The sequence below is a fragment of the Thermobia domestica genome, chromosome 6 (genome assembly GCF_964235325.1).
Source record: "Thermobia domestica chromosome 6, izTheDome1.hap1.1, whole genome shotgun sequence".
Lineage (NCBI taxonomy): Eukaryota > Metazoa > Arthropoda > Insecta > Zygentoma > Lepismatidae > Thermobia > Thermobia domestica.
In genome coordinates, this window is record NC_137459.1 from 191,297,077 (window position 1) to 191,369,165 (window position 72,089).

A 72,089-nucleotide genomic window follows, 5' to 3' on the forward strand; every position below is an offset into this window, starting at 1 on the left:
ACACTCGCTCGTCAATATTATGTGAATTAAATATTATACTTTGGTACAAAAAGGAACCAACCTACCTACTACCTTATATACAATATATGGGTGAAGAGGCAAGTTGTTAAAACCGGAACCAAGAGATCAAATCGCTAAATCGAAGTATAAAAAAAATGAAATGGCCATAGTAAAGACTTACCAGGAGTAATTTGTGAAATCTTTGATAAATGTGGAGAAAGGAATTTTTGATCTGTATTTCACTTTTCGGTACCTGTCAAAAATACACAATGTATGGTAATTGGTATATTACAGTCTCTCTCAAGTGCAAGGAAATATGGTATCCTTGAAAGGAATTCGTTTAGAATCAAAACTATAAAATTAGGCTTATGTGTCTATGAATTAACATTTGCGGCTGCGGCTGTAGCTGTAGCTATAGAGAAATGAATAATCTATGTATACTATGCTAGAACTTAATATATTCATACACCATTAAAATTTGTCATTTACGTACAAATAGCCGCATTACCGATAGTGCAACTATTTCAATTAAGCTACATAAACCATGTAATATTTAAGCACAAATGTCTTTATAGCATTATTAAAGAAACTATTTGTTTGTTTTCCCTATACTATTTTAAATTCTATTGCATACTCAAAGAACATAACGTAAATACATTTGTTATTTGCGTAATATTTTTATATTCGACTTGTAAAATCACTAACTTGTATGTTTATCAAGTAAATTACTATAAAATCAGTCCACAAATATATTTACTTAAACAAAAATATTAAGAATATGCCTATTAAAATTTTATTAGGTCATTCTACGAGAAATCGCCATATTAAGCACACAAGTATACTAACGTAGTGTACATTCTCGCACACTACGCACTATGCACTCGCACACTTGTGAACTTGGACCTTTTGACGCACACTAGGTGACGTCACTTCCGGAAATAAGCGTACTTCAAATGTGCACTTGTATCTTTTGGACACGGCCTTAATTTCATGGTTCTTCCATTTTCACTTTCAAATGATCGGCGATAGTTGGCATCTAAAAAATACAATTCTTTATCCCTAACTACGTAAATAATTAACTGTTCGCATATGTATGAAAGATTCATCTTATTTTTTATTCATCAGTTACGTCATTTCTTTCTTCTACATTCATCTCCCAAATTTAATGCATTTGTTGCTTCTTTTTTCTAAGCGATTGTGTACTAGGACAGAGTGGAGCAGAAAGCGCGCGAAACCGTTGCATGTTACTGCGCATGAGCAAATGCAAAGAGCTGACTGTCATTCATGCGTCGCTGCAGATATCAATTATGTCAAAAGTATCTGAAAAAGTATGCACCTAAAGTAAGTATCTCGAAAAAGAAAGATATATGTCCCAAGTGACGTTATAAATACGAATAATTATCACAGTGTTAAACTGAGTCAGGTATATAAATGCTACATTTGTGGTACATAGTTGCAAATATCAATTAGGTGTAACAAGCACCTAAAACTTTAGTTAGCTGAAGTACATACTTAAAACATGAATACCATATGTACCAAGTGTCGGGTACCTAAAAAGTAGCTGAGACACCTAAATGGCACATGCCTAGCACATCTTGTGCTGTTATGGAAGATATTTGAAAGTATCCATTTTACTGAAAGAATTCTTTGAATTTTGACATTTCCATAACCCGACCCCGGAAACTAAATTAAGCTTAGTAAACCGGAACTGGTTAACAGGAAGTAGTTAAAATTGGTAGTGATCGATTTGTTTGGACAAGCTGAATCGATCTATATAGATTGTATATGTTTTGTTGCTAATTATTCCCTACCTCCAGAAAATAAATTAGGCTCAGTAAACCGGAAGTAGTTAAAATTGGTATCGATCGATTTCTTTTGTCAAGCTAAATCGATTGATGTATGGATTGTATATGTTTCGTTGCTTATTATACCCTACCCCCGGAAACAAATTAGGTTCAGTTAGCCGGAAGGAGTTAAAATTGGTGACGATCGATTTGTTATGTGAAGCTGAATCGATTGCTATATAGATTGTATACGTTTTGTTGCTGATTATACCCCACCCCCGAAAACCAAAATTAGGCTTAGTAAACCGGAAGTAGTTAAAATTTGTATCGATCGATTTGTTTTGTCAAGCTGAATCGATTGAGATTTAGAATGTAGATGTTTCGTTGCTGATTATACCCCACCCCCGGAAACTAAATTAGGTTCAGTAAACCGGAAGTAGTTAAAATTGGTATCGATCGATTGGTTTTGTCAAGCTGAATCGATTGACGTATAGATTGTACATGTTTCGTTGTTGATTATACGCCACACCCGGAAGCTAAATTAGGCTCAGCATACAGGAAGTGGTTAGCCGGAAGTAGTTAAAATTGGTTTCGATCGATTTGTTTTGTTCAGCTGAACCGATTGTTATATACTTTGTATATGTTTCGTTGCTGATTATACTCGACCCCTGGAAATTAAATTAGGCTCAGTAAACCGGAAGTGGTTAACCGAAAGTAGTTAAAATTGATATCGATCGATTTACTTTGTCAAAGTAAATCGATTGATATATAGGTTGTATATGTTTCATTGCTGATTATACCCCACCCCCGGAAACTAAATTATTGCCCTTGTTTTGTATTTTCCTGCATTCAACTCGAGCGCTGATTGGCTATTGAATGCTCTTCAATTTGATTGTTTAGAACAGGACCGAAACAAAATTTCTTGAACGAAATTATTGGATTTAAGACAAAAATGACGTCAGTGCTTACGTCTTTTTCATCAAATAGTCTTGAATGGTTTTGAACAAGAGTCTTGTTCAAGCTTTCTTGGATCGTCTACAAGCAGTATTAGAAAGAAAGTCAGTCAGTTTCTCTTTGCTTGTACACCGGCCATCTTATATTTGGTTGATTTTTGATGTAGGAGAGTGTCCAAGTTTCCACCAGGTACAACGGAAAGTAGCATTGCAAATTTTGCAGTCAACTTCATAGTTCAACTTCGTTGCTCTCAAAAAGTGTACTTCTCCTTCAAATTGGAAGAAAATGTGCACTTCAGATTAGACATTCTTCTTGCTAAAAAGTTGGAACACTTCAATTGTAATGTATTATCAACGACAGTTCAGCTCGTACACTTTATCCCTGTGACTGTTAACGGACAGCTGCAACTCTGCGGCGCGAGTCTATTAGCTTGCTCGCTTTCAAATCGGAGAAGGTGTGATAACTTGCTCGAAGCTGTTACATGTTACAGTTTATTGTTCATTCACTAATTACAGTATTCACAGCCAGTGTCTGAATTTTTGATCTTTAATTTTTGAATAAGCTGATATTGATAGTAGAAATGGGACAGAACATAAGCGCGCCCACCAAAAATTTTTGGGGGGACAGTACCCTTCACTCAACATTGTGTGCTAAATTTAAAGAAAGGTTGATGTCATTGTCCCCCCTTAATTTTCAAAATGTCACATAACTTGAAGTAAAGTGCCACAATTTAGGATAACAGGTTCTATTCCAGCGACACAGAAAAATCCTATTATGGCACTGTTAACCATATTTATTATAATCAATAGGATTTACAGGGCGATGATATTGATTTGTAGGTTCCATGACAGTACAATGAAATTATGATCGATCAGTGACTAAGCATATTATTCAAGTTCCCGTTTTCATTTATGATTTGCATTGTTTCCCATTTTGACACTGAAATTGGGTCTTTAAGTGTCCTGTTAAAAAGCTCCAACCTCTGATAATATCTCTAGCCATATGAGCCCAAGAAACGTAGATCCTTCAAAAATCCACAGAAGCCCAGCTGCTGATCCTGAAGTTGTGTTGACAATTCCGTAAGTCTTTATCTTTTCCAACGTAGAGAGAATTTCTTCATAATCCACTCCCGTTATTAGACTAAGTCTACAAATTCACCTAGTGCGACACAAGGATTTAATGTTTACAATGTTTAAGACGAGACCACAAGCATTAGCCTCGATTAAAGCAGAAAATCGTGATCTCACTGAAAATGACTGCGAAAACAGAACTCATAGTTCGTGCACCCACTGCAAAGAGTTTCTCACTACTTCTGACGCACTACAAGCACCCTTAATCACAAGATTAGTACTGTGAGCTCCACGATATACATACAAGACAAGAAGTTGCTGTTTACATATAATAGATGGAACATTAATTCCAGAGCCATCACTCGCATTTCCAGAGCCATTATAAACTTGTCCACTGAGTTGAGCAATGGAAAGCTGGACTCTCACCAACTCATCCAAAATAACTGAAGCTATAATCTCATCAGTAGTTTTTTGATATACTGTATAACACAAGAAAACTTTCTTGAGAACAGAGATCTTCATCAACTCACCTGGCACAAATACTTAATTGTTCTTCGCCATTCACATCACGGGAACCATCAGACACGATAGAGAACAGAGGAGGGTTTTGAGATTTGATTTTGATACATATATCAAAAGCAATTTCGTGGCCCATGGTTTCGAGACTTCGTTCTGGATTTTAACATCCATGAAATTACATCTCTTCATGTATCCCTTTATCCGGCTCTTCAATTGTGGAAAATCTTCAGAGCAAGGGCTTATCAACTGAAATAAATTCCTGAATCGGGAGTCATGTCCTCTAAATGCGAGTCCTTGTCTTGCAACATAACGTATACCTGAGACCACATTTTTTCCAGGAATTTCCTGACTTTCAGTTGTTCATCTAAAAATTTGTCTGTTTAGTTGGTTTTCTATTGGATTTTTTCACTGGGTGTAGCGCAGTACATCCAGTTTATGGCATTCTGAAGTTTCGTGTATACTTAATTTCTCTTTAGCCTTCTTCCAGTTGCAAAATCCTACAGTAGAGAAAGTTTTAGTAAGAAAGTTTTAGTAAATCCATGGTTTTAGTAAGAACTTTTTTTTTTAAAAAAAAAAGATGTTTTTCAAGATGTCCATACAGTATAAACAGAAAATGACGTTAATTTTGTTTGGATCGGCGTGCAGCCAAGGAAGGAACCAAGTTGGCACAAATTTCAATGCTCGAACTTTCAGACTGTTGTGGAAAATTTGTAGGTAACACTAAAGTCTAATTGGACTTTAAAAGGTTCGAAGGGTGGGGAAAATCTGAACCACTTGCTAGACGTGGAGATTGAGAGGTTTCTTCTATAGACACTGATGGTGATGGTGACCGATACAAGATTTGAAATTCCATTGTCAGTTTCAGGTTGTAATCCATCAGCTGAACTATCATTTGAATTAATTTTTCTCTTCTTTTCTTCAATAATGACATTGCTTTGGCCCATGTGTTGTCTTCTTTTCTTTTTCTTATGACAAATTGATCCATTTCAAACAATAAAATAATACTAAACAGAAACAAGAGATGAAAAACTTCATATCAACGTTACATACACAGTAACACACATAAACACAGCTGTCTAAACAACGTTACTTTTGGAGAAAACACACTGCGGATTTTCAAAACAGATTCACGAGTTTGACCTGGTCGCGTTCGGTACCTGTCCTCGTCTAATCTTCGAATTCTCCTATCACACCGACTTTCCGTCTGTTACTTGTGCTGTGATTAGTGTTTGTGTTATTTTCATTGTGTGTCGTGTTTAGTGCTTCTATATTTGCCTCCTTGGGGGCAATTCTTCAAAATGGCCTCCCAATCGGGTGGAAAGCCATTGATTTCACCATCTGGCTCTCACCCTGGCCCATTGATACCGGATTTACCTATGTTAGAATTGCAGCAGCCTCCAAGTCCGGCTGTGGAAGTCACCATTACCACTGATCCATCCTCTTCTCCTGTGGCTGCTCAGCCTTCCGTTACATACAAATCTCATCATCTGGCTCCTTATGTAGTGCACATCACTGCGAAAGATCATTCCAAGCCTGTGGGGAAAACTCATCCTATGGCTTTAGGACGTGCTCTCTTTAAATCCAAAGTGACAGAAATCACCAGTCTTGACATCATCGGGCGCAATTTAATAAATTCAACCTGTGACAGTGCTACCCACGCTAATGCTCTGCTTAACAATGATATTCTCAAACAACAAGGTTGGACAGCGTATATACCTAACTATGCAGTTACTACCATGGGTGTTATTAAAGGAGTGCCTGTCGACGTTTCGATGGAAGATCTACTCGCTGATATACAGTCTGCTGGAACTCCTGTGGTACATGCACGGTGAATAGAACGTATGGTCCGCAATCCGATCACTACAGTAGTGCAAGGGTCAGATGCTCCTAACATACTTACTGATCCGCCGGTACAGCCGACTCGTCTTCCAACCTCTACAGTCGTCCTAACTTTTGACAGCCAATTACTTCCTATCGAGTGTAAGTTATATTTTTGCCGTTTCAAAGTTGTACCTTATGTACCGTTAGCGAAAATACGCCGCAAATGCTACCGATACGGGCACATCGCCAAAACTTGCAAATCGGCCGCTAGATGTCGTCAGTGTGGTCAGGACCATACCTCTGATCAATGCAATAACCCTACGATCTGCCTTCATTGTGGTGCTTCCCATGTGGCTGACGATCCGGCTTGTCCAGAACGCCAACATCAACAAAAACTACAAGAAATTATGGTTAAATCGAAGTAATCTTACAATGAAGCACGAAAGTCACATCCAAGGCAAGCCACCTACGCTCAAACGGTACAGGCTTCACCTTGTTCCGATAGCACATTTAGTTTAGCTACTCGTTCTACTGGGACAATTCCAAGTGCACAGCGCCCACCAGCTACATCGCCGAGACGCCATGCTCGATCCATGACTACTTCCAGTATACCAGCAGATCGTGACGCACAGCTTGGTCCGTTGCAAGAATCTTCTTCCTCCAAGAGGCGCAAAGGTCTATTCTCTTCGGGGACTTCTCCCTTATCTGCCTCTTCAACTACCTCACCAGCTTCTACTCATGCTCGCAGTGAACCGTTACGAGATGTAGTGCGCCAACTTCATTCTGAACCTAAAATACCAGATTGTGCACTTAAGGACACTTCTACTACTGTTCTCAAAAATCAATACAAAGCCATTCGAACTGTGTTGTTTCAACAACTAGTGAGTACCAATCTTCTTAACGATAGTGACCTAGAACCTGCGCTTACCACAATCTCAAATATCTTAGGATGGCAGGAACAAGTGTAATTACCATGTTACAGTGGAACATTCATCAAGCACAGGGCAAGCAAATGGCTTTACAACGACTGTGTGCTATTTTTCAACCAACCGTATTCCTACTCCAAGAGATCTGGTCGTTTCATCATTTTCGACTACGCATCCCAGGTTATCGCCTACTACAGGAAGACCGACTGGACCAATACGGCGGTATCGCTCTGGGGATTCGACGTAGATTTCCCTATACTCTCCTCACTGGGATACCACCTCCACCGTCTCCCCATACGCAACTACAAGGTATACTTTAGGAGATACAAATTTCATCAATGTTAATTCATCCCGGAATACCCTATTCCTACCGTTTACTGGAATCGTTTGTTTCACCAATTCCAACTCTCCACTGTCATCGGAGGAGATCCTAATATGAAGAGCCCTCTGTGGGACAATGCAGTTCCCAACACGGCTGGTATGGACCTGCTTAAGGCTCCCCGCCACTGTACTTATCTCTTAGCAAATGACGGTACTCCTACAAGGATGCCTTCTCTTCAGGCCAGACCCAGTGCTCCTGACATCACCATTCTTAGTCCAGAGTTGTATCCAGCATACCTGGCGAGATCATGGCTATGCTTATGGAAGTGACCATTTTCCCATTCTTTTGACCCTTCACTCATCACGGGTCGCCCGTCCCACACAGGACTCAGAACGGATGCTCCCTCATTCTATTCCTAAAGTCCCTTTCCCATCCCAGCCTAGTATCTTTCATCAGCATTTCCAGGATATCTTCTGTGAGTGTACTACAGTAGACGAACGTTCAGTGAATCATCTTCAGGACACCATTGTACTCGCTGCCCACAAAGCTGTCACATCTACAAAGCAGCCTACTTCTACAGCTCGCACTAGTCGCTCACCTCTCAGCAATCCACCATGGTGGGACATAGAATATCAGCGCTGTTGTAACTATCGCAGGAGTTGTCAACTGGAGTACCTACGAAGTCGATCCCGAGAAACTTATCTTCGATATCAGGAAGCCCATGACAAATTTCGACGAACACAAGCTTCCAAGAAAAAGGCTCACTGGATACAGTTTTGCCGTACTCTAACTCTCTCCACCACACCTCGACGTTTATGGAACTATATCCGATCCAGAATGCAAGGGTACATTCAGAGGCCCCCACCAATGGTACTTAATGAAGACTAGCTTACTTCGTTTCATGCGATGGTCACTCCGGCCACTCCATTACCGGCTCGGCAAAACCTGCAGCACTGCTTGGTCCCTTCTGAAAAGGATCCTCCTTTACTTCCAATTACAACCACAGAGCTTCAACGAGTGCTTCCGAGTTCAGAGTTCTCCTTCTACATCACCTGGTGTTGATGGTATCAAGTTTCGCCACCTTCAACTGCTTCCTGCCCGCGGTTTCAACTGTGCAACTGTACAACTGTATTTTCAAGAGTTATTTTTCAAGAGTTTACAAGAGTTATTTTCATTTAAATTCCAGCTGGATACCTCTACTTCATCCAAAATTGGCTCATACACCGCCAAGTATCAGTGCGTGTTGGTCACCGCTATACAGACCCCAGGATAGTATCTCAAGGATTGCCACAGGGTTCTCCACTTTGCTCGCTTCTTTTTAATCTATTCACCATCTCGCTTCATAGGCAGCTTCGAACGTTGGTCAGAGTAAATCAGTTCGCCGATGATTTCTTGTTATATGTTCGCACGTCCACAGTGATCCATGGTGCCAACCAACTTCGTCACGCAATAGACAGCCTACAACACTGGTGCAGAGATCATGGCCTTAGTGTAAACTGGCGTAAGAGTCAGTACATCATTTTAACCCGGAAAAGGCGCACAATCGCTCCGCCACTAATACTTCAAGATGCCCAACTCTCGCCTGTTTCTCATCGCCATTACCTCGGAATGACATTGGATTCTCGACTCCTTTGGACAGTACATCTCGATACACTTAACACCAAAGTGCAACACGTTCTTAACCTAATCAGCGGACTCAGTACTGAGAGATGGGGATTGGATATCAGATCACAGTTATGTACACTGAATGAGCAAAACTCATGGGATAGCAGGGCTCTGATTTGTGGATGGACAGCACGTGTGCCCAACGCCACCTGGTAGCCTCAGAGACGGTCTCAGTTGTGTGATAGACAGTGCTGGAAGTCGCTGTGTGAGTGCGCTAGTAAAATGCAAGGTCGTCGCGAGTTGACGGCATTCGAACGGGGCATGGTTGTGGGTGTCCGACGCATGGGGCATTCCATTTCGGAAGTGGTTCAAGAATTCGGCTTCCCAAGGTCAACAGTGTCGAGAGTTTACCGACAATGGGTGAATGAGGGTGTCACAGTCCACAACAGACACCATACCGGGCGTCCACAGGCCCTAAATGACCGAGACAGGCGAAACCTGAGACGAGTGGTAATTCGAGATAGGGGAGCAAATGTGCAACGAATCACGGCTGAATTCAACACTGACCGAGATAGAGACGTTTCCCAGTGGACAATCCGTCGGAACATGCGTGTTCTCGGGTATGGGAGCCGTCGCCCCACACGTGTGCCACTGCTAACCCGGCGTCATCGGACAATTCGGCGTGCATTTGCCAACAATCACCACGGATGGACACTGCATCAGTGGCGTAACGTGATCTGGTCTGACGAATGACGTTTTCAACTGTTCCATGCAGATGGGAGGCACCGTGTGTGGCGCACACCGCACGAAGCGATTGATCCAGCGTGCCAAGTGGGCACAGTCCAGGCCGGTGGCCTATCTGTCATGGTGTGGGGTGCATTTTCGTGGCATGGAATGGGCCCCCTGGTCGTTGTGGATGCCACATTGACTGGTCAGCGGTATCGTCAGCTGCTTGGAGACCATCTCCACCCTTTTGTCATGTTTCAACACCCTGACGACATTGCTGTGTATCAAGATGACAACGCAGCCCCACATCGCGCCAATATCGTCCGTGCCTGGTTCGACGAGCATGCAGGTGAGATCCAACGACTGAATTGTCCACCTCGCAGTCCGGATATGAACTCCATTGAACATATCTGGGATGCCCACGAGGTCAGGCTCAGGGCATTGAATCCTCAACCCACGAACAGGACCCAATTGGCTGCCGCTCTGCAGAATGTGTGGTGCCAACTGCCTCCGGAAGTGTTCCAGGGCCTTGCTGACTCACTGCCACGCCGTATTGCTGCACTCCGCAGGGCCAGAGGGGGCCCGACCAGATATTAGGTGGGTATCCCATGAGTTTTGCTCATTCAGTGTATATTTCGTCAGTGCTTCGAATCAAGGCTTCTATATGGCTGCCCAGCTCTTTCTCCACTACCTCGGCGTCTCAGTGAAGTGTGATTTCGATTACAAGTACAAGGACTTCGTTCAATACTTCGACAACCTCGAAACTCACCAAACAGGGCACTCCTGGAAGAAGCAGGTATCATTCCCTACAATATCCAAGCTTTTCATGTAGCTAAACTTGAACCGTATGGCAATTACAACATCATCCATCATCCCCAAAACACAACTCTTATATGCTACTAACCGAAGGAAAACCCTATCCTATCATCGCCAGCTGCCTTGGACCTATTTTGCGTATGTTCGTGTAAAACAATGGCTGAATTTTATCTACCGCACGCCTAAACTACCACCCTACCAATCCTCATACACCACGCACATCACTCCTACGCAAGTGGAATTTCCAACTCTCTCGCCCCACTGGCTCAATAACGCTCTCTAACATCGCATTTATGGGAAGACTATATCAACCAACACCATGCAGACGCTTTACTAATTTACACGGATGCTTCTAAACAGGTAAAGGCTGGACAATCGAAGGTGGGCATTGGCGTCTTTATACCGCATTACAATTTGCGCTTTCATCAGGCATTGCCTGGCCACACATCAATCAACATGGCAGAAGCGTTTGCTATTCGAGCCGCATTGCAACGTGTGTTATGTCTCCAACCACCTGTTAGCTGTATTTGTAGTGACAGTCAGAGTGTTCTTCGTCGTCTTCTTCCCACAGCCCAACCAGCTCACTCCAACTGGATTCTGGTCAATATTCTACAACAGGTATGTCAAATACAAAGCAAAGGACTACAGGTAACTTTCATCCATGTACACGCTCATAAAATGATACCAGGTAATGAAGAGGCTGACCAATTATCTAAACAAGGAGCGTTATTAGCGCCTGTACCGGTGAAGTTACCGGCTATATCATTTATCCCAACTCTTGGAGAACAACAGAGCGAATGGCGGAACTATCAACATCAGGCTCGAGGTGGACCAGGTAAATATTACTGGTGAATAGAACCTAATCCTACCACGCGTTCCTTTATCTATCACCCTAAATGGACTCATGCTCATCATGTGTTGTTCACCCGACTTCGACTCAACACCGCACAGATTCCAGTGCAAAAATATCGTCAGGGCCTACGGGATAATCCACTTTGCTACTGCCAGGAAGATCTAGGTATCTTGAATCATCTAATCTATGCCTGTACATACACCCAGCACTACCGACCAGTGTTTCTTTCTTCCTTGCACTCTTTGCTTGGTTATGGTCCCATGCCGGTGTGCAACATTCTATCCATCAACAATTCCACAGTGATTTATCATCTTCTTCAGCTTCTTCTTCTTAATAAGCTTGATCTGTAATCACTGACAGCAGCCCCCATTATCTTTACCTACGCTACATGACTTCCTAATCTAAGCTAGCCTTCTACGTAATTTACCCTTGCACTTACCTTTCTTACTACACCCCATGCTCAAGGCGTCGCTGCTGGAACATAGGAGGGGCCGTCTCCTCCCGCCGGAAGTGGAAGTGGAAACACATTGCAAAATACGTCCTTTCAAAAACAGTGGTGCACTTGCGCACAGCAGAGTTGATGAAGTTCAACAATACATTAGAAAGAACACGCAAAGAGACCTACGTTACACGCACACGAAGAAAAAGGTCTTTTTAGACAGGTTTTGAGTTATATTTCCGAAGCTAAACAGTGTTGTAAGTCTTCCATCGATTGTCCAGGTTGGCACAATAATGGTGGTATTTTTACACGAAGCCGATACAGCAAGGGTCGGTATATTAAATAAAAAGATCATTCCACATTTTTTTTCTCTTTGTAATGCTATAAGTGCAGAGGGAAAGGAATCTTTTTAGTTATACTTAGAAAGCAAAATTTGTTTTTTCTTCCAGCTATCACTTTCTTGGAAGACTAAAGATAAAATCTCAAGGCAGAAATATTTGAAACTGAGCATGAAACTTTAGATAAGTACTAAGTCAAATTCGAAATATTTTTGACTTGGAACCAAGTTGTAAATCTTTTACAAAGCGGTAGCTGTTCAAAATGAAAATGCACATTAAGAATTGCGTACTTTCAATTAGAATCTACTATTTTCACAAAGATACCAGCTCACACACACAATTAATTATAATGTCAGTGATAGGCTATATGGTGTTCATTGGGCCAAACACTCCAAACAATAAAGATTCATCTTGCACTGGAGAAATAGTTATGCTTTGTTTTTCATTATCATTTGACCATGAAACAAATACCGGAGAGATATACTAACCTCGTATACAAATGTGCGGTGTTGGGATGTATATATAACTCGTTCAGATATGATGCTTTACCTTTTAAATTTTCAATACTTCCACGTACTCCTAAAAGATGTAATAAAGAAATAACGTCCATTTAAAACATATCCAATTATAACTCAACAATCTTCACAAATTTGCAATCGCTCACTGAGAACGGCATCTTTCTAGAGCTTGTACTTTCCGAGATATCATTGTTGGGATACGGACAAAATCTCGCGGCCGAAACATCGCCTCCCAAAATCTCGCCGACCAACTCTCATGGCCAAAACCTCGCCGCGCAAAACCTCGCGGGACAAAATTTCGCCGGACCATAACCTCGCCGCTCAAAATCTTGCGTGACCAAAACCTCGCCGCCCAAAACCTCGTGAGCCAAAATCTCGCCTGATCAAAATCTCGCGGACCAAAATCTCGCCTGGCCAAAAACTTGCGGAATGAAACCTTTCCTTAAAATTTATCCAATGAATTTCTTAATATGCAATTGCATATCACAAATAATAATAATAATAATAATAATAATAATAATAATAATAATAATAATAATAATAATAATAATAATGATAATAATAATATCAAGAAGAGGATACAAAACCTCGTGTGTGGGGGTTTTCTTTGGGTATTAATTTTTTTTCCACTTTCTTCATTCCATTATTTGCTTCATCCTGCTCATCTACGTCTCTTCTAACCTACAGGATATAATAGTGGGACGTAAAAACGCAGATATTATTTCATACTTTCACAAATATTATTCGATTTTGTTAGAATTTCCTAAGATCATCGTCAGAGTGAAATAAAAACAATCAATTCCAGGCTCAAACCCCATCTATATTGAAAATTTGATCGAGACAGGTCGGGTGGCTCATGATGTATGATGTCACAAACATAATCATTTTCATTTTTATATATACATATTTTCAAAGCACGCGTTAGAATATTTTCTTGTCATTATTTTAATGCAATTATGTGTTATTACAACATATATACATATAGCAATATATAGAACATTCTGCATCGAAAAAATCATCGTGACAAGGTTTTATACTGACGACATTTCTTCTCAGGAAAGATTACGTCTCGCGTAGTTTAGACCAGGCGAGATTCTCTGTCCCGAGATCAGGACCGCGAGGTTTTGGCAGGCGAGATTTTGGGTATGGCGAGATTTTGGGACGCGAGGTTTTGGCAAACGAGGTTTCGGCCTGGCGAGATTTTGGACCGCGAGGTTTTGGACAGGCGAGGTCTTGGCCCGGCGAGATTTTGGGCGGCGAGGTTTTAAATAGGTGAGATTTGGGGCGGCGAAGTTTTGCCCAGGCGAGGTTTCGACCCGGCGAGATTTTGGGCCGCGAGGTTTTAGGCGGCGAGATTTTCGCCAGGCGAGGTTTTGGTCCGCGAGGTTCTGTCCGCGAGGTTTTGTACCCAAACCATCATTATTAAAATTATTTGCCACAAACATATAAACTTTTCTTGACCACAAACATATAAGCGTAGCATTTTAATATATGGACATTTCAAAATTTTCTTTTTGCTGTAAATGAATATGTGCACGCTTTATGGTAGTTTTCGGCGTAGCTAATACAGTGTCGCTTCTTTCTGCCCTTCACTTATATACCCTTGTAATTGTTACAGAATTATTTCAATGAAACTGTAATTCCTTTCAATTCCAGGAATTATTGACAATCGACGTTCCCATTCGAGTGTTTCGTCATTTTTGCCGAGATATTTGGGGAAGAATTCCTGCTATACAATTTTCTGGGGGGGACAATTACCTTCTAGAAAATTTCTGGGGGGGGGACAATTACCTTCTAGAAAATTTCTGGGGGGACGCATCTCGATCGCGATATATATCGCGATCACGAGCCATGACCTACATATAGCAGAAAGTAAAGCCCAGGTGCTGTCGGCCCTGGTAGCCGAGTGAGCTAGTGCAACATGCTAGTAAAGAAAATCATTATTGGCGTGGGTTCGAGTCCTGTTAGGAACGTTTTTCTTATTATTTTAATTTTTTTATAATACTTCTTTCGTTAAAATAAGATTAAAGTAATATTCAAAAAGTGATTTAACGATATTAAAATAAGATTGCCCTTGTACTTATACAGATCCATAAGCAAAAGTAGTAGTAGTAGTAGTAGTAGCAATAATAATAATAATAATAATAATAATAATAATAATAATAATAATAATAATAATAATAATAATAGTAATAGTAGTAGGAACGGGTTAGATTGCAATTCAGCATTCATTTGTTTCCGTGCGATGTTGCCAAACCTAATGCCTTCTGGCTAGGGCTGAGTGTATTCCGAAAATATGCGGCTGACACGCCCTTGGACAGGATTAAAATACGGGATATTTGCCTGTCACGACTAAATTTTAGGGGGATCTGGGACACGGGCCCAAAATCGGGACTGTCCCGTTTTTTACGGGACGTATGGCGGGCTTACCTATTGGCTATGCGGATAGAATACACGCTTTTCAAATGGAGACCCGAGTTCTATTCCCGGGAGTAACTCATGTGGTTCGTATTCCAAGTTGTAGATCCATCTTTCATATATTATCACTGATGAGCGGGACGCTAAACTCAACTTCCATTAATTTACTAATGAGAGGAAACTAAAAAGCTATTTTGCCATTGCTTTGTAACTAACAGTTACAGAATAAGGCACGAGGGGCTTCACTGCGTTCTAATCGATTAAATTTCCCAATTCTGACGCAATATAAATAATGCAGCAAGTACACCTAGTTATAAAAGCTATGCCATCTATCGCAAATTTCCAAATTGACGTTGTGTTGACAAAATCTTTACGAAATGTAGCCCATTGCGTACTTTGTTTAACAGTTTCATGAACACAACGAAAAATTTGCTTTTTATAGTTTTCTCTTTTTTCGGAATACCAATTATAATGACGTTTTGAAATTTTGTGTGTCGTTTTTGTATGCATAATTTTGAGAATCTTAGTACGGAATGACCCCGTCGTTGCTTACATTTTTTTCGTATTTTGGGTCTGGCAACGCCGGTTAATTCCCACAATGCAACAAGAGAGGGAAGACAAGTTATTAACTTCTTGGAAGTGTACGTAAGTTTGTAAAATTGTAGCTTTAAAGAGCTGGAGATATAATTTTAAATTTATTGTATTATGTAAATAAACGCTCATGAATAATAAACTCGTAATTACTGATCCCAGACACGAAAAAAATAGAACACTTGCACAATACTAAAGTTCACAGTACTGAAAAATGTTCTATTCCACGTAGATGTAACAGACTGAAATTCAACCGCAAATTACCACTTAGCTTCAACACGAGCGAAAGGAAATGTGTCCCGTAATCAGCAAGCTCTAGGTATTTTATAGTGGAATTAATTACGTAATGGGGTTCTCTGGGTCTTCTCCGAAGCTTTAGGATATATTCAAACAAAAATGTGTCTTAAAGAGTCCTTACTAGATCACCGAAACGCACCAGCATTAAGGAACTATTTGAACCATTGAATATGATGACATTTCCTTCTTTATACATATTTGAACTTCTCAAAATTACCTGAGATCATTTAGATAAAAGAGATAATGATACAACTACCTTACGCGTGGAAGGATAACTTATCTACTGTCTATCAGATTATCTACATATGGAAAATCACATATCTATATGAGTGTAAAGTTGTATAATAAACTACCTGGGTAAATAAAAAAATAGTCATGCAGAGAGTTTATTTGTGAAAGTGCGCAAACTGCTGGTAAGGTTCTAGGACACAGATCCCCTTTCCCATTGAGCTGTAATAAAGACAGAAAACAATGTGCCCTGCGGGGCTCTAACCCGCCTACACTCGCTAACGCTCGGTCGGCAATAGTATGTGAATTAAATATTAACTTTGGTACAGAAAGGAGCAAACCTAGTTACTAATCTATATGGGAGAACATGTGTTCTAGAACCTTCCCCAAACGGCTGTTAAAAACATTTTATATTGTAAGTTAATATCTTAGAAGCAAATTTTGAAACTGATGGCATTTAGTATCTCCCCCAACTCGTATCATGGTTCCAGAACCGAGTACCTTGTTTTTGTCTAAATTGTGATAAAGGTAGAAGTACAAGGGCCCTGGGGGCTTCTAACTCCCTTCGCTAGCTGTCCCTAGCTCAGCTACATTTTGTAAAGTAACACACTGTAAATCTTAGATGTGCAAGATTGGGGGAGATATTAAATATCAGACTTTTAAACTTCCAAAAGTAATTAAATTCCAACTGAATATTTCTTTAACTTGGACTAATAAAAGTCGTAGTGAACTATTAGTTCTTCTGTACTCTGCAGTACTTTGAAATTGTCCATATGTAATTCTGTATAATGGTTTCACTTGTGCAACTGATTATCTTTATTCCTTCTGAAATGACTCTTAACAGTTATATTTACAAGTATGTAAAGATTAGTACAACTTTTTTTTTTTTTTTTTTTTTTTTTTTTTTTAATCAGGAGTCCTTCGTGAGTGATTCGGCAGACGTATCACATTTGTGGCCAGTTAGTTCCGGTTCAGAGTTCAAACGGAGGATAATTTCTCTCGGATGTAAGCCGAGAAGTGGTTTGGATTCCACTTTGGGCTTATGTGACCCCTTCTAGCATAACCCGGTTGTTGCATAATAACATCAAGGCGGAAAAAACTTGTTTCTCTCCATATGTGGTATAAGTACATAGAGCAAACAAAAAAAAAAAAAAGTTTAAACCCAAAAAACGTTTTTTTGTTGTTTTTTTAAATAAAAATCATGGTTTTTGCCAACCATGATCCTAAGATAAATAGGGATATCTGAGTAAATTGATATATATCCGGATCATCTGGGGCATTGTGGAAATGTTCTTAGCTCATTGTTAAATAGTTTCCTCGCCTTTACTACTCAAGATAGAAGCGTGAAATTTTGTACACACATTTAGTACACCCCTTAATATTTCTCAGTTGATTTTGAGATCTGTGCGTTAACACAGGGGAATCCAGAGGGGATCAATAAAAAATGCCGATTACTCTCAAAATTTCCCGCTTTAGGGACACGATAGGGAAATGTGAATGTTACCGTTTCAAAAGCCGTTCCATTCTAAAGAGAGTGATGTATGTACCATGATCCTAGGATAAATAGGGATGGTGCTGTAGCTGCTTGACTGAAAGTCTATAATTTACCTTTAAAAAGAGCAATAACTTAAAAGTTTTAAGAAACATTGTTTGGGATTGAAATAGGTTAACGATTGGGAATAATTCAAAATTCAACCCCAATACTTTCACTTCAATGACATAATTAGCATTTAATACTAATTCCTAATGCTTTTTCTTCAGTTCGGGACTTGTATTATACGAGGAGAAAGATTTGATTTAAATAAAAAAAATCGATTTAAATCAAAAAAATCAACAAAAAAATCATGATTTTTTTACACCCTGGTATTGATTTGTTTGGTATTCACTGTTTATATAGGATGAAGGTTTGGGTTCTTAGGCCTAAAAAATAAGCCTAACGTTATACGATACTGCGTGAGTATAGGGTGAACCACTTAAAATGACCCCTACTTTTAACTTCTGAACTAACCTGATAGAGAAAGCAGAAATTTCATAACAAATAAATAAAAACTTGATGAAATATAATGTAATATCACATTAAGTTTTCAGTATAGCCAATAAAGAATGGTACAGTATTACAATAGTTCTATTACATTTGTAATTCTGTATATTCTTAGGTCTCCTCATCAACCAAATATGTGGAAACATCTGCGAGGTATCACGCCATCTGGTAGGAGGCTGCGCTGGTTGTTGGGTAAGAATTTCCTATTTACAAGGATAATAAAGGGGAAATAGCTTTGCCATATAAACTCACGGCACATGGGAAAGTGAAGAAAGTCAAAAGAATACAAGAATTTGGTCCTTGCTATTAGTTTGTTTATTTCGATGTTAGATTTAAGATATTTGGTAACCGCCATGTAACTGATTGTGTGAAATGGTTATGAATTGTAGAATTCACTAAATAATGTCTGGAGTGTGTCAGTCAAGGTAATTGTTCATTCAAGTATATATATACATATATATATATATATATATATATATATATATATATATATATATGCAGCAACATATTAAATATTAATGATTGTGAGCCACATTAGAATAAGTATATGTTTTAAAAGCTATCAGATTGACGAACAAGGTAAACAAGAAATTTAGTAGATCAGGATGGCAGAAACGGGTAATAATAGTGAAATTACACTATTTTGAACACTTCGATCCTGATGAAGGGAACATCGAAAGTAATATAGAACGCTTCGAACAATATTGTAGTGCAAATGATGCTCCAGATGAAAAGAGTGTACCGGTATTAATTTCAGTAATGGGCAAACAATTATATCATTGGCTAAAGCAAATGATTATACCAAAAAAAGGTAGCAGCTAATAAATATACAGATTTATAGTAGAACTAGCCTTTGGCTAGCTGGGGTCTCCGCCCCCAGACCCCCGCGTTTGCTCGGCCTACGGCCTCGTGACTCTTGAACCCATAATTCTATCGTTTCTTTTTTCTTGTTTTAATTATCTAAAAGATAAGATTATGTGTCCCAAGAAAACGCCCATTTAAATAGCATAGAATTTCTTCATCCCCCCTTTAGACCCCTAAAAATTAAAAATATTCACTTTTGGCAATTTTCCTGTTGGTTAGTCTTGGAAGGCTACAATCATGCCAAATTTCATCGTTCTAATCCTGCCGGAAGTGCCTAAACATTTTGGGGTGTAGAAGACGTCCCATATAAATAACATGGGAAAGATTTTTCGGTTCTCCATAAAACCACTCTACGGTCGGAAATTTTTATTTCTGATGATTCACTTAGGTAACGCTAACAAAAACGTACAAGCATACCGAATTTCAAGTTTTTATTCTAAGTACCTAAGTCATGAGATTATAAGTCCAAAAAAAGGCCTATTTAGATAACAGGGGAAATTCTTCATCCAATCTTTAGACCCCCTAAAAGTTACAAATATTCACTTTTGGCAATTTTTCAGTGGGTTTGTCTCGAAAAGCTACAATCGTGCCAAATTTAATCATTGTAGCCCTACAGGAAGTGCTGAATAATTTGGGGGCGTAAAAGGTGGGAATAACATGGGAAAGATTTTTCACTTCCCCATAAAACCACTCTAAAGTCTGAACTTTCTACTTTTACTGATTTACTTATTTAGTGCTAACGAAAACGTACAAGCATACCGAATTTCAAGTTTTTATTTTAATTCTAAGTACCTAAAACTTTAGATTATAGATTCGAAAAAAATTCCCATTTAAATAACATGGGGATTTTTTTCATCCCCTCTTTAGACCCCCTAAAAATTAAAAATATTCACTTGGCAATTTTCCTGCCGGTTAGTTTTGGAAAGCTACAATCATGCCAAATTTAGTCATTGTAGCCCTACAGGAAGTGCTCAATAATTTATGTCAGCTCATGTAGTTTTATATATAGTTAAGATTACTCAGACATCAGTATACTAAAACTACTAACGTAATCGCGGAGCGCTACAAATTTCATTCCTTTAAACAGCACGTAGGTCAATCATCTCAAGATTTCCTTGTTAAGACCCAAGCAAATAGATGCGTTTTTACTGATAACCACAATGAGGCAATAAGGGATCAGCTTGTAATTGGAGTACTCAACGAAATTTAAGAAAGAAGTTGTTAGCTGAATCACAATTAACACTGTCACAGCCTTCTATGTCCAAAGCTTAGGATATTGGTACGCAAATGGAGTTGGTAGAAATGGTAGCCCAAATTTTGAGGCAAGAAGCTAAGTATGATCGCAGTGTGGATATTGTTAGCAAATGTAAGAAAACAGATTATAAGGAATACAGATCTAAGAAAGAAAAGTGTAAGAAGTGTGGAACAGTAGATAAGCCAAACAAGTGTCCTGCATATGGCGTAAAATGTCATATATGTTCTCGCTATAATCATTCTGGAAAGACATGTTTCAGAAGTAGGATATTCCATAAACAGGTGACGTCAGAGTCAGAGAGTGGTGTAACCGGGAACGATACTAGATCACAAGAAGAATGAAGTAGTTCCAAGCAGACAGAAAGCAGTTAAGAAGTACGAGCGAGAGACGTAAATAAGAATATAAAGAAGAAAAAGAAGAATACGAAACAAAACTGTAAAATTATAAGTTCGTCAGGAAGTGGCAGTAAGAGTATAGTCTTACAAAGATCCTTCACGGAGGATAGTAGCGAAGCAAACTGGTGGAAGAAGAATACAACTAAGAAAAGAAAGAATTACTTAGAAGAAAAGAATAATCAACAGAAAATAGCAGTGAAGACGAATGGCGGGAAAAAATGTGGAAAGCAAGCAGAGGAATTGCTATAAGAAAATAGGCGATGGGAATCTAAGACAAAGAAGACCGAAAAATCTGAGAAGAAAGGAGAAAAAGAAAATAGAACGGGATTTTCTGGAGACTACACATTAGGATTACTAAAATTGGATACAATTAGGATGGCAAAGAAAGGAGAGCAAGTAGAAGAGAAATTTAAATTGAAGGTGAATAATAAAATAGTACAATTTGAAGTAGACAGTGAAGCAGCCGTGACCACAATTTCATACCAGGTGTATAAAAGAAAATTTGAAAAGATAAAGTTATTGCCAACGAGAAGACGAGTCTTTAATGCCAATGGTGAGGAATTTGAAGTAATGGAAAAGAACCATGTGGCGTTGGAGTTACGAAAAAGAACATTTACGGTACCAATTTTGTGGTCGCTGAGTCTATTACCACACTGATATTAGGACGAAATTGTTTAACACAATTGAAACCTGGTTGGAGGAAAATAATAACCGACTTGCAGGATGCAGTCATTCATAGAAAAGAGGGTAAAGGAAATCGCAGCAGACAACCCTGGAATGATAAGAAAGTTGGTGCCAGACCAAACAAAGTATCTCCCAGAAGATAGAGTTCTGGTCTTTCCAATAATACGGGGGAAAAGATGTAGGATAGTAAAGTGGAAATAACGTTGTCATATAAACTCACAACACATGGCAAAGTGAAGGAAGTTAAAAGAAGAAAAGAATTCAGTTGTTTGCTATTAGTTTGTTTATTTCGATGTTAGATTTGAGATAGTAACTGCCACGTAACTAGTTGTATGTGGCTCCTGTTAGGATATGTAATGATCGGGAAATTGTTATGAATTGTAGAATTCACTAAATAAAGTCTAAGTGTATGTCAATCAAGGTAATTGTTCATTGAAGTGTATATATATATATATATTCAGCAGTATATTAATAATCCAATTTTCCTTTCGAAACGAATTAATCGCTTCTTGATACGCCATCGAATCTTCAAAATTTGAAGCGAAATGAACTAATTCGGCTTTGTAGTCTCCTGAATTTACCCATACAGGCTTCCTAATCTCTCAACTTGTTCTTCTGGCTTCAGCAGTAGAATCAACTCTCTTCGACTCGTCGTCATCTCGTTCCTCCCAAGACATTTGTTCTTCACTAACACCCAATTTCATTCCTGCATTCGAACGTTCACTAAGTCTTCATTTTCTTGTTTGAAATGACTTTCGTGTGAGCTCATTATCTTTTCTTGAATTTTATGCATAAACTTTTATGCGTCTGCTTCGTTAGTGCATCCAACTATTGTATTGATTAAGACTTCAGCATAATATTCGTACTTTTTTTTTTTTTTTTTTTAATATGAATATATATGAAGTGAATTCCATGTGCTGATTTTAGTATTATACATTTCAGAAATTTTATCTAGAGCGAAAGCTTTCTCGTTCACTGGAAACCCTGCTGCGTTGTACGAGCATTATAACGACCAAAGTTTTTTTTTAAACTACTGGGTTACGGGAAAGCAGATTGGACATTCGCCCCAAGAGTCCATACAGTAGAAATCTGGTAATTGTAAGTTCGTTAGGACGCAACAGAAATTAGTGACTCTTTGAAGGATTGATTTTCGTTTTTTAACAGGTTAATGGATTTTACAATTATAGGAATACAGACTTATGCCAAGAAGTATATTTAAGATATATATGACAATGGTAGAAAGCAAAATTCTTCACTTTCTCACTGCTACTGCTAATAATTTTACTTGAAACACTTGTCATCGCATAACGTTCCAACACGAGCATTAGCCACCACTGCGTTCATGCTACTTTGTGTCGTGTATTTACAAATTAATTACAATAGAAAACTGACATAAATGTCTTTTTTAGACTTCATTATACCACACGATCCCACTTGCGTTCCTTCCTAAATTCTTTCTACAAACATTACCCTTCATCGATACCCGATCAATACCGATGTTCATTGATAGCTGTTGAATCATTTGAAATATCTTGTAGATTTGATGAAAAAAGTTACTAAATAAATGTGCAAAACATGCAAATCTAGTAGTAGAAAATACGTAATATAACTCCGAAATAAATGCCTTGTATTTCATGTTTCTGAATTTGCTTGAAAGAATTACGTAACTTTTTTTTGGGGGGGGGGAGGTGGGTCAGATGACAAGGTGATACTATTAACTGACTTCAATCTTGCTGGACTAAAGCGTAGATCTAATGTCAAAGCTAGGAGAACCAGTCATTCATGAAAGTAATTACAAAGATTAATTAAATTATTTCATTCTTGCTTAGAAAATCGCTGCATAGCTCATCGAAACATTATTAGCTTCAGCGCATGATGGTAAACATTTTGTTGAACATATATTATAGAAGGAGAGTAGAATCATTAGGAAATGTTATTAGTTCTATTAAATACTGTTGTTTATTTATTTCACTCAGAATGTTACATATAATATAAAAGTGTAATTTCTAGTAAAAAAAGACCACAGCAGTTTCTGATGTTCATTTTTTTTAATTGATTTTTTTAATGCACTTTATTGTTGAAGAAAGAAAGGGGATGAGGAAATTATGTTCTGCGAACTGGTGATCTGTTTGCGCAACAAATAATGCTCCCCGCCTTAGGCGAGTAAAAATGTCCGTTTGAGTTTGTTTGTAATTGTACCGTACGTACATTGCATCAACAAGATTATTTTCTACGTGAATACCAACACGTCATGGTCTGCCTGTAATAAGTTGCTTAGCAGTTACTTTTTTCTTTATTATTTTCTTCTAAACTTTTTTGTTTTCACGGCGGCGTTCTTGATGACCTCGGTGGGAGATGTATCTCTGCTAGCCAATCAGAAAGCACATCGTCAGGGGCTCGGCTGGAATTTAACCAGTGCGGAAGCTGATGTAATACCAAGCCCCCTCGCTTTTATAACGCGGTTGAGTTCCATGAAAACACACTATTGCACAGAAGCTTTGGAACGGCAAGTGATCGTAGCTATTTGTACAGCGTTGACGGATATTTTTATTCCTGTAGTAATTGATTGCTTTTAGTTGAAACTGACTTTTTTTTTTTTTTTTTTTCACAGAGATGAACATGAGGATTTCAAAGAGGAGATGAAAAGATTGCGAGCTCTGAGAGGCAAAGCAAAACCAATGAAAGGTGGAGACAAAAGAGCTTCTTCCAAGAAGTAAGACTTTATCTACAAGGAAATCTTTCAACTTATTTTGTGCTAGTAGCAGAGTGCGTGTGTGAAAAACAATACTAATTTTCTTTAACAGCAAGAAATTCGAACAGTGATCTACATAAATTTATATTTATTTATATAAATTTTTTACAATGTATCATCTTACGACGAACATTTTTATCTTTTGCCTAACGCTCGTAGCTGGATCAGCGGCTTTTTCTTCAGTATCTGAAAAGTAAGTACTATTTATTTCACCGAGTAGTGTTATTTGTTTATTTGATAATGTTTTCACCCTTATTATGAGATTCATTGCCCAGTTCTTTAAATTTCTGGTAGCAGAAGATAATATATATTATTTTAAAGGTCTTCACAAACAATTTGAATGCACAACACGTCTTTCATAGCAATTCCCTTGCGTGGAAATAAATTGAGGGTCAACAAAGAATTTAGGATAGGTTAACGTTACTGAATAGGATTATACTGTTCGCATTCAAGAAGTATCCGTATCTGTATTTGGTTACTTTATATATATATATATATATATATATATATATATATATTTACGTACATATTTCCTTGACAGGATTTTCATGTAGAATATTACTCAATCAAAATTACATGAGTTATTACATTACGCGCATCAGATAATTATGCTCAAGGTTCACAGAATAAGTTGATAAACAACATTTATTCGGCAAACAGAGAAACGTAAACGTTAATATATATATATATATATATATATATATATATATATATAAAGTTGTACAAGCATGCATTGTATACTTTTGTATGTAGATGTAAGCTTTTAGTTTCACATAAGGGTTCGCAGGAAACATAAATTTATCTTATTTAAAGTAGAGATAAAACACTAAGAAATATCAATTTTTACTACTATTTCTTTTAAGTTCAGTAATGTATATGCAGATAGTGTTATACCTGTACAGAATATATTCAAAAGTAGACCAGAGCCTTCCGCTACTTCCTGATTTATTTAGCCATAAACTTCAATCGGTCCAAGGATGTTATAAAATAGAGGATCTGCCCATACGTATCTTCGTCATAGGAACTCATTGAAGCCAAAAAACAACCGAGCATCGTCTGAACCGGCACGTCTGATTGGCTACTCTCATTTCCGCCATGATTGTCGGCTCGAAACATTGCGATCCCAGTGGCGCGGATTGGGCAGGGTAGATGTGGCGAAGCTGAGACGTATGGCTTTACGATTTTGTTGTATGGGCAGATCCTCTATTTTATAAAATCCTTGGATCGGTCATATGAACTCGAAGGTGTTTTCCGATTACTTCTGCTCTTTCTTCTTTTTCTTTCTTGGAGAGTATGAGAATTTGGAATTCACGTCATTGAACACTTGTTGATCTTCAGGCTTGATCTCAGAAGCCCTACTAAGTAAATATTAAGCGTCGGCATCGATTGAGAAAACTAATTTACTCTTAAAAATGCTATTACAAGGTGTCTATCGGTCACGAAAGTCAGGAAAAGTCACGAAATCAAAAAACGGCCATGAAAGTCAAGAAATTTAGCTTTTGGGCCACGTTTTTTTTTTTTTTTTTTTTTTTCTATTTTTTATCTATACAAATATAAGCACAGACTGGAACATTTTGTTCTATAAAACGTCAAAATTCACCACCAAAAATGTCTATGGTCAGCTTTAGACCTACTAAATCGCAAGCAAAGCATTCTTCTATCACATGCATGAAAATTCGGCCTAATTTGCACCCAAATTTGCTCTTGAGAATGTTAGGAAATTTTATGGTTTGGTAAAAAAAAAAGTCACGAAATTTCATTTTGGAATTTTAGTAGACACCCTGTATTGATTTACTAAAATAGCTTTATCATCTGAAAATTGACAATATAATGAACGCTACAGATTTAAAAACTGTAACATCCTTTTTTGTTTGTGTGTGCTTCTTTATAGCAAACCGTGTTCTTTTTAGTGCACTTGGTCTCGTCCTGTGTTCGATACAGGTAGGAGCATTTGGTATAGAGCATTATGAAACAATTTGGGAGTTACTTGAATTAAAAAGTAGCAAAAGTACTAGAAATCAAATAATATTGGGTTCATGAAATGATGGACCGACTGACCATGCATCTTTCAGTCTAACGTACTGCCGATTTCACTCTTCATAATTGTAGCACTATGGAATTTTGTTTAACATTTTATTTTCCTGTAAGGAAGAGCAGCGACGAAATTAGCGATGGAGGATGGTCACACTCTCTAACTTAAAACCATCGTGTGGTCGGATCAAGCCTTTTCGGAATCTCATGTCAGAGAGTTTTTATTTATTTGTGTAGCTGCGTGGAATTGTTAAGTATCCTAAAATTCCATCGAATGCAATGCTTACACGGAAAACTCGCACTGTTAACGTGACTAGATTTCCATATGCAAAGTGTCTAGTGGGAAATTACTTGCGTCAGAATCTATTTGATTTCCTCGTAGGTTCCTCGTGCTCTTGTTACTTAACATACTTAATCCGAGCTTTCTTTCACAGACTTCCAACTTGGAAATTTGCTTAAATCTTCAGTGATCTGCTAAGAAGCAAAATGTGCTGTTCTAATTTATCACAACCATTTTTTAAAGATACAGTAGACCAGTGGCATAGACTGAATTTCGTCAAGGGGGGTTCGAGCACTCAATCTCGATCCTTTCAGGAAAGCGTGACTTTTGTGTATAATAGTAAATGTATTAAATATAGTAAATGTATTTATTTTACTGTAATATCTTTTTAACACCTTACTTCCCCTTGCGTACACCACTGCAGTAGACCTATTTTTCGAACTTCATTAGATTCGCTCTATCAAATCAAGCTGATTTTAGTGTGTCAGATTACATAATAGATAAAGTGTACTCGAGTTGGTATTGATACTCGCTCTGACAGTATTAGATTTAATTCATATTCTATTATCGAGGAACTTCTGAAATATTCATGACACCTCTTCTGATTTTCATTCTTTGTGTATGTGTGTGAGGAAGATGGCGTTATTAGCTTTGCTTCCTATCACCTAACATTAGTAGTAATTATTTATTAGTAACACTGTATATTTTTAGATATTAGTCCTTTTGGTGTTATAAGTTGGGAAATTCTCTCCTCGTAATTACCCTACTATTGAAGCGGTAATTCTGTATTCTATACGTGTATATCAGCACAGCAGTCAAGGTAGTTTGTTTCCGGTCGTTTAGAGGCAATTCAACCTTGCACAACCGCATATAGGCCAGTCATTCTTTATTCTTCTTCTTCTTCTTCTATCCTATCAATGACATGAATCTAAGGATGAATCATATCAAAACCATCATTACGTATTATTAAACACAATTTATAATAGATCTCACAATACTATTAGACCAGAAAGGTAGAATAATAGTAATTACATAGAAGAATAAAAGTTCAAAATTGGTGCGAGTCAGGGCTGTAATTGAAGGTATATAGCGTACAGCCTCTGCTTAATCGTAGTTATTAGAATATACCTTCTGCTTCACGGTGTAGTCCTATAGCACTTTTGTTTCGTTTATTTATTTACTTAACTGGGCCATGGCCCCAGTGATACCAAAGTGATTATATCACTTTCATTTCTGTCCTATTAAATGTTGTTCAAACATATCGATCATGCGAAAACTTTTTTTTTTTCTGACGGCAATTTGATCACAGGAGAGAGAAAGAAAATGGAAAGATTACATGATCCGTGAATAATATCAGTACGAAAGCTTTATCTAACTGTGATATTTGTATTTCCACTCTACTCTTCACCGCGATTTTCTGAAATCCTTCTGGTATATCGGGCGCGATTTTCTCTGTTCTTTCTCACACTGGGTTAGTTCCTTCTTACCAGGGAACTGTACGAATGGGGCACTCGAGTTGCCGGACGAGGTGCATCGCATGTGAAAGAGGATGTAAAAAGATGTCCATATGCAAAATTGTAGCGGCTGAGGGCAACATGGACGAGCGTGAGAGGCGGAAGAAGTGGGGCCTACAGTGGGACTTAATAACACAGAAATATGCAGAATCACACGTTTCGCTCCCGAATGGTGAAATAAATGCATGTCAAATGTATAGGAAGTGGAACATGAGAAGAGGTGCTATATTGTTGAGGATATGGATATCATGGGCGCCATATTGAAAGTAGCCATCTTGAATTTGAATTCAAAATGTTAAATGAAAAGTGGGCCATGTGGTATATCAATTAAGACTGAAATTTTACCAGAAATGCATTGGTGTGAATAATTTTATATTTTCTTTATTGTAAGTTGAGAAATACGAACATGCAACAACGTCTGGAGGGGATATATGAACATAGGCAACATAACCAATGTTTCATTTGAGTCCTGTTAAGGTAAAAGTCAATTGTCCAGCAAAGAATACATGACAAAAAGATATACTGTACGCGTATGACAGTGATCGTGTGGAAAACCATATTATCTAAACCATTAGCAGAATGAAGTCACTGGATGCACCTCTATAAGAAGAGTATAGCATTATAATATCAGTCACTTATTCCGACATTCTTTCTGTTGTCCAGTGTTCAAACCCTACGTGCCAAAATTCCATCATTGGAGGCTTGTAATGCAACAAGCAATACATACGAATCAGAAACGGTCGTTAGCCTCATCCTAATTATCTTTGGATTTTTTATTCTTAAGGTTTATTTCATGGGTATGTGACATTTGTTTACCCATGTCTGTGCTCGTTCTTACCTGCTCGTTTTTTTCAAATTCACAAGACAGTTACAATAGCAGTTTTCACACCTATGAATTTCTGGTAAAATTTCAGTCTGAATTGATATACCACATACCCCACTTTTCATTTAACATTTTGAATTCAAATTCAAGATGGCTACTTTCAATATGGCGCCCATGATGTCCATATCCCCCACAATATAGCACCTCTTCTCATGTTTCACTTCCAATACATTTGACATGCATTTCTTTCACCATTCGGGAGCGAAACGTGTGATTCTGCATATTTCTGTGTTATTAAGTCCCACTGTAGGCCCCACTTCTTCCGCCTCTCACGCTCGTCCATGTTGCCCTCAGCCGCTACAATTTTGCATATGGACATCTTTTTACATCCTCTTTCACATGTGATGCACCTCGTCCGGCAACTCGTGTGCCCCATTCGTACAGTTCCCTGGTTAGTATCTACACCCATTTATGTTGTTCACGGAGTGGTTTATCTAAGGATTATCAAGAAAATAACATAAAATGATTTTAGACCAAAAAGCAATACCACAGCCTTTATATTTTAATAGAATTACTAATATATACGTTTTGTATTGTTTATTTAAAAACATACCTTCTGTATTGTTATACATGTCTTTTATGCAAATTATAGATGCTCACAAAGCATTGTATACCCTGTGAAAATTGTAGAACTACAGCACTGGAGCGAGTACTGAAGACGAAAACATGATCGTACTCTTTACGACTGAGTTTGCTTGTAGTTAACCAATCCTACACGAACCCTCATCGCTTGTCCAGCGGATAGAGCGCATGCCTTTGGTGGACATGGTCGTGGATTCGATTCCCAATGGGGATTCTTAAATTTTAAGTGCATTACTATGGTTTGAATTCCATCTAAACTGTAGGCTCACTTCTCAAATAGCCGTGGAACTGAAGGGAACACTAAATTCCAACCAACCAACTGAGTCTATATGGGACATTGACTTACAACCAGGGTGGAAAAAAATCATGATTTTTTAAAAAAAAATCATTTTTGTTGATTTTTTTGATTTAAATCGATTTTTTTGATTTAAATCAAATCTTTCTTCTCGCATAATACAAGTCGCGAACTGATGAAAAAGCATTAGGAATTAGTATTAAATGCTAATTATGCCATTTAAGTGAAAGTATTGGGGTTGAATTTTAAATTATCCCCAATTGTTAACCTATATCGATCCCAAACAATGTTTCTTAACCCTTTTAAATTATAGCTCTTTTTAAAGGTAAATTATAGACTTTCAGTCAAGCAGCTACAGCATCATCCCTATTTATTCTAGGATCATGGTACATACATCACTCTCTTTAGAATAGAACAGCTTTTGAAACGGTAACATTCACATTTCTCTATCATGTCCCTGAAGCGGGAAATTTTGTGAGTAATCGGCATTTTTTTTTTTTTTACTTTTTCTTAATTATCCCCTCTGGATTTCCCTTTGTTAACGCACAGATCTCAAAATCAACAGGGAAATACTACGGGGTGTACTAGATGTGTGTACAAAATTTCAAGCTTCTATCTTGAGTAGTAAGGGTGAGAAAACTATTTAACAATGAGCTAAGAACATCCCCACAATGCCCCAGATGACCTGGATGTAATATAAAAATTTCCTCAGACATCCCTATTTATCCTTGGATCATGATTTGTACATTATTCTCTTCAGAATAAAACAAATTTTCAAACTATACCCTTCACATGTCTCCATCATGTACCTGGGGCGGGTAAATCACGAAAAAATATCCTTTTTTAAAAACGTTTTTGCCCCTCTGGACCCCGCTGTCTCTATGCAGAGATCTGAAAACATCTGAAAATTATTAAGGGGTGCACTGAACGAGTGTGTAAAATTTCAGTCTTCTGAATTCAAAATGTAACCCGGCAAAAAATAATACGCATAACAAAAAAATATCTTTTTAAATTTATGACGTCATCACACACTATGCCTTAACGCAGAAAGGCGTGAAAGCATATGTAACGTGTTCTAAAATGCCTCCAGTCTTGAAAAAAAACGAAGTAAAAAACCTTATTGGTACTTTTTTAATCGAATGAAGACTCTACCCTATCACCTAAAAATAGGTGATATAATTTAAAAGGTTAAACATTAAGGAAAAAGTATAGCAACGTTTATCAAAATGACACTTTTTATCACAAAAGTTACTTATATTTGGCAGGAGCCTATTTTTAAAAACTCAGAACTAGCTTGCGGCATGAAATACATAAATTTCGCCTAAAGTTATAATTTTTTTTTTTAAAAAAAATGGAGAGGGGATAGGACCCCTCTAAATACGCCCTATTATCTGGGAACAAACAAACAGACACGCACAAAAAAGAATTTTCGTCTTAAATGTCGATGGTGATTTCCTCGTTGGAATAGTTAACAATTTTAAAACTCAAACCCAGTGTTACGAAAAGAAGAAAATAGAATTGCTCCGTTACCTGCTCAAAACGGGATTTTCCCTAATCATCCTCTGCATGACACTTGTTTTCATACTATACTGTACATTTGAGTCTCATTGTATTATGTTTATTAACTTCCATAATCGAAATAACATAACAGAAACGGGATTTTGCTTATTTTCATTTTAAATTGATTTATTACGGAATTCGATTTAAATCAACGATTTTTATTAAAAAAATCAAGTGATTTAAATCTTGATTTAAATCAACCCACCCTGCTTACAACTAACGTGAAATCCTACCGTTATATTCATGCTAGGAAGAATAAGACTCGATGTCCTGCATCTGTGCAAGTTATGAATACGATGTACTTGATAGAGAGCCATGAAGATGTGATGCTTTCTTAAATGCAACAATAATCACCAGTACTACGTGCTAGCTGTACATAAAGGAGTAACTTGGAAACAATTATAATCAGTTGCGTTCAACTATTTTTTTTTTTTTTTTTTTTTGACTCATATAATTAATTGTATCATGTAAGGTACTTCAATCGACAACTGTCTGCATTTACTTTGAATACGCATTCGTTGTTACATAATTATAGAAGTAACTATTGGATAAGGATGTAGAATATGTTCTGACTTTATGTCTGAGATCCGCATTAGAAGTAGTTTAATGTGATTCGAAGAAAAGATAGGACGACCGTTCAGTTTGCATTTTGAAAGTTCATTAAACATGTCTAAGGATAGTTCGATAATAAGGGTAGGTAGAAACATGAAAAATAAAGAGCTTCGTACCACATAATTGTATGTAGATCGAAGTTTGGGTTTTTAAAGAAGTTTGTAATTTTAATGATAATAAATGAATATCTAGTATTCTTTTAGTTTTATATTTAACATTATATATGTAGAGTAAGAATCCCCGCAATAAAGATTTGAAAGAAACTTAAAAATGCTAGTGTGTTTTAAAAGTTCTATGTATAGAAGACAATATCTCGCTTAAATGAATCATATGAATGTCCTATTCCATTTTGTATGTGTATATGTATGTACAGTAGAACCATACGAAATAATGCTGTGCGTAATATTCGTTTAAACCAGTAGTTTCAAATAATTTTGAATACTTTTTTTTTTTTTTTTTTTTTCAGTGATACGTATTGCAGTCGTGATATTCTTCACACAGTTCAAATGGCTCATTTAACAAAAGACACTAAACTATTTGTTGATAGAAAGTTAAAATTTCCTCCGACGGTTGTTTTAGAAAATTTTAAAAAATTCGTGAATCAAACCCAGGGGCAACCTACAAAGAATCAAATCGAGAAATTTGTGTCGACAAATTATGGTGATAGAGATACTGAATTTGAAGATTGGGTTCCAGATGGTTGGACATCGAAACCCAGATTTTTTGTTAGTGAACTGAGAGAGTGGGGCTATACTCTGAACAAAACATGGAAAATCCTAGGGAAGAAAATCAAAGATGTTGTCAAGAATAATCCAGATGTGCATTCAATGATTTATGTTCCCCATCCAATAATTATTTCTGGTGGTCGTTTTAGGGAACTGGGACTCTTACTGGGTTACTCGCGGATTACTTCTTTCAGAAATGCACATAACCGCCAGAGGAATGCTGGAAAACTTTCTCTCCATAGTAGATACTTATGGATTTATACCTAACGGAGGCAGGATTTATTATTTGACACGATCCCAACCACCATTACTAACTCCAATGATCAAAACTTACGTTGATGCAATAGGAGATTAGCAGTTTATAAAGGACAGCATTTCAACACTTGAAAAGGAGTTCAAATTTTGGCTGAACTATACAGTAAAAGTGGAAATGAACGGAAAAAGCTACAGTCTAGCAATATACAACGGAATTTCACCTGGCCCAAGACCATAATCATACCGGTATGACTTTTTTAATTGTATTTATTGTTTAAAATTTTCTTTTTCTGTAAAGTAGTAGTGATGTTCATCTTAAGTTTCTAGATTAAAAATAATTAATTAATAAATAAACATATGCATAATGTATTGAGTCATGATACTTAAGGTTTAATGCCAAATATGTTTCATTTTTCGGTTTGTAATGAGTTGTTGTGTGTGATTTGTGAATTATGAAGGCATTATTAGGGCAATTCAACTATATGGATAATATACATCGAAGTAGTCCCAGTATTACGTTAAAAAAATAAAAATAAAAGAGAGTCTGACATAAAATATGATATAATTTTAAATTACTGTAGTTGAATAAAGTAGAAAAATCTAATCTCATGAATTCCAGTCAAACTTCTATACATGATTAAACATTTAGTGTTCAAAAGAATAAGTAAGTTTTGAGTTGTTGGTTAGTTGTTACATAGATTTACCAGATTCTCATTTAATTCTCTTCGCTATTTTTCATATTATCATAATCAATTACTTCATTTATTGGATGAATGTCAAACATTAATGTGATGTCTTTCTACTGACAAAATGAATGGAAAAAAAGTATTATATAACGTTCGAAATAATTGAAATAATGTCGACAGTTCAGTTATCTTCTTCGCAACTTCCTGTTTTCTAAAGCTCTTCTCTCAAGTAAATTGAACGGTAGCTACCACTTTTATATTTTCGTTTAATGAAGTAAATAAGCTAAATTCTAATATTTCTTTAAGCACGTTTTCCCCTTTTTAGTACACACGTAGTTTATTTAGTACGTAATCAATGATTCCAGATTCCTAGATTACTTTACTGGTTGTTTCCTACACATAAGTCAAATAATGTTAAAATGCAGTTCTATTAAAGAAAAAAAATCTCTCTCTTTCTGAAGAACATAACATGTACTCTTATTCTAGATGAAATTAAATCAAAAACAAAACTAAACCTTCTTTGATCTATTGTTATCTTTATTTTAAGTTAAAGTTTTAAAAATCTCCTACGTACGATTGTTAGAGTATGACTAGTAAAATAAAGCCGAATGTCCATTTTTTAAACAAGACTGTACATGTATTTATTTATTTTAAAACCTTTAGTGAAGACACAGAGAATGCAAAGGTTTTCCAAACTGACGAAGAAGAACAGGAGTTATATTCTGAATTGAGAGCAGGAGCTGAATCAGGGATTTTTCTACCAGATGGTACATAAAGAACTGTACAAATGAAGGTGTGTATTCTATATCCATTTTCTACGTAATTTCTAGTGCGATTTTCTGTTGCAGTACTTACTGGGCTGGGTACATGATTAAAACTTTTAATGCTCTCAGTCTCTCCATGTGAACGTTTTAATATGCATACTGACGTGCTGAAGATCGATATATACTTTACAGTATAAAATTACTTGAATTGTTTTTTGGTCGAAAAATTTTTTTGGGGAGGCGCATATAAAAATTGTAGAATTGGTGAAGGGCGAGAAAAATATTTAATCTCTGCTCTCTTCCCTTAGGGTTCGAATTTCGCAAAACCTCGTCTTACTTACTGCCGTATTATATTTCAAGTTTAAACTTATTTAACATAAGTATCCATACCACTCTGACCCAACGCATATCACTATAGCATATAATGGCACCTGTAACTAAACTTCTTGCTTAATGATTGCGTGTTCATGTGACATTCACCTGGTATTATCGTTGCTCCAAGCCACTTGCAGTTAGTGAGGGAGGAGTAAATGTGGAGAAAAGAAGAAAGAGAGAAAAAAAAAGTGATACTCTTAAAATTCGGCAAGATAACATTGAGGCTACAAGGAACATAAATCCTTAAGAGCAATCCATTACGAGGAAGACAAATTCTATAGCAGTAGTATTACGTGGGCTTGGTTTGACAAGGTTCTAACTGAACATGACTATATTTTGAGAAAAACGCGTTTTAAGATTTATTAGGCTATAGTTGTAATATTTATAAAGTAATCATTACGATGTTTTCACACAATGATTAACTGTCTACAAGGTTTACTTTTAAATATTTGACGTTGGAAATGGGGCTTTACTTTTTTTGTTTTAGATACTCAGTAGAATGCAGTTAGAAACTTGTCTCACTGAAACGATCATTTTCAGAGGCACAAGGTTCTGACTGACTTAGAACTTTGTCAAACTAAAATGACGAGAGAAACAGGCATGACTTAGAACGACAAGGGAGTAACTCCAATTGAGTAGATTAACTATTCATATTTTAATTACACGAAATGTGTGTCGAATAACAGTTACAAGTTTAACACTCCCTGTCTTCTAGGGGCATGAATAGAAGGGACTAATGCCTTTTTTCATTAGTTCTGAAAACCTCACACAATGCTTTTGTTGTTCTGATTTGATATCAAAAACACTCAAACTACTACCGAAACATGATACTTTAGCCCAGGGTTTCTGAACCTGTGGGTCGCGATCCCTACGGGAGTCATGAGAGGATTTAGTGGGGTTCGCGAAGATAAGCGGAAGAGATACATACAGCGTGATTCAAAATGATGTGAACGATTACAACTCCTTATAACTTTTTTATTAATCATCCAAATAGCTTCAAATCTTACAGTTAAATGCTAAAACTCTCCAAGTTTCTGTGATAAAAAATGAAAATAGTACATCACAAATGTTCTATGTGGGCCCCCTTTGTTACCCTGCATACATCTATTCGGTATTCCAATTCCCCCAGACCCGTTTCAACATGTTTGCATCAACAGTTTGCACTGCAGCAGTGATGCGCTCTTTCAGTTCATTCACACCTTGGGGTAGAGGGGGTTTGTAGACAATGTCTTTTAGATGTCCCCACAGAAAAAAATCGCAGGGGGTTAAGTCCGGTGATCTTGGTGGCCAACGTAGAAGCTGATGATCATTTTTACCTGACCGCCCAATCCAGCGGTGTGGCAGTCTGTTGTTGAGGAAATTTCTGACATGGTGGTGAAAGTGACATGGAGCTCCATCCAATTGATAGATGAAGTTTGCACTGTCATGTTCGAGCTGTGGCATATAAACCACGTAGTAAGCACTTGTAGAAATGTTTGTCCAGTCACAGTTCCTTCGTCAAAGAAGTACAGACCATAAACTTTTGAAGATGAAATTGCACAAAACACATTCTTCTTCGGTGAATCACGCACAATTTCACAGATTTGGTGAGGCTTCTCAGTTCCCCAAATGCGAACATTTTGTTTATTCACTCTTCCTGTCACATGGAACGTAGCCTCATCATTGAAACAAAGTTTGCCCAAAAAATCATCATCAACACTGCATAACTCTTGAAATGACTCACAAAAAGTCTTGCGACACGTGTGATCATTAGGTGTTAAGTATTGTAACATCTGCACTCAATACGGATACATCTTTAAATGTTTACGCACTACACACCAAACAGTTGTTTGAGGCATTTGAAGCTCTTTGCTAACTCACCTTGTTGACTTTTGTGGGCTGCGTTGAAAACTGGTTCGAACCCTTTCGACATCTGCCTCAGAAGTGGACGGCCTACCGGGCGATTTTTCTTTATAAATGCATCCCGTTCTGTTGAGTTTGTCATACTCTTACGTATAGAGTTCTTTGATGGTGGTTCTTTATGAAATTTTGTGCGGAACTCGCGTTGAACACTAACAACAGACCGACAAACGTGAAACTGTAAGACGCAAAATGCTCTCTTCACCACAGGCAGCCATCTTGGAACTAGTCACTCTGCCACCTAGCAGATAAATTTTAAACTACTACACTTGTTCCAAACAAAACTTGAGAATAATATTGAAAGTATTTCCATAGAGATTTCATTGTTGATAAGAGTATTATCACTTATAAAACGTTTCCATATCGTTCACACCATTTTGAAGCACGCTGTATAATTAGAATCTAATGCCGGAAAATATTTTTAAATATTATTTTGAATTTTGGTCTGATTGGCATATTTTTATTTTTAGACATACTGTTAAGAAGAACAAAAAATAGATCTACTAAACATTTTCAACAGGTACAGAGTTGTTTAAATGGAAGAGGTACGATATGAAACTAATGAGAACTGCATATTGAAATACCAGAAAAATACAAATGCAACAAAACCTATATATTGAAACAGGATTAAAATTGGAAGATAATAAGATACCGGAGCATAGTGTGATTTCACTAGTGCGGCAATGACTGGTTCAATCTTCGTGACGCCCATTGTCAAGTCATTTAAAATACTCAATAATTTTTTAACAACTGTCCAAGTTTTTTAACCAAAACCAGAAATCAGTTTATTTTCCTTATCATATGACCCAAAGTTGAAGGAGATAAAAATTTTCTAAATTTTCAAAGGCCTTCATTTTGAAACAATATGACGAATCGGATTCGATATTTGTAATGTGAATGCACTGACCAAATTTGATTTTAATCTACTGGATTTTAGGGAAGTTACTGTATCCACCATATACAAGAAATGGATTCTACTATTATAGAAATAGATGAATATCGTGATATTTCCGCAATAAATATATTAAAAATCCAACATAAGCTTATTACAAACCAAAAATTATAAAGGGGTTCGCTGGCAAGAAGATGTTATAAAATGGGGGTCATGATAGGAATTAGGTTGAGAACCATTGCTTTCACCTGTCGTCCTGGAGTTTCTAGAAATTTGATATTTGCTGCTTTAATAGGCTCGTAACTGTCGTAGCTTGATTTAAACAATACAGTAGTGAATTATTGAGTAAACGTCAAGTTAGCTACTTGAGTGAATAGAATGACTTTGTAGTTTTGAAGTTTTGCTGTCGTTCCAAAGTCTTTAAAGTCATTCGGACTCATCTGAATAACACGGTATGGGTTGTGACGGTCTACACTCTTCAATATTTTTACGAGACCCAAAGGAGAGTAAAAGTTCGTCTTTTTAATAGATTTTTTCAATAATTGCACTGTGTACGAGATCTGCTTCCTGAACATAGAGAGTATTTCATTAAAACAGAATTGATGTTCGGATTTTCACTCAAAGTGTCCAAAACTGCAAATGATATATTGAAATTACGGTTTTGTGGTGCACAGGAATCGGACCAAGTAATCAGTTTCGTGATCTCATTTTCTTCGAGCACTGCATCCAATATTCTGAAAGCACTCGCAATGTCATTCCCTGCACATCTAACCATTGTTTCGTTCCAGATAGCATAATACTTTATATATATATATATATATATATATATATATATATATATATAGATATATATAAAGTACGTGGTCAAGTTGTAAACATTTAACTTTTTCTTATAAAATATATGTACGTGGAAGTATGTTATAAACTTTTGCAAATCGAAGGCAAGGACTGAAAGATTTTTTTTTTCCACTTTTTCTGTTCTCTCATTTAGGTCTCGCAAAATATGCATCTCATTATTGTCCTTTTCCTCACCATTTAATATTTCAGTCTCTTTCGCCATCTTATACGCCTCGCACACATCGCATCTGTTACTTTTTGACAAATGAAAACAAGTTAAACTTCGTTCAATATATTCGGTAGTGCATTGATTCCTTAATCGATGTGCTTGAGGTTCTTGGTTCGACCCCAGCTCACGCCAAGTAAACTTTGTGGTGGACAAGCATAGTGTGCGTGGGTTTTCTCGGGGTTCTCCCATATTCTTATTCCACCATTTCATTTATTTCTCATCATCATCGTCTCTTTTAGCCTAACCGGCACAACCATGGCACGTAAAACTTAAAGATTTGATTCTTTAATTGGTGTTTTGTTTTCATTCTGTCACTTTTCAATATATAAATCATACATTTTTTAAATGTTCAGATGACTTCCTAGGTACTGGTATCAGCTCAGCAGTGGTCTGATTCGACTGTTGGGAAAGATTTTATGTAGTCCCTTGCAAAATCTGTTTCATCCTCTGGCTTCCGACGACTATTACTGTTTTTTTTTTTTTTTTCTCTCTCTCTCTTTGTTCTACAGTAGGTGTGTTTGTATCCATAGTCTTGATTTTGTGGGCAGTATACACAGATTTTTGGGATATGTCGATGGTCGACAAATAAAATGTTTTGCACACTTGAACCTTTTCTCCTTTAACATTGAGGAAATAATGAAAAGAGTACTTTCAACGAGATTTAGCTTTCTTTGTTTTTGGAGTTCCTGTCTCCTCTCAATTTTCGCTTGATTCCTCTTCATTATCCTGAATACACATTGAATTATGAAGACCAAGTTTGAAATTTTGTGTATTTTACACCAATAGATAGCAGTAAATCCTCACATGTACCCTGCAGAGTTTAGAGCCTTGCTATAGGTAATTTTATATTAAATTTCCTTCAATTTGGTTTAACATTTACGATTTACCGATTTAGTTACTTTTATATAGCACAGTTCAGGTAGTGGAACAAAATTGTGTGCTCAGAATTGGTGTCAAAAATATTTAAAAAATAATGGAAGAAAAATATTATTTACTTCTCAAGGTAAGTTAATAGAATAAATCTTATATTTAATTATATCTTTAATGTAAGGAAAGTGACGTAGAAAGTACACATGTAAATTATATAAAAAAAAGAGGAATACTTCTGTAATTTACAGCTTCTGAAGTTGCAGCTAGGAACTTGTCAAACTGAAGACTATATTCGAGTCGGAAGCAGTTAGAACCTTGTCACATTAGTAAACCGTCTATTTTTCAAGTTACAATAATAAGAGGCATATATTTGAATAGCTCAATTTCTAGTGTTACGTATTGTATATAACTCAATTTTGACAAAAATGTCAGTTAGAACCTTGTCAAAGTAAGGCCACGATTAGTTAACTAAAATCTACAAAGTACCCCTTAAACTTTTCTGTATCTTTAGTCTTAATCTGTGCCTCTATAATACATCTATCTATCTCAATGATACACCACAAGTACACTCATCTTATTACACATCAATCTCAAACTCTATCTATCTCTTCATAAACTATATCTCATAATTACTACAATTATAATCTGACTCCTATCATATTCTAACTATTTTCACATGCTATCTTACTTAACTACCATAACGGTCTGTGTTTTAAATACTTTGTGCCCTATACCCATATCCTACAAGTAGTAACTTTTTAGATTTCATTTCTTAGTAATTGAAGCGGTGTATATTAATCTTACACATAAAGCATACTGTAAAAATTTCGTTTTGGTTACTAATGAATGGAATACATTTTGCAATGTTGACTGAGCGTTCTGAGACCATTGGGAACTACTTGAATTAAAGAGTATCAGGCTCCGATCTAGATTAAAGATAATGCCATCGGCAACCATGAACGTATTCCATCTAACCGTTTGTAACGCAAGGGAGCTATTTTGCTTAGTGTATTATGTGCTTAAACTGAATTTAAGTACGTAATTTCATTATTAGGTAATACTGTAAAATTAGGCTATTTTCCTTTAAAGCACTAGAGTTGAAACCTATAATATTACTTAACCATTGGTCAAAATGTGTTAAGTGTGGAGCCATAGCGACCACCAACACATGGACATTGTAATCATTATCTGAAAGAAAGAAAAAAAAAATAAATAAAATGAACCAATGTGTTTGACTTTCAGTAGTTTTATTTTGAACATTTACTAAGAAAATGTACGCAAAAATTTGTTATCCACAATACGTTGTTGCCAAAGTTATTACTCTGTGCTTTTTTAAATATTCTGTTATATAGATTGTAGTTTTCAAAATCGTCTGATCTTAAGTTTGTGTTTCTAATTTTATTTTTCATTTCTTTTCAGATAACTTTTTAAAATGTTTATGAAAAAAGAAATTTTCTTGCTATTCAGTGAAGCGTGTTATATGACAGCAGTTTAAGTTCAAATTGAGAAAATGCGATCAGGGTGGAGACATCGATTTGATTCCAAAATAATGAAGCTAGTCAGACGAAAATAGCTGCTCAGCTTAGATTCTCGGGATTACTTTCAACTAAAATACTCAGTTCCTGTATGTATGTATGTACAGCATGTACCAAACAGTATTGTACAACATTGAAAGGGTTCCCACAGGAAATATTGGCATGCTTTGAAAGCCCCCGTTTGTAAATCTAACGTATCTCTTATATATGTATATATCCTAGTATAAAGAACATAAAAACTGTGTGTGTGTGCCATTACACGTATAGTACTCTGCTGTTATAATAATACAAAAAGATAACATTTCACAGGTTTTGAAACATACTCCATCATAACAGTTTCGTGAATTGTGTTCCGAAATTATCTACAATGTGAAGAGAATTTAAAAAGACCCCAGGATAAAGTAGTGTGCATATATTTCGTGTGTCTGTATATGGAAATAAGCAGGGAGAACGTAAGGGAGGAAATTACAACTTATAGTATGCACAAGTTAAACATATACACACACATTTTAAACGATTTTCATAATTAAAAGTTCGTGGAATAGTTATCGCATGGATTATTTCAATTCCGGAAAAAATCTTCGTGACTTGAATATCTTTCACTGAAATTTATGGTCGAATTTACAGACTTTCATTTACATTCATGATTTGTGCATTTCATAAAGGCCATAAAGATTTGATAATGAGTATCAGCGGAATATTTAACACGGTACTGGAATTAGTAGGTTTTACATACACGCACACTTTCATATATAATATGTTTATGTAGTAGTAGACACTTCTCGTTTCTTGTTTGTTTGGTAAAAACTAACCAACAAATTACTTGAATTGATTTCTTGGATATTAGGCGCATTCAGCAGTTATAAAAATTTAAAGTTTTATATATATATGTAAATTTATGTGTTAGAGAGAGAGAGAGAGAAGTGCGTGTGTGTAAAAAGAGCAATCATAGTGTTTGAACCTGTATTTTGTTAACCAACAATAAAAGTTTTGTTATGGTACACTAAATTATACACTCGAATGGTTGAGAGATTAGAGTGAAGAGTGCACCAAGTACTTTGGTTGTAGAATTGATTTTTGTGTATGCATGAGCATCGATTGCTTGGTGTGTCGTAATTTATTTTCGTAGTAGTGTGCTTAATATGTTTGACACACACAGCTCTAAACAAGTCACAATTTGTTTGCAAATAAATATTCTGTTCGAAACATTACTTAGCTGGAGTTGTTTTTTCGTAATTGTTACAAGTACTGTTAAATTCAGTGCATTTTCTTGCATGTAAGGTAACTTTTATTTACAGTTATAAAGCGCAGCACAAAATATTGCATGTTCCTGGTTTTAATTTCCATAGCAAATCGTAGCAGTGAGATCGGCTACTCAACAGTGACTTGTGTAAATATCTTGTAGTAAAGATTTAAATATTATTTTTGATCAGAACTGGTAAAATTCAACAGTTTTAAGCATTTAACAGGGCTAGTACTGCATTATACCCTATCGTAAGCAAGTATACTCTTTTAGTGAAAGAACAAAAAGTACCCTTTCCTGTTTTGTGCTTGATATTAGTATGATTGAAAATCAACATTCATACTTCGTATTACTTCAGTGAAATAAGCTAAAATAGAAAATGAGTTACTTCCTACAAGTTATTGAAACCATAATCACACACAAGGAATATACACTATAGCAACAAGTGAAAGAACATAACATTCATCTGGATACTCAACTTTTTCCTCTGTTTAGTTTCCTTTTGCCCCCAATTTCTTCCGTTTCCTGTCTAAGGAATCTTGTAGCGAAAGAACTTATAGTGTACGCTTTTAATGTGTGTGCGTATGTTTTCGCTACTTCCAGAAAGTAAGAAAATGCTTAGTTACTCATTCGTACATTATCTTTATTATTATTATTCCTTCAAAACTAATTAATCGATAAGTACGAATTTCGGCAAATTTCTGAGAATAACTTTCTTCCCTCAAAACAGGAAGACTATTATTAATTAGATCGAAGTTACAGAAACGAGATAAGATATGATATGGTAATGTGCTTATGACCTAGATTATATTTTGTGCGATTGCATTGTTTTCTTTCTTTTCTTCTTCGTTGCTAATATATTTGTATGTAATAAGATGAAAAGAGATAATTTGTAATATGAAAATGCAAGTCTTTATTTGACAAGTAACACATAGAAACTAACTATTCCAATTAAAACTGTATGACAGAATCGCGAAAATAGTACTACTGATTTTTTTTTTTTTTTTTTTCACTGAAGTAAATTAGTAAAAGCGCAAAGCGGTGGTATATTTGTATGCACATTTGTCTGATGTGGTAGTCATATGGCATTTTCAACATCCAGTTGCTCGTACCACTAAGCAGTATCACGTGGAACAATGGTGTTACTTACGTCTGTTTGTTGGAAGTCAGTGTACCATAACATCTGTCCTGTAGGTGTGAGCGGAAGCCTATCAGATTAGCTAAATCCCATTTTAATCAACTATTTTGGTTGACAGAAATTCCCAGACTACAGTGTAGCTACAAATTCTGTGTGTGTGAGAAGATTGAAATCAAACATTATCAAAATTTATAATATACGTTTTTACAAATTTCACACCATAATACGACACTCTTTGAAAAATATTTTACATCTAAAACAATATCAAGTGGCAAGAAAATTGCATGTTGCAGTAAGCAAAAGTGGTAGATTATGTGGTCGTGTGGAATGTATGAGATTAAAATCTTTAATTTAAGAATTAAGTACAATTCCCGTGTATCGAATAGTACTGTAGCAAGTTTGTGTTCCTCTCTTTTAGATGAAATTGATAATGAATCGGTTATTTACTAAGACGAATGGTTAAAAAAAAAAGTCATTAAGCTGTAACTGTGGAAATAAAACCAACATAATTTTCATTATGGTTCGGCAGGAAATTGTCTGATTTGTGGCCCAGCTGAACTATCTGTTTTGAAACATGAATATAATTATTTTGGTTCATGTTTTGCAGGTTAGGATCTGCTAGTGTAAACTTTTCGCATATCTGCACTTTCTATCCGTGAATGTATTGTGCGTTCATTTCTTGATAATACCAGCTAACACTCATTATGTTACAAGTATTCGTTGTATATTTTGTGTAAACACACAAACCTGTCTTTTGTTTAGTACTTATCTTATGAAAATATGAGTAATCTTGTGAAAATACCTTCAAGTCGTCTGATTTTTAAATCAAGCTTAACATAACTGTCCTCCGAGTTCTTTATAATCCAAATTGTTTAAAATTATTTTGTCTCTTTATATTCACTGTGTTTGAATTAACCTGCTACCGCATAATCCATTAAAACGTTTCAAGTAACTTAATTTTTCAGTGCTGCGAACAGCGCTTAGGCAAAAATACGCAGCACTTCCTAAAATATCAATTAGCAATCCTTGAAAATAGACTAGCTAAAATTAGTATATAACGAAATATAAAATAATTGTCGACGAAGCAGGTTAAGGCCCTTGTCAGAAGATTAAAATATTCAAATTTCCAAAGTTCAAGCTGAGATAAAATTAAAATCAAAACCGCCATTTCTTAATATATCATTTTCAGAAGAATGGAAATTAAGGTTTTCTTTAATTTTCATTTAAAAGAATTTTAAAATTACACATCTAGCATCTAAAAGTTCGAGACCACTGTACTTTATTTGTAATATAAATATAGATGGGTTAAAATATACTAAATGTGCATCTTAACAATAAAATCAAGATTGGTGGGTAGATTCCTTGTCATGAAGGAGGGCTCCCAGCTGTCCTATTTTTCTTATATTTTTCAGTGATTGAATTATTAAAAATACAAGCCAAGGACAGTTTCAGTGATGATTTAAATTGCTACATATTAGCAATATACTTTTTTTTTTTTTTTTTTTTTTTTTTTTGCTAGTCATTAACCCTCACTAATATTTTTTTAATTTGCTTTTTCCAATCCTTCCATGTCCAACATTTTTTTCCTTTGTTTCCCATGTGCTTATTCTTCCCCAATGAAGCTTAGCTGAGGAACCTTGCCATGCTTCAGTTTCTTATAACGCAAGCTGTGTTAGCATTTTCTTTCAGCATTGTGCTGAAGTATTGGCTAGGCATTTAGGTATGTTGGTATTTACCAACATATCCCAATGCTTTCCAATATTGTTGTAATAATATGCAGAATCCCACGCGTCCTAGAAAACCTGAAAATAAAACGCCGTAGAAAAAACATGGAAAGAAGAAAAACGATGAAAATCCTTTAAATGTCCTGAAATTTATGTTGTATAACAGTTGCTAGAAGTGTATATATAATTTGCAGAGCTATGATGAATGAAATGCTGTTACATTATTTATTTCAGAGGGTAATACGTTAATCAAATAATTCATTGTTTAATTAGATTCAAATATTTTATTATAGAGAAATAAGTTAATTTTTTTCTTTTTCATTTCATTAGAAGCATATGAAGAAACGAAAATTAATGTCAAAATAAAGTTCATAATACATTTGGAGTTGGGTTGAATAAACACTTTTTGTGATCTGGTAGAAATGCTAGAAGAACTACAATTTTGATTTCACCGGTGTGCCGCACGCAAAGAAGATTGAAGTAAATTAATAGCAGAAGGAGGAAGTGTGCTTCAGTATGTCAAAAGTCAGTGGCTATCGGTAGTTCCATATTGCTCTAGAATTGTCTCTCTGTGGCCGGCATATTTCTTGAATTTCCTTCGCAAGCAAAATCAAATTTCATTACAGTCAAAACGCTACAAGAGAATCTGTCAGAACTTGATATCTTCTGTTATATTTGCATACTTACATTTTCTTATTAGTGTAGGCACTTTGTTCGATAAATTTCTTGTGATTATGTAAAACAGGAACCATTTATCCACATCTTGCATAACGAATTACTTGAGCTACTTCAAAGAATAATGGGAAAATTTGTAGTATTTGATCTGTACAATGGAAAAACTGGATCTGATCTTCTGCATGTAAAAGTGAAAGAAGAAAAAAGTTACTGCCAGATAACAAAATTAATGTCGATGAAGGCGCACGGTTGACATTGAAAGAAGTCGATAAAGTACAACAACGGTTATTCACATTAAATGCAAAGAAATTCTTCATAACAGTAACAAGTTACCTTCAACAAAGGCCGCCGCTAAACAACCGGATTTTGAAACACAGCCAGATATTGTATCTTGCTGTTAGACATGCAAAGGAAGAGCAATATATTGTTATCTTTGAAACGATTAGCGTCTTGTGTGCCTCAGGTGCTGATCAGTCAGGAAATTGACAAGGGTGTAAACGAATGGCGAATTTATATGAATGATCAGAGTATACACGATGATTTCTTTGTTGATTGTAGCGTTGACGTATGTTGGAACAAAGAAATGCTGCTGAAAAATCATATAAATAAACCAAAGTATCCAACAATTACTAAACTTGTAAAAGCAGTGTTAACACTTTCATACGAGCAGGCATCTGTTGAACGTAGTCTCTCGACAAATAAGAACATGCATTCCATCCGAGAGACAAGGACTGAATGAAAAAAAAAAAAAAAAAAAAAAACATCAATGGGCTTCGAACGATTGAAGACGCAGTGAGTAAAGATGTAAATGAAGTTAATATCATTGAAGAAATGTTAATGTACTACAAAGAAGCACAAAAGAAGTATCGTGAAGGTATGAACAGAGAAAAACCAAGACTTAGAACAGCAAGAAAGTGAGCATAAGATTACAGTAGAAATAAAAAGTGTGTGCTAAAAAGAAAGGGCTAGAGGAAAACATGCGTTTTGAAGTTCGTGAAGTTGAAAAATTAATTTCAGAGGGAAACATTCGGCTTCAGAAAGCAATAAAGCATCGGCTCATGGATGACGTATCAGCTGCACAACCCCTGATTGAGGCTGTAACCAAAAGACTTAAAAAGTGCCACAACAAAAATGTCGCAAAAGTAACACGTGTACTAGTGTTTTACAGTTCATTATTGTACCTTTAAAATGTGTAAGTTTAATAGCAGTAGATCAAGGGAAAGGCATGGACAGCTCGCACCACAAGAATTTTTCTTTTAATCAGTAAATCAAGTCATTTATTTCAATCAGTTTCTTGGGTTTTCTAAAACAATACAGCAGGTCTACTAAGTTTTAAAAGTAAAAAGGTTATACATACTCTTATTCTTTATTAATGTAAATCTTGTTTCCAGTTGCCCATTGGGTGAAGGGTGGCCTTTTCTTACAATATATTTATATTTTTTTCTGTGCTTCATTCTATTCTATTGTATAGACCAATATCCTATTTTATAAACCAAAGTGTCCTATATTTTTTCAATGTCTTACTGGGAGCCTGCATAAATTTAAATCAGTTTAGTCGATTTGAGGACTGCACGGTTTGATTCCTTTGTATACTGTAATTCAGCACTCGTATTCGTGTATTTTTTAAACAATATTTGCTATAATATTGATTGTCCACATTTATCGCCAAATTTCCTTCTTTTCCGTGTAGTTTGGAGTCCCCAATAACTTATCCAGTATTCGTAGTCATGTGAATAATAATCCTTTTTCATTATTATTATTATAAACATTTCAGGATCTTATGCTACAATCTTTCCGTAGTTTTTACCCTCATTGTTCACTTATTGAATGGAAAGAGCAAACGAAACCTACTTTATTCGGTATACGATTATAACGATTTTTTTCTTGTGTGTGTGTGTGTGTGAGAGAGAGAGAGAGAGGGGAGGGAGGGAGGAGAAAGATATAAGATATGATGAGGAAACGTAAAAGAGATGGATAGAGAGAGAGAGAGAGAGACGAATATACATATGAAAACTATCATTACACTATATGATGAAGAACGCACACACTGTTTACTCACTCGTCAGATTCTCGCAAGTGATGCCTTGTAACTTCTTCAACCGTGGATGAACCTCTGTTGGTAACGAATATTTTATGGGGAAAAAGATACTACCTGATGGGGATTGGAACCGAGATTTTCCGTTTGGAAGTCTAGCACGATACAAATACTCAACTGGTTACTCTACCCTAAACATGTTTAATAAATGGTATAGTGTTTCTTTCTAAGAACAATAACATGGAAAGTGGATACTACAGATCGATTAAGTGTTTCGAATTGTCCCAGTATCTCCCATAGTTATGATTTACCCTTTCCCAACCAACATTCGTAAATTGTCTCTATCCTGCTACAGGTGTTTGCTTCCACATTATTACTGATTACTCGTTTAGCATGAGAAATCACTCGTCAATTCTTAACGATCACTTTGTGAAAAAAATGCTTTGGCTTGAACAGGATTTGATCCTATACTGCTCGTAAGTCCAGTACGTTACCCCTACATTATACTGCCACCTAAAACTATTACTAGTTCAGTTTTGTTCTTTGGAACGAACCGTCTTCTTCCTGTAAGATCATTTGCACCAAAGTGCACTTCAAAATTCATTTATCCGACGACCTGGAGACAAATTAGTGCCCACTAATAAACGAAATAACATGCAATCCAGGAAAAATTACAGAAACAATAACACTATGCAGTAATTTCGCCATGGAAGTTGAAAAGTACGCTTATAATAATAGTAATGTTCATCTTCACTGTATAGTTGTCACATCAATGAATAATAATATCAACATGCTTCTATACTTTCGACACCACATACATATACGTTATACGGAGACAATATAGCGAACATTCTTTGAAGATTAGACAGTTGTCCCATTTTCTTTTTAGTTACCAGAACATCCACACACGTAATGTTTATCCTCCAAAGGTGCATGTGGCATGAGAAGGAATCGACTTTATGTATACATAAAAGTCGGGAATAGTACTACATACGTTATTGTCGAATAACCTTGTGTGTACCGTTACAAAATATTTACTTAAGTCTTCGTGCGCGTGAACATGTGTTCAAGTCCGTTGAGAACTTGGTTATTAACATACATTAGCCAAAATTGTAAGTCTTGTCGGTAGAAGCTCAGCTGTTCGTTTTAGTCTTTCGTAGTAATTATTATTGACAATGTTTAGTACCGGTAATAGTTTTTGTCTTTGTCGTCCAGTCAGAAACTAGAGGCCCGTCCATAATTAAAGGGGACCTTTTTTTATTGCTGAAATTGAAAGTTTAGGTCCTTATTAGAAAATTTAGCCTGGGAGTCTTTTTAATTTTGGTGGCTTTTGGACGCCGTCTTGGAAAAATGGAGCTACTTAGAAATGATATTATTATAGTCCTGCTAGAAACAAGAGAGCCATACATTATACCTTTCTTTAGTACTGAAATTGAATGTTTAGGTTTTATTAGAACATTCAGCTCGAGAGTCATTTTATTATTGTTGACTTCTGGCCGCCATCTTGGAAAAATGGCGGCTACTTGGAAATTCTACTATTAGTCCATCAAAAACTGTCGACCTTTACGTAATTCGGAGAGAGCTTTCTTCAGTTTATTACCAAAATTAAAAACTTTGTTCCTGGATGATAACTTAGAAACTTCTGTTTCCTGAATTTTATCCGCCATCTTGAAAAAAAAGTCTACTCTTTTATCTTTTTTTCCTTTTAATTAATATATCACATACACATTTTCCTGTCGACCTGCAGTTTTTTCTTTAAATTTACATTATTTTTGTTTATAATTTCTAAGAAATGATATCTGAATTTTGAATCTACCACTACATGCACTTCTATTACTATATCATTTTCATGTAGCATATAACTTAAGTAATTAACTTGTTTTACATGATTTACTATACTTTTTTAAGCATTCATTTTTTTGCGATTTCAGTTTATCAGGATACTTACTTTAGTGGATAACCTTTTTGTTATCCTTAATTTTGTTCTTAAGTTTTATTAGAAGTTAATGGAATAAAATAATATAAACATCTAACATACCTTAGGACTAAATACGAGGTAAAACAAATAATTCTACCAGAAACAGCTTCCAAAGAAATTACAATGAAAATTCATAATATGTTTCTTCTTTATCGGTTTCATCTCCTTTTTCTGAGTTGCCATCAACTTCTACCTCTTCTGGCTCGTTTCCATCCTTGCATTCGGGAACCTGAAACGGTATATTGGGTAATTCTTCTCTCGAGTGAGTGATTGGGACAAGCATGCTTTCTTCAAATTTCCAACCATGATCAGTTGCTTTTAACTTTCTCCCTGTTCTTGCATTTTTGAACTCAAATGCTTGTAAGCTCTTAAGCAATGTTGTTTCAATGAGTCATTCATTATCTGGTGGTAATCTCGCAGAATCACAGCAGTAATGTTTCCCAGTCATTGCCTTTTGTATATTTCTTGGAGCTATGAGACCGGATGCTACAGCCAGTTCTTCAATCCCACTTCCTGCATACCTTTTCCCCAATGCATTTAAATGTGGCATTTTAGTATGAAAACCTCCTAATACGGCAACAACTTTGGTCCATTTACAAAGTTATGTTCATAGAAACTCTTCGATGATCCTGTATATTGTTTGGTCTGAAACTATCTGGATAAATGGCATGTCCTTCACATCTGCAACTTTTTGACACCAATCTAGCATATAATTTACAACTTCTTCCGTGGGTAGTTGAGGATAACACTTGACGTTAAAAGTCTCCCATTTATCAATATTGCTATGAAGGGCACTATGACATCCCGTAAATGAAGCCACGGGTACGTCAAATAATTTATGAATAAGTGCATGATCAGTGACCCGATATGATTTGACTTCTTGTTTGTTGTTTATCTTCTCAGGCTGGGGTTGAATTGGAGTTAACGTCTTCTTCCAGTTTCTCTTAGAGCTAGACGTGTTGAATCTTTTCTTCTCATCCTTGTTTGGAATATTGAGATGTTCACCTGCTGACGTTCCCTTCGAAGAGCGGAGTGCTATAGGTGAGCCATTATAACGTTTGTGAAATGACTTGTTTCTGAACCTGTTAAACCATCTTCTTTAAAATTGTCATTGTCGATAACCACAGTAACTGGTACTCCCGATACGATTTGGAATGCACACCGTAATCCTTCATCATCAGATAATTCTTTTGAACTCTCCGCTCGCTTAAATTCTTCAAATGCCAAGACTGACAATTCATCTAATACATCTTTGTATAAAAGTACAATTCCAAATTTTTTAAGGGATTGAAGGATTTTTTTGCTTCCAGTAACATCGTGCACAGCCATGGATAACATTACTCGAAGTGACTGTCGTTTGTTAGTTACGAGGGACATAATTGCTTGGCTCAGAAATCAAACCGCAGGTTCAAGTTTATCAGAAACTACAGCTCTGCTTTCTCTAATTACTGCTTGCGGATTAGCCAGCAATATTACAAGGTTGTAAACGTCATTAGGCATGCATTTACTTTCTAAATCATTCACTCTTCAAGGGCAACTCGTTGCTGTGTGGCTCTTACGTTTATCGTTGATGATTTTCGCAGTATTTTGAATCAAATTTAGGCTGTCGGCACCCCAGTTATTTATGTCATTTTCTACATACGATCCTCCATGTTCTTTTTAAAGAATACTATTGATCACTCATTTCTTCCGTATCTTGACTGAAATCCAATTTCCTCTCCAACGTGCCTCTCAAGATTGACACGTAAAGCATGAAGGACAAATCTATCATCACATGTGTGTCTTATTTCAGCATCAGTAAGCATTAACTCCCGCTGTAACTGTTCATACTCAGACAGTAGATCTCTCAAGATATAAAATTCCTTCTTTATATCCATGTATTCAGTAACAGGGTTGAGAGAAAGCCTCCATTTTCATCTCATAAACCCATTTCTGCCTTTCTCTGATTCGTCGGTTGCTCGAACATTGTATACAGGCCGACAATATACTTTCCAGCAGTCTTTGTGGTATCTAATGTCTAATACAGCTGCTTTAGATATCCCCTCTTTATTGTTACAAAATGTCACTAATGCTTGCAGACGATCCTTTGTGTTTTGGTCTTCAACAAATTCTACTGCTTTTGAAAAAGTATTCCATGCACTCTCACTCTTTTCTATGATACGGAACTTTTTATCTACTCTTATTTTCATTTCTAGCCTTCTTACCTATCAGTGAGAAACAAAGTATACGCGTGTTTTCAGTAGAACAATGAGCGCGACTACTTCTTTTGTTGATGATACGTTCTTCAGGTTGTTTGACTATAGAGGAATCTTCTTTTGCAACTGCGGATTTTTGTTTCGCAGTTTCTAGTCTTTTGCCTGTGAGGTTTAATCTGAATATCTTGTGAATTCTACGAGGGAAACTTTCATTTTCAAAACGTTCATGAACCTTTACATGTAATGATTCAATGTTTTCCTACTCTGCCGCTGTTTCTTTCAGTTTTGTCCACATTTGCTCATTCGGTTGTTTCAGAGGATTCTGTTTAGATGTTTAGGTGTACTTCACTCTCATTTGTCCCGTAAACCAAGAAACCCTAAAATTAGTAAACAAGTCAATAAAATTGAACAAAAAATTTTAAAATTAAACAATTATTAGTCAAGAGTTGTAATATGGTAAAATCCGCAGATGAAGAAAAAGTTATGTTGTCAACACATATTCATATGGAGGTGGATAAAATAGCAATTGTTACAGAAACCATTTTAATTTCTTTATTTAAACATTTCTTCTTTGAAAATATGTTCATGCCTCTTTTCGTTTATAAGTTGTAGCTACAACTTTAATATGGCGGCCATTTTTTTAAAAATGATATGTTGGCAACACTGATTCGTACGGAGGTGGATAAAATGTCAGTTAGGACAGAAACGATAATTTTAATTACTTTTTTCAAACATTTTTTGTTTGAAAATCTTTCTCTCTCTCTCTTCGTTTTCACGTTATAACTATTACTTTAATATAGCCGCCATTTTCCAAAATGGCGTCCAAAAGCCACCATTATAAAAAGACTCCCCCCTCTAAATTTCTTCTAAAGGGCATACAGATTAAGTTTCAAAAATTTAAAAAGGGTCCCGCATTACCTATTCACGGGTCTCAAGTTTCTGACTGGGCTATTGTGCATTGCTTTTATTCTTTCTTTTATTTTAAAAATATATCCAAATAAATGCCACCATAATTACTCCTATTTTGAATGCGCAAACGCCATTTACAATTGGTAAAGAACAAAACTTCAACGTTCCGACGCAGCTACAAAAAGTAAAAATTAAAAGTGGAAGTTTTGGAGTTTCGAACGGATACTCATGAACAACAAAAGTATTAGAACCACATATCTGAACCTCTTTTTTTTTCTACCGAATGTTTCTCAGTAATTTGATTAACTACTTATTATGTTTTACTTCAGTTTTACTTGTTTTTCCAGTAAGCTATAACGACAGGGACCGAACACAAACATAATAACGACAGTTAAAATTCCAAAGGCTCTCTCATCGGAAAGCCCCTCAGCTATGATGATTACGGGGTGCGGTGGCTCAGTGGTAGAGCGTTCACCTCCGGTGCTTGGGGTCCCTGGTTCGATCCCGACTTTGTGGTGGACAAACACCGTGCTCGTGGGCTTTCCCGGGGTTCTCCCACTTTCTTCATTGCACCATCTCATTCATCTCTTATCACCGTCTCCTTTAGTCTAACCGGCATAACCGTGGGACGTAAAACTTAGATTTCATTTCATTTCTATGATGATTACGCTTAGAATGATTTAATTTATTCAATTTCTGTACTATGTAACCGTTTCAATTCGAGGTCTCTGTTTGGGCGGACATTTATCTGTTACCAATCCGTGTAATCTGGTCGCTGTTCGTGGTTGGTGGTCCTACCAATAAGTATTCTCCTGAGACTAGAACTTACCTAGACAGGACGATGAAGGACCTCTCCATGAAGAGTTACAAATTGTTCCCAAATCGCTCGTCGGTTTCAATGGTGAGATGAGCATTAGGCGCCGAGAGGTTCAGGTGTCTCGTTTCGAAAACCTCACGGACGATCAGACGGTCATCCAGACCACAACGCATATAAACATCACTCACACAAACAACGAAAACACCCTGGATTAAATAACACTATGCTTATTTATTAGAATACTAATATATAAAAAAATAACAAAGATAAATGAACACAACACAGAATATGTATAATAATTTTCATCACTGAAATCACACTTTGCCTTTTTAATGCAACAGCCCTTTATATATATATATGAGATTATAATTCAGATTTCACTGCAAATGCTTCTCTCACACCATTGACGCACTTGGGGGATTAGCACTGGGGAAAAGTTGCCTGGATAATCCCACGAGGAATCCAGTTGTTGCGCCAAACAATCCTGAAGCGTAAAGATGAGTTTTCAGCAAATTAAAAAGAGAAAGTAGAATGCTGATGTTGGAGGGCGCGTGTATAACTTTTTAAACGCACAAGCTTTGTGAACCTGGGACTTCACTAGTTTGGGGCTAGTCGTAAGAAAACGTCCTTCGCCGGCTAATAGTTTGTGCCCCTTAACACAAAATCATACTTGATTCCCAATGCAACGTTCATGGTGGCTGCATACAATACCGGAGTCAAACTCCCTGAGCATCAAAGCTCAAGGTACGGGCTGCAGTGGTCGACTAAAGAGTGTTAGCAGTTCATTCCAAAAATCACTCAGTTAACTCATCTGTATGCACATACAAACAGAATATAGAAAACAATTTATGTTAATTTTAGTCAACTGCCTACTATGCACGAGACACGGCGATAACTCTGGCGTGAGAAAGTACAGATAAGGAACTGCAAAGCAACGCAATTGGTGCTACTATGGTCACTTGAATACCTGTTCTGGTCTAGTCTGCTGTAATCTACTGCAATGTTTCATAAGCGATTAAAGAAAGCACTTAATTCAGTTCCAAATAACTGCAGAATATATACTGTGCATATAATAAGTTAGGGAGAAACACTGAAATGGTTCGTCACTAACTGAAACGTTCTCACCAAAAGCAATGTTTTAAATATATATATGAAAAAGCGATGAAAGACTTCTTTGTCCAGTTGTGTGGGAAAGAAGCAATTCCCACCGAAGAAAGAACTTATATGCGTCGCAGAATAAAGTACAAATTGAAAATAATAATCACTGTCTTTATGAAATATACAGAGTGTCCACAAAAAATCCTTCTATAACCTGGTAGCGGTTATAACTACTTGATTCAAATTTATGAGTATATTTTCTTTCCTTATGTTAGAGAACTTGAAAATATGGAAATAGTTTTGATGCTAGACGATCACAGGCAAGAATCCGAGTAAACAATGTATACATTCATTATTATAATGAGAATATAGTGTGCAATTTTCATTTGCCTTTGTCTTTTTCTGTGATAACGTTTCTTCATCTCTCTCTCTATTCACCTTCATCTCTTACTGATTCTTCCCCTTTCTTACGCACACACTCTTCCTGTTTGCGCCTGTGCATATTACAGAGCTGGAAACGGGCCACTTTTCAAACTTATTGACAAAATCGAATCTAAACATAAAGGCCCGGTCCACATGTTCAACTTCTATGGAATAAGAAAAAACAGCATAAACTTGCTTTATTAAGGGTAGTACAAAACTTAGTGTTATTAAGCGTAATTATCATGACCAAGTCGTTTCAGAGTGGTTGTAATACTTTTGATGTCCATGAAAATGAGTTCGAACCCCAATACTTCCACTTTCTTCTTACTTTTTGCAGCTATATCGGAACATTAAACTTTTGTTCTTCATCAATTGTAAATGTCATTTGCATTCAAAATATGAGTAATTATGGTGGCATTTATTTGGATCTATTCTAATTCTATTAAATATTATAAATAAAATAAAGAGTTTGTGTGTATGTTTGTCAGTCTGTGTGCGGCCTGGGAACCAGACGACTGGAGCGAGTTACCAAATTGTGGTCTCGGGTACCTTAGTCCAGGCCCCAGACCAAGACGAAATTTTTCAATGTTCTCTTGATAGTGTAGGGGTAACGTACTGGATTTACGAGCAATATAGGTTCAAATCCTGTTCATGAAAAGCTTGTTTTTCACAAAATAATCGTAAAGAATCGAAGAGGGACTTCCCATACTTAACAAGCAATCAATAAGACTGTGGATACGAATGTTGGTTGGGAAAGAGTAATCATAACTATGAGGGCTATTAGGACAATTCGAAACACTTAATTGATATGTAGTATCCACTTTTCATGTTATTGTTCTTAGAAAGAAACACTATACAATTTGTTAAACATGTTTCGGGTAGAGTAACCGGTGGAGTATTGGTATCGTGCTAAACTTCCAAACGGAAAATATCGTTTCGAATCCCCATCAGGTAGTATATTTTTGTCATAAAATATTCGCTACCAACATTCATCCGCGGTCGGAGAAGTTACAAGGCATCACTTGCGATTGAGTAAACAGTGTGTGCGTTCTTCATCATACAGTATAATGATCATTAGTTTTCCTATTTATATTCGTGTCTCTTTCTCTCTCTTCATTCCATCTTTCTAGACGTTTCCTTATCATATCTTTCTCTTTCAAACACACACACACTTGATGTCATGGAAATTAGTAAAATATCTTTTTTTCGTGTGGCAGTAAAATATCGGTTTTAGCTAATTTACTACAGGAGATGATTGACAAAATAGTTGACACTAGAAAACTGTATGGAATGGAAATTAACATCGAAAAGTCGAAAGTCATGAGAATATCCCGTGGAAATACGTCTTTACGGATCAGAGTAGAAAAAGAACTTGAAGAGGTCGATAATTTCAAGTATCTGAGAAGTATTTTGACGAAAGACGCTTACTGCTCCAGAGAGATCAGGTCAAGAAATGCCATAGCTAAAGAAGCATTCAACAAGAAAAGATCACTCTTAACTAGCAGGCTCAATATTGGACTTAAGAATAAGTTGGTTAAGTGCTATATATGGAGCATTGGACTGTATGGTTCAGAGACTTGGACATTACGGACGTTAGAGAAGAAATATTTAGAGAGCTTCGAAATCTTGTGTTGGAGGAAGATGGAGAAGATAATACGGACAGAGAGAGCAAAAATGAAGATGTTTTAAAACAGATAGGAGAGAAGAGGACACTTCTAGCCACTATCCTTCGTAGAAAGGCCAATTATGTCATGTCCAAAATTATTGTCGCATGTCTATAAATATGTTGTAGGAATATAATTTGATAACGAATTCGCCCGGTATTTCTTATAATGTTAGTATGAGTATAATCGGCAAAGACATGCGTGTAAAAAATTTCATGTCAAAAGAGCAGTAAATAACAATAAAACGAAAATAAAACTTTCTTGTCCATTTACCAACATTTTGTATTACTCATGCTAATTTTCGTATTTATAATTCTTTTTCTACGAATTTACCGCACATACATTTCCCGATTATACGCATAGTATCAGTATTGAAAATGCCCTGCAAAATCATTATCAAATTATATTCTTACAAAAGGACGGTTATAGATATACGACAATCATTTTGGACATGAGTGTACATGACAGCCCAACTGTTGTAGTACCGTTGGAAACGCATTATTAAAAGCAAATTGAGGTACGAACCATAATCCTACGACAAACAGGTATGATACTGTAGCTGCTTTACTAAACACATTGACTAAAAATGTGTAATAAGGGAAAAATTCAGATTTTTTAAATATATATACAGTGAAATCTGTCAACTTGGCCACCTGCTTATCTTGGCCTAGTTCGTCTTGAACCTGCATTTTCACATAAGACATTCGTTACTTACTACTCTATAAGTTGGCCACCTGTCTATCTTAGGAGTTGGCCACACTGAAGCAATGTTTACCCTATGATGATACTGATAAATTTACCTGTGTATCTTGGCCACGGAAAATACAGTTTTGTTATTTTTCTGAACACTTTCGAATTCCCATATGAGAAGCAGTTGTTCTGTATTTGTGACTGGACACAAAGAAGCATAGATTCGCACGATTTGTTCCTGGAGGTCAATGGCCAGAACTCTACCCTCATAAAGAGGTGGTGAAGGAAGGTGTGAATAAGAAAAAGCACGTACAGGAATTCAAGAAATGGTTGTACTTATTTGTTTACCCTGTCTGTTTTGGCAAAATCATATGTATCAACTCCTCTCAGTGGGAAGCTTTAGTAATTCCGGAAAATTCTCAAGGTTAAAACTAACCATCTCAATTGTCAACTATTGGCATCTCTCAGCTTGTCAAATGATAGCGGAGTTTTTGAGGTATGAATTCCCTGGAGATTTTCTCAAAACATCTTTTGCTTCGAAGAAAACACTTCTAGCTCATTAACAAGAGGCAGTTAACTACAATATTAGAATGTGCATATCTGCCAAAAAGAATAAAACAAATACGCCTAGATGAACCACCATTCAGTAACAACTAAAAAGAAGTCATATAAATTGCATATGAATTTTTCAATTTATAACTTAACTTTTCTTATTTTCAATCTGAATAACTCAGTGTGTTATAATATCAATTTCAATAAACTGCGTACATACGCTTCTATTTCATGGTGGTTTGTGTTATTGTGTTTTCAATTCAAATAATCCAATGTACTAGACTAGTATTCAGGAAGAGAAAGGTATGCACATATATTAAACATACTATAGTAATATTTTCTAGTACTGTATATTTTTATGGTTGCTCTATATACATTATTTATAAGTAGCTGTCGTACCACTGATTGTTAAAATTTTACAATCAAGTAATACTAGAAATCCTGTTCTAAAAATACACAAATCACACTTATTTTCTGTAAGTTGGCCACCTGTCTAAGTGGCCGATGGTGGCCAACATAGGTTTCACTACATATATATATATATATATATATATATATATATATATATATATACCCTACGATCATGGTTCGTACCTCGTTTTGTTTGGAATGATGCTAGGTTTTAAACGGTACCACTCACATGTCCCTATCATGTACCTGAAAAAGAAACAATTCCCGAAAAAGAAACAAATCTCCTGAAACTCCCCTTTTTTCCACTTTGGGCGAGATATTCCCGCTTCTGGTAAATAATAGGTAAATTTGAGTGGTAGAGTTGGAAACATTCTTTCGTTACGAATACAACGAAGTACAGACCATGATCTTAGGATTAATAGCGATGTGTCAGAATGTTTTAAAGCTCTAAAATTTACCCTTTTCTTTCTTCCTTCGTCCATTTGTGACGTCAGTGTCCCCAGGCATCGCGCCCGTGACCGCCAAATGCCCATGAAACATGTTTGATGCTTCCCCATTTGAATGAATGCAAAAAACCCGGTGTGAAAAAGCTTTATTAGAGATTCATAAAGCAAATTCTGAAGGTCGACGCTATGGTACAGGTCTGTACCAAAAGTCCCCAATGGTTAAAAAAAAAAAGATCTTGTTAGTAAAAGAAAATCATGTTAATGCTGGACTTTTCTCAAGTTGAACCCTATGATATAGCACATCCATTAAATCTGTCATTTGGGAATGTAATACTTGGAAAGTGGTATAAGAAGCACGACAAGTAGGATAAATCATAAAGGGGGACAAAAGTACAAGGACGAGTGCAATTGACAATGTGGAATACATATTCGATAATATTAATTTGGCATCACAATTATGTTGTGTATTTTATTGAAATTCTTGTCATTCAAATAGATAATTCTTTTAATATCAGAAACCGATGCAAACAAAACTTACATCAAAATTTTGCACATTTTGTACAGTTTTGTGCACCACACCTCGAGTTTTGTGCACCTTAAGAAACTGAAAATTTTTCAAATTTAAATTTTCAACTGCCAGGCTTGAGTTTGTCCAATCAGAAAATTGCAAAAACATATCCCAGTCTTTGGACCGAGTTTTGTAAACCTCAAATAACAAAGATATAGCTCCTTGAAAATACTACACATGTCAGACACTTGAGTTCGCATAACACCTTTTATGACGACAGTTACATCAATCGTTAGCATTCATTTTGTGCGCCATCTCCCGAGTTTTGTATACCTCAAATAACAAAGGTAGTAATAATTGCGGTACTTGCAAAAATCCAAACTTTTCTCTAATTGACGTGACCTGATCAAGTGGTATGACATCATAGTCAATGCCCTTTAAATTTTGGCAGGGGTACCTTGTTCCACCCCATCTATTTAAAGGGTGATCATAGGTACACTCATGTCCAAAATGATTGTCGCATATATATAACTGTCTTCTTGTAAAAATACAATTTCATAATGATTTTGCAGTGTACTTTTAATACTGATACTATGCGTATAATCGGGAAATGTATATTTGTGGTAAATTTCACACGAAAAGAATTATAAATACGAAAATTAGAATGAGTAAAACAAAATGTTGCTAAATGGACAAGAAGGTTTTATTTTCGTTTTATTGTTCTTATTTACTGCTCTTTTAACATGAAATTTGCCACATACATGTCTTTGCCAATTATACACATACTAACATTATAAGAAATACCGGGCGAATTCGTTATCAAATTATATTCCTACAACTACAACAACATATTTATAGATATGCGACAATAACTTTGGACATGAGTGTACCTCTCCAATATTTAAATCCTAGTGTTGTAGTTACGACTCATAACTTAAAGACATTGGTGCAAAGTTATTCTTGAAGCAATTCTTTGTTAGCTGATTGCTTTTAAATCTAGATTTAAATTTTGTAAAATGTAAAAACGTTTAAATTTTTGCTCACCCTTTAAAAAATTATTTTTTAGTTTCAAAAATGTTTATTTTCAAAATTTTTACTTTAAATTGTTTGAAAATTTTTAGTTTCAAAATTTTGACTTTGAAAATTTTCGATTATTTTTACATGTCACTATTCCCCCTATGAATGATAATTGGGGCTGAACTTGGACGTAAATGGCATCGAGAGTGTCACTATTCATCTCAGCGACAGTGAGAACTATGGATTACACACCAATATCGGTAATTTGGTATCGTTGTCTGTGTCACCTCCTCCCATTCCCCCTAAGTGGGACTGGGAAATCTTATCCACACAATACTGTTTCTCAGACTGTAAGTAATAAATAATGTCCGGATTTGTATGTAATTACATATTTTTTCCTACATATGTAGGTTCGTCAAATCCTTAAATGTTTGTGATTCACACCTGTAGAGTGTTTCAACTCAAGTTTCATATTACATATTTGACCAATATTACATATTCCTATGGTTTCTACATATTTTTTTTACATAAAATGTCTTAAAATTTTGCGTTTACTGAAATTTAAAATTTAAAAAAATAAACTCTCCAACTGTGCAAAGCTTGCATCTAGACTCAATTTGGTCATGTCTATTTTTTCGTTTCTTTACCGAAAGAGAAATATATATATTTTTTTCGCCGATAACAAAATAAATATAAGAAGAAATAAGTAAAAATCCTCCCTCCGGGGTACATTAGCAGCGCCCTTTATTCTCAACTTTGGAGGAAGACATATCACGTGCCTGACAGGCGACAGGCCAGGAAATTCCTAAAATGAAGTCTATTTGATTGTTATCAGAGGTAGGACGGGAAAAAAAAGATGAAAGCAAATCCTGCAATTCAAGTTAAAATTGTATGCTAGTGTGCTTCCAGGAATTTACTGCAAGAGTTCGTTCCAAGAAGCTGGCGACAATGGCAATATCATAGCAGGTAACCTAAGCTTTCAAAGAACTTCGCTTGTTCAACTGAATGACACAAGGACAGTACTCTATTATTGCAGTTGCAAAACACACGTGTTCTGTATTGACCGTCGAAGTTAGAAATGGATCCGGTTGCCTCAACTTTATCCGTGAAATTGCGGTCGTGGGTAACTATCGATGATGCGTTTACTACGGACGGTAAAGCGGTGCTATGCCAAGTGTGTGGTAAAAAAAAAATGGATGTTCAATGAAATCTCAGAGCAACATGTACGAAGTGCACTCCATGCAAGAAATAAAAATTTGCGAACTGAAAAAAAAGTACACTTGACACAAATGCATCAAGATACTTCAGTGAGTGAGGTTTCCAAAGACTTGCACCAAGCAATGATAGCAGCAAACATTTCTTGGAACATAGTTCAAGTGCCAAAATACCGTGCTTTTCTGGAGAAGTACTGCGGGCGTCGAATTCCTGACGAATCCACTCTTCGAAAGTATTATCTCGAAGTTTGTTATAGGGGAGCTATAGATACCATTAGGGCAAAAATAGGTAGTTCATATATATTTGGATTTCTGTGGACGAAACTACAGACATTTTGGGACGTTATGTAGCAAATTTAGTGATTGGAAAGTTAAGTGAAGATGCTCCATCTAAATCCTATCTTATGCGAGTAAATTGCTGGAACGCACGAATCATTCCGCGATTCCTCGCTTTGTAAACGATGGTGTTAAAGTGTGGCCGGGAGGAGTTCAGGAAGAAAAAGTCCTTGTTCTCTATACCAACAGTGCAGCGTACATGTTAAAAGCGGCTAGAGCACTTACAGTTTTTTACCCTCAGTTAATTCATTTCACTTGTATGGCCCATGCTCTTCAGCGTGTTGCTGAAGAGGTGAGAGACAACTTTTGCGAAGTAAATCAACTAGTTTCTTCCACGAAAAAATGTTTGTTAAGGCGCCACAACGTGTTCAAGTTCACATAGATCAACTGCCACACATGCTACTTCCTCCGGAGCCTGTGCTAACGCGATGGGCACTTGGATACAGGCAGTACATTTCTACAATGAACATTTTCAAAAAATTAAGCCTGTTGTTTGTTCATTTCCATCGGAGTCTGCTGCGTCAGTTGGCATTGCTCAAAAACTGTTTAATGACTCAAAAGTAGCGTGTGATATCGCATACATAGACAGCAATTTTGGTTAGGTATCTACAAGTATTAAAAAGCTAGAGACTGTTGGGCGGCCTCTTCCGAAATCCATGGAAATCATAGAGGATGCAAAGAGACTGCATGTGTGGAGATGTAGGAGAAAAAGTTCGAAAGAAACTAAATGCAGTGCTGGAAAGAAACCCGGGTTATGACAGCCTGTTGGCAGTGTGTGAGATTCTCGGTAGTGAAAGAAGAACCTCCCCTAAAGATATTTCTTCCAACTACATCCCCCTGTTGAAATAGGCTCCTGTTACCTCATGTGATGTGGAGAGATCATTCTCTGCATACAAGAATATTTTACCCGATCGCCGACAAAATTTTACTTCTGATCATTTGGAAATGTACCCTGTAATGTAACCCATTGTGCAACAACACACAATTGAACTGCAGGCACATCTTTTGTAAGTACTTTATTTCAAATTAAAAATGTTCATTAGTGGAAATATTCTTCAATCTTAGTTCAGCTGGTATTGTTTAAAAGATATAGGGCTGCTTTTTCCTGCTTCGTCTTAAGTTGCTTTTAGAATTTAAATTTAAATATTGCGTATAATTCATTTCGAGACTGGGCCGTGGTGACGGATGCGTATTTAGTGTAAAAGGTTCTAGATTTGAAACGGGAACACACGACACCACACGAGATTTCTGACGTACAAATGCCGTATGCATTGCTTTTCTCGCGGCTTTCCTGTTTCTCTCTAGCCGATTCACATCTTTCTTCATTCGCATATAATTTTTATTATTCTGCAATCTGTCACGTCAGTGACGTAAGGTTGTCTCAGCTGATCAAGCATTTCACTTCATTGGGGGACTTGCATTAAGCAGGATAAAGTCTAGTAGATTTACCTTTTTATTTTCCTAATTCGTTTAAATATTGCATACTCATACGCGTGTTAATATTACGTTTTCATAAATCTGTAACATATGTAATATTACATATTCCAATATAATATTACATATTTCTTACATTTTAAGCGATTTTTGTTACATGTTTATGTACTCCCATGCGCAAAAAAAAAAAAAAAAAAAAAAATTGAGCGTATACTGTAACTCACGATTTTTCTCAATTATTTCATTTTCCTTATGTTTATGGGTAAAATTCAGTTATTAGTATGTGGAGATAATAGAAATCAATCCATCTAAGGAGATATTTCCAAAAAATATAATAAAATAATAAAAATATAAGCAAAAAACAAAATTATGTTCGGTTTTGTGTATACTGGCAATAATGTTTTCGAGGGAATTTTTGGAGCAGCACAGCACGATTGTAGAGGGAATTACAGAATTGGTAACAGAACAGGGGGAGAATTGAATCAAGGAACTGGAAATTGGAGCAAAATATTGCATTTATTGGCTTAAATCTAGAGTGTAAATTGTCTGCCAAATATAAATTAGCTTTTGTAACCAAGATGTTGTACGAAAATATATAAACAAAGAGAAAAACTGTTGTCTTAAGTTTGGAAGTGACATGCTCTATAGCCATGAGCCTTTATTTCTTAAGAAAAAGATAGGCAACAAAAGAAAGTCTGTGTGGTCAAGTGGGTAGAGTGACGGATTAGGAATTCTTATACTGTTTTGACCCCAGATCGAATCCCATCCGATCCTGTTCAATTTTTTTTTCTTTACAAAACATTGTAGAAAGTGTATAATTTTTATGTTAATAGGAACCGAAACAATATAATAATGAAATAACTTTTTGTTTTTCTGATGACGTATTTATTAAGTATTAGTTTACTATTTATTACTAATAGCGATTGTTTTTAGTTTATGGTATGGTATGCTTAATCATTCCCTCTCCGTTTTTTTTTTTTTTTTAAACACAGCAGAAGTAACTTCAAACTTCAACTCACTGCGAGTGTGTCTGTAAAAAACAAAACAAGCGCGACCTGCAGCTTTACACACAGCGTGACGAACACAATCACAGCCATAGCTCGTTGTCTGTTCTAGTGTTTCTGTGTGTGTGTGTTCCTTTTTAGAGTATTGACTCTCTCTCTCTCACTCTCCTTTTGTTTCATATCAACAAGTGCAACAAATGCAAGTCTGTGTAAAAAAAAATCAAGAATGCTTTCTTTAAACAAAACTAAATTTTACAGCTCTCTTTGTGAATAACACGAATGCTTCCGACGAATTATACAGTAGCGTGAAAAAGTGATAATAAAATGATCTAACATGCATAAGCTTCTTTTTCTAGCGTGACAACACATTAAACATAACATATTAAATTTTGGGGATTACAAATTATCACATTACGTGTCGGTGTAGGCCTACCGGTATTCGTTTTCACATTCGAGCGACGAAAGAAGAAAATGTGGTTATAGTTATAAAAACCGAATACCAGATTTCAATGAATTCAAGTTACATGGCTCCTACATATCGAAAAAATGATTTTTCGATGTCTGTCCATCTATTCGTCTCTCGGTTCGTCACGCTTTTACACGCACTGAAATAGAGGCCATAGTGTTCAACGTATCTGGACCGAATTCTAGACATAACGTTTTAATAACATACTATCTTTCGAATTTTATGTCCTTCGACATCTAAAAGTAAGGGTAATTTACTGAAGGATTAAAATTTAAAACAATTCAATTTTCTGAAGTAAAAAAAGCTGTGACGATTTTATTTACTTTTTATAAATATATATTTTATTAACGAATCTCCACCGCATATGAATAATTTTTCTGAAAAAATATATATGGTGTAATTTACCGTATGGTATGCGTTCTTTTTGCAGAATTTTCTCAACCACATTTCATAAATAAACGTATCATTAATTACCTAACAAACAACTCGTTCGAAAGAGTAGCCTAATCTTAGGGTGAGCCATTAACGCCTCAGGCAATTTTGTTCATATTTCGTAAAGAAATGTTTCATTAATAAACTAACATACAGCATAAATCGTTTATTCCGATAACATACAGAAGAAGTGGTTTTCTCAACGGTTGAATTTTTTTGGACAATTTTCTCAGTAATAACTGAGACAAATTTGTTCTAATTTCAGTAAAATATTTTCTGTAATAATCTTACAATATGGTATAACTCGCTTGTTCCGAAAAGAAAAATCCTAAATAGATACTTTGACAGTGAATTTTTTCCCGACGATTTGCTTAAAAATTACTCGATATACTGTCAAAATTACAGATAGAAGAGTTTACCTTTGGGGGTAAGCTTTTCCCGATGACCTTCCTAAAAAACACTCAGAAGATGTTTGTTGTTCATATTTTATAAATACATGTGACATAAATAACCTAGGTATATGGTATAATTCCCTCATCCGGAAAAACTAGAAATGGTATATTACTTTTGACAGTAAGTTTTACCCTGCGATTTTCTCAAGATCGACTCAGACGATTGTGTTCGTATTTCATAAATAAATGTTTTACGAAAACACTAACAATATAGCATAGCTCGTTTGTCCTGAAAAGATCCACAAGGGATAATTTATTCTTGGGGGTGACTTTTTTCATGATTTTCTCAGAAATTACTCAGACGCTTTTGCTTATAGTTCACATACAATTATATCCTTAATAATTTTAATATATGGATCAAGTTATTTCTAACGAAAATATGACCAATGGGTACTTTACTTTTGGGCCTGAAGTTTCTTCTAGCAATGTTTTCCAAAACATTATTTTATTCGCAATTTCCCAAATAAATGTTTCAATAATAGTTACAGCCTAACATAAGTCAGTGTAAAAAATTCGAGCGAGAAAGTACAGTGCGTTTGCTCCGTATCCTTTCTTAAATATATTTTTTAATGTTACACCTAATCACAATTTTCCGAACAAAATCGAAACTTCTTTTTAAATGTGCCTTGTTGTGGTCAAATGGTTCAAGTGCATTGGTTCTGGATTTGATTTCCAGTGAGAGCTAGTGTATTTTCATCCAAGAGATGTGACACGTCGGTGCAAAGAAAAAAAGTGTTTAAATAAGCCTAACCAAGCTAATCAACAAAAGAAATAATACAATGTTACGAAATTATCGTAGAAACGTTGTTAATATTGGGTAGTTGCGACTGAAATGTCCAAACGATGATTGTCAATTCCAAAGGCCTTTGTTTTCGTCCGGCGGGAGCTCATGTGGTTCGGATTCTACGTTAATCAGTAGGTCCACGTCTCATATAGCCTCGCTGCTGAAAGGGACGTTAAACTCAAAATCACATCACACATCTTTGTTTTCGCCTTTGTTTTAAATGTCTCTGTTCATGAGCTCCTTAGTGGCTAAGCGGTTAGCGTACGCGCCTTTGGCGTGGAAGACCCGGCTTCGATTCCCGGCGAGAGCTCACGTGCTTCGGAGTCCACGTTAATCAGAAGGCCGACGTCTCGTATAGCTTCGTTGCTGAGCGAGACGTTAAACTCAAACAATGTCTTTGTTCATAAATGTCTTTGTGTATGGTTTTGCATATACGTGGCATGGACATTAAATTTTGGTTTCTACGCCATATGTATCTAATTACATACAGAGCTATAGAACGAACACAACAAACTTGGAATATCTACATTGTTTGCGTATGGAAAATAATCACGCTCTACTGTACAGGAGAGCCGTGTGTATGGAATTCCATACACTTGGCAATAAACGTAATAAGAAATGTATAATAATAATAATAATAATAATAATAATAATAATAATAATAATAATAAACAGAAAACGATACGATCACTTACATAATTTATAAATATAAGTTAACATTTAATAAGCATATAACTGCAATGGAATTAAGTTGTTTCTCTCTCTCCCTGAACTCAACAGCCCTTATTGTGCTAAGGCATGGAAGGGAACTTGTGGCACTCACGATTTGGGGCGGTGTGTGGTCACAACTTCGGATCCCTTTGTTGTTAGTCCTAGCTTTCTAGACGGATGCAGTTATTCCCGGTAGAATATACAAGCAAATAGATTTTGTATTACTATTAAAGTAAATAATTATACTCATTCCCTCAATGTGATACTTGTGGTTGCTTAACCGTATACAGACAGCTGATCCATGGAAGAATCGTTAATAATAATAATAATAATAATAAATAACAGAAGCTCGGCAAATATTCTTGCAAATAATAGGAAAAACTTTGCGTCACACAGTTCACTTTGCTGGACACACCAGTGTGCCGCGTTATACCGATTGTGGCACACTGGAATATAGGGTATGTTTTTTTTTATTATTTTTTTTCCAACTATTCCAACTGCTTCAATTGAAATTGATCTATAATAATAAGAGAGTGAATTTAGTCTTTTTACCCTTCGATTTAGAAATAAGGTTCGCGAGAATTTCATAAAAGAATAATATACTCAGAGTTGTATATAGTAGTTTGTTTTATTCGAAATTACATACTTGCTGCAACTGTTTTTTGATTGAAATGATTTGAAATGAAATCTTTGAGTTTTACGTCCCACGTTATGCCGGATAGGCTAAAGGAGACAGTGATGATAAGAAATGAATGAAATGATCGAGTGAAGAAAGTGGGATAAAACGGGAGAACCTCGAGAAAACCCACGCACAGTGTTTGTCAAGCACAAGGTTCACTTGGCGCGAGCATAGATCGAACCAAGGACTCCATGCACCAGAGGTGAACGCTCTACCACTGAAACACCATGGGCTCTGAAATTACTTAAAGGAGAAAGGGACTACTTTATGAAAACTTGATGACGAACACATTTGTTAAAAAATACCAGCTTTTCGTGAAATATTGCTTATAGACAGGGGCGGATTAAGGCTTTTGGGGACCTAGAACCGACTGTTTTAAGGGGGCCCTATGTTAAGAATAGTTCAGTGCAAAATTTTCTTTTCTGCCTTCCACAGCCTCATAGGCTTATGGAACTACCGAGTGTGCTCTAAGTTTAGAATAATTAGTTTAGTTAAATTCATTATTAACAATTAAATAATTGCATTCATTATTAACAGGTAAATGCTGCTGATAGAAAGACTTAAATCTAGCGATACCGCGAGCGTAACGAGCGGGAAAAAAATAGCATCGGTCTGAAGCCTATAATATAATAAGTTGATTACTATATTTTAGTATTAAACAGAGGGATTTTAAAGGGCCCCCTGAGCTTGGGGCCCCGAAGCCTGGGCTCCATTGGCTCCGCCCTTAATCCGCTAATGCCTATAGATTATAAATTAAAGGGGACGGACCGGGTCCGTTCTAAAAATTCCGGCCCGTGCAGACCTCTAGCCCCTGTGTATATGCTATCTTTGAAAATACAGTAGAGTTTCGCTTATCCGACATGAAACAGGCAGACAGAACGCCGGATAATATGGATGTATTAAGGAAAGACCTATTAAAAGTCAAACTATGATATAATTTTACATATTACGCATCTAATTACTATGTTTTGCAAGAAACAAATACAATGCATTGACTCAGTGACGTATGCAGCGTGAGATCCTGGAAGCTGTCCCTTACCAAACCTCAAACACTTTTTAATAAACCTACTTTTTTCCTTTTGAGGTTCTTTTATGTCAGATTACTTTGAGTCAGTGTCCAAACTGTGCACAATGCGTTGTTGTTATAATTCTAACAAGTAACACTTCCCAAGTGTAACACTCCGATTTTGATAAAATTTGGCAGGTAGATACTACACATAAAATAAACAAATAAGTGCTTCTTTATTTTTTGCTGAAAAACGGTTTTAGGGGGCAAAAGCCCTCACCCAAAATTTTGAAAGTTGACGCCCGAAAGGCAAAAACAAGTGGACCAAAGTGAACAAAATTGTGAACAGATATTGCGGACATAAAATTAGGAAATACGTGTTTTGTATTTTCCTGGAAAAAACGGTTAGGTGGGGCACAGACCCCTCCAAACCTTTGATCATGAAATATCAAAAGTGCTAATAACAGTATGCCAGAAGTGCCTAAATTTACACGAAGAATTGGAACAAAACTTTGTGTTAGTACAATAAGCAAAAAATAAACAAATAAGGCTTTTTTATTTCCTGCGAAAAAACGGTTTTAGGGGGCAAAAGGTCCCACCCAGAATTTTGAAATTGGACGCAAGAAAGGCAAGAAGAAATGGACCGAACTGAATGAAATTGTTCACAAATGTTGTAGAGGTAAGATGGGGGAATACGTGCTTCGTATTTTCCTGAAAAAAAAAAAAAAACTGTTGAGTGGACCGAGGCGTTGAGTGTCGGAAGGAGAGGACCGAAGCGAAGGAAATTGTCTGTAGATATTGGATATGAAAAATAAAGCCTCTCGTGTTTCACAAGCGTCTCCATCAGATTTCTTCAAATTTGGCAGATCAACAACAAGCACAAACAGTTAGCGTATTTTGTAGTATATCACGAGGCAACTTTAACCCTTATAATGTTTTTCCGCATAAACAAAAACACGTGCCGATTAATTTCATGTTTGTTGTTGATGTGCCAAACTTGATAGGGACATCTTAAAAACACGAAAGTCCTTATTTTACATACAGTCTATACAATATCTACACACAATTTCATTTGCTTCAGTCCATTCCTTCCTGCACTTTTACGGTAATATTTACTTTTTTTTTTTTTTTTTTTTTTTGGAGGGGCTCTAGGCCCCAACACTGTTTTGTCGTACATATTAAAACGCATTTCATTTATTGTTTTGCAAATTGTCCCTATATGAAGTTTCGTTGCAATTCTCCATACTCTTTAAGAACTTCTGACGTATACTTATTTGCACTTTTAATATTTCGTAATCAACAGCTTAGAAGGTCCGTTCCCCACTCAACCGCTTTTTTTTTTCCAGGAAAATACGAAACATAATTACCTCAATTTACGTCTAGAATATCTATGCATGATTTCAAAATTTTGGGTGGGGAATTCCGCCCCCTAAAACCATTTTTTCGCAGAAAATAAACCCGTATTCGTTTGTTTTTTGCGTATTGTCCCTACACAACGTGTCGTTCAAATTCTTCATGTCCTTTAAGCACTTCTGACATACTATTATTAGCACTTTTGATATTTCACGATCAAAGTTTTGGAGGGGTCTGTGTCCCACCCAAACGTTTTTCTTTTTTTCAGGAAAATACGGAACCCGTATTCCCTCATTTTTCGTCTGCAATATCTTTGCACAATTTCATTCATTTCGGTTCACTTCTTCTTGCCTTTTGGGCGTCAACTTTCAAAATTTTGGATGGGGGCTTTTGTCCCCTAAAACCATTTTTCCGCAGAAAATAAAAAAAAAACAGGTATTCGTTTATTTTTTGCGTATTGTCCATACACAAAGTGTCGTTGGAATTCTTCGTCCTTTACACACATCAGACATATTGTTACTAGCACTTTTGATATTTCATGATCAAAGGTTTGGAGGGGTCTGTGCCCCACCTAAAACCGTTTTGCCTCCTAAAACCGTTTTTCCGCAGAAAATAAAAAAAACATGTATTCGTTTATTTTATGTGTAGTATCTGTCTGTCAAATTTTATCAAAATCGGAGTGTTACACTTAGGAAGTGTTACTTGTAAGAATATACCGTAATGCCATTGATACCAGGTGGAATTAAAGAACACTTTTAAATGGGATTACAATTTCGTTTCCGTTCTGTTTATAACATTACTGTATTAGAACGATACACTCATTGCCATTTGCTATTTTTGTTATGTGATATACGTAGCAGACAGTTTTCCTTACATGTATCTAGAAAATATTTTTTTGATTTCGTTTGTGTTAGAATGCAGTTTGACCGGTTCATAAATGAAAAGTAAGAAATGTTTAAGAAAAATACATAACTGTTGCATTATTATTATTATTATTATTATTATTATTATTATTATTATTATTATTATTATTATTATTATTGCTATTATTGATATTTTTGAAACATTAGAATTACGTGCTTACGAGCTTTCGTGTCGGGCCCCCTCCGAAAAGTAAAGCTGGATATGTGCCTGCACTGAATGATAGACGTATGAGTCAAGGTATAGACGGGCATGCTAAGCGATCGAGTCCGGAGCATCAAAAACAGACTAAGACCACAACTTGCAGTTTTTCTTGCCGATTGATGCTGCTTTTTACCTGCTATGATATGTCGGATAATAATGTGAAATAAATGAAGGTCAAGACCATGGCGTATTGGTGTTTCATGCACCTAGACCTGTAAAATATTTGTGCCGAAAACATCTTTCACCCACTAGCTAAATTTGTGGGTATGATCGCACATCTTGCCTTATAAAGTATAGTCTTATAAAGAATATATATAGCATGCTAAAAACCTAAAGACCAAATTCAATGATTTTCTATAGTTTTCTTTTTTAATAACGGGAAACTTGTTTATTTCATCACGATAAATCACGTTTGATACTAAGATGTCTGTTTCTGTCTATATATATTTTTCATACTTTATTGGAGACAAATTTGTTTTTTTTTTTTTTTTTTTCAAGAAAAGAGGATGATAAAAGAAGCTATATAACAG

General features: G+C 36.0%; 1 pseudogene across 1 annotated transcript; it reads left to right on the forward strand.

The window, feature by feature from the left end:
* Window positions 1–15,657: 15,657 nt before the first annotated feature.
* On the forward strand, window positions 15,658–47,244 carry LOC145688373 (trehalase-like; annotated as a pseudogene). Its single transcript, XR_014131887.1, has 6 exons — window positions 15,658–15,750; window positions 18,382–18,458; window positions 24,076–24,409; window positions 32,440–33,199; window positions 34,303–34,432; window positions 40,925–47,244. The product of XR_014131887.1 is annotated as a trehalase-like (transcript).
* The last annotated feature ends 24,845 nt before the right edge of the window (window positions 47,245–72,089 follow it).